This window comes from Chlorocebus sabaeus, chromosome 6, assembly GCF_047675955.1.
Source record: "Chlorocebus sabaeus isolate Y175 chromosome 6, mChlSab1.0.hap1, whole genome shotgun sequence".
NCBI lineage: Eukaryota > Metazoa > Chordata > Mammalia > Primates > Cercopithecidae > Chlorocebus > Chlorocebus sabaeus.
Window position 1 is genome coordinate 10,452,232 of NC_132909.1, and position 60,948 is coordinate 10,513,179.

The 60,948-nt window shown below is 52.9% G+C and overlaps 2 protein-coding genes across 3 annotated transcripts in view; both read left to right on the top strand.

Annotated features, from left to right (window-relative positions):
- KPTN (kaptin, actin binding protein) overlaps positions 1–8,350 on the top strand; it is a 9,317-nt gene extending 967 nt beyond the window's left edge. The window contains exons 4-12 of the mRNA XM_007997362.3: positions 59–113; positions 2,517–2,592; positions 2,708–2,781; positions 3,134–3,243; positions 3,599–3,676; positions 5,770–5,845; positions 6,608–6,743; positions 6,833–7,015; positions 7,960–8,350. Coding sequence (XP_007995553.1) covers positions 59–113; positions 2,517–2,592; positions 2,708–2,781; positions 3,134–3,243; positions 3,599–3,676; positions 5,770–5,845; positions 6,608–6,743; positions 6,833–7,015; positions 7,960–8,088 — 917 coding nt within the window. The 3' untranslated portion in view covers positions 8,089–8,350. The remainder of the gene's footprint in view (positions 1–58; positions 114–2,516; positions 2,593–2,707; positions 2,782–3,133; positions 3,244–3,598; positions 3,677–5,769; positions 5,846–6,607; positions 6,744–6,832; positions 7,016–7,959) is intronic.
- Positions 8,351–11,399: 3,049 nt separating this feature from the next.
- SLC8A2 (solute carrier family 8 member A2) lies at positions 11,400–54,400 on the top strand. 2 transcript variants are annotated; one of them, XM_007997360.3, is made up of 10 exons: positions 11,401–11,593; positions 16,969–17,659; positions 25,853–26,517; positions 35,833–36,255; positions 42,592–42,695; positions 42,846–42,863; positions 46,110–46,234; positions 46,522–46,621; positions 51,977–52,255; positions 53,922–54,400. In XM_007997360.3, exons 2-10 carry the CDS (start codon positions 16,985–16,987, stop codon positions 54,296–54,298), a joined length of 2,766 nt encoding a protein of 921 aa, XP_007995551.2. In that variant the 5' UTR covers positions 11,401–11,593; positions 16,969–16,984; the 3' UTR covers positions 54,299–54,400. The 2 variants fall into 2 exon arrangements, with proteins under 2 accessions (XP_007995552.3, XP_007995551.2); XM_007997361.3 differs by lacking the exon at positions 42,846–42,863 and having other exon boundaries at positions 11,400–11,593.
- Positions 54,401–60,948: the final 6,548 nt, after the last annotated feature.

Genomic DNA, 60,948 nt, shown 5'->3' on the forward strand with positions numbered 1-60,948 from the left:
CGGGAGGAGGGAGAGGGTCCCCAGCAGGTGCCCCATGCTCACGCGCCCGTCCCTACAGAGAGCTGCCTGAACCTGGAGCTCCAGTTCACTCCGTTCCAGCTGTGCCATGCAGAGTGAGTGTCCCCTGGGCATCTGTGCCCACCCCACTGTAAATGTAGAAACCCTGAGCTCTCAAACCCCTTCTTTACTTACAGACCCCTGTAGTCTGTTTCCCCTTCTGGAAAATAAAGAGGTTGTACTAGATTAGAGATTGAAAACTAAAATGCCAACCGGGCACGGTGGCTTACACCTGTAATCCCAGCACTTTGAGAGGCCGAGGTGGATGGATCACCTGAGGTCAGGAGTTCGAGACCAGCCTGGCCAACATGACGACACCCCGTCTCTACTAAAAATACAAAAATTAGCCGGGATGGTAGTGTGCACCTGTAATCCCAGCTACTCAGGAGGCTGAGGCAGGAGAATCACTTGAACCTGGGAGGTGGAGGTTGCAGTGAGCCAAGATTGCACCACGGCACTCCAGCCCAGGTGACAAGAGCAAAACTCTGTCTCAAAAATAAATAAATTAAATTAAACTAAAATGCCTTTGGGGACCAGGGAGGTCATGTGAGAATGGAAAGCACAAGTGTAATGTAACGGAGCATGTGTGCACACACACATATGCAGCTGAGGTTGGAAAGCTGTAGCTAAGTGGAGACCACGAACTTGCCCACAATCAGATTCTATGTTTGTTTTTTAGAGCATCGTGCTTTTTTTTTTTTCTTCTTCTTTTTGAGATGGAGTCTCGCTCTGTTGCCATACTGGAGTGCAGTGGCTTGATCTCAGCTCACTGCAACCTCTACCTCCCAGGTGCAAGTGATTCTCCTATTTCAGCCTCCTGAGTAGCTGGGATTACAGGCTCATGCCACCATGCCTGGCTACTTTTTATATTTTTAGTATAGATGGGTTTTCACCATGTTGGCCAGGCTAGTCTCAAACTCCTGACCTCAGGCGATCCGCCTGCCTTGGTATCCCAAAGTGCTGGGATTACAGGCATGAGCCACCACACCTGGCCCAAGCATCATGATTTTAAGGTGGCCATAGACTAGATGGCCAAGGGGCCACCACCCTGCCATTCCTGAACTAGATAATCTGAGAGACTTGATGGAGCACCTGGGAATTCTGGGAATTCTGCACATCTAGAGTTCCCAGATTCTAAAGTTCTAGAGTCTGACATTCCAAGATCAGAGATGCTAAGTTTTCTAGAGTCGTAAGCTCTAAGATTCCAACATTTGAATGTTCTACAGTAAGATAGAAGACAGAATCTTCTGAGGTTTTGTAATGATAAATTCCTGACATTCTTATCTTTCTTTTTTTTTTGAGATGGAGTCTCGCTGTCACCCAGGTTAGAGTGCAGTGGCGCGATCTCGGCTCACTGCAAGCTCCGCCTCCTGGGTTCACGCCATTCTCCTGCCTCAGCCTCCCAAGTAACTGGGACCACAGGCGCCCGCCACCACACCCAGCTAATTTTTTGTATTTTTAGTAGAGACGGGGTTTCACCGTGTTAGCCAGGATGGTCTCGATCTCCTGACCTCGTGATCCGCCCACCTCGGCCTCCCAAAGTGCTGGGATTACAGGCGTGAGCCACTGCGCCCGGCGACATTCTCATCTTTCAAGGAGATAGAACATAGACCATCTAGAATACCAAGGTGCTAGAATCCCAACGTGTGTGGAATCCATTCTAGAGTTCCAGATTCCATTCCAGAACACAGATGGTCTAGAACAGGGATTGGCAAATTTTTTTTGGTAGAAGTCCAGATACTAAATATTAGGCTTTGAGGGCCAGTCTGTCACAACTACTCACTTTGCCATTGTAGCCAGAAAGCAGCCATTGACACTGTGTAAATGAATGAATGTGGCTGTGTTCCAATAAAACTTTATTTACAAAAACAGATAATGGGTTGGATTTGGTCTACAGGTCATAGTTGGCCAACCCCTGGTCTAACAGGTGAGAGTTCCCGAAACTGAAGATTCTAATTGCGCTAATGTTCTTCTTACTAGGATTTGGATATTCTATCATTCCGTGAATCTGAAATCTGTGATGGCAAATTTTAGAAGTTCTAGTATTTCTAAGGAGACAGAAAACAGCACTTCTAGAATACTGGGGTTTCAGATTGAAGAGGTCCTAGCTTTCTAAGGTTCTACAGTTCATTCCATTCCTAAATCCACAGAGCGAAGGTAGGAGTAGATGCGGGCTCTAAGAGTGGGAGGTTCTAGCAAGCCATGTTCCCTCAATTCTGAGATTGGGAGGTACATTCCTTGATTCTGAGATTCTCTGAGGGCTCGTTTCTACAGTTCTGTATTTCAAGGAGATAGAGTACTCAGGAGCTTGAGCCCTGAGATTCTAACCCTGGGTCTAGTGTCTGGATCCCAGAATATTAAGGTTCTCAACAGGCCAGAGTTTTTGCAAGAGGAGAGTTCTGGTTCTCTGACCATATGGATTCCACTACCTTGGGGGTTCTAGATTTCTCTGCTTTCAGGGTCCAGGTCGGGGATCAACTGGAGACCGTGTTTCTCTTGAGTGGGAATGACCCGGCTGTTCATCTCTACAAGGAGGTGAGGCGGGGAGGCGTGCTGGGCAGAGCCCTGTGGGGTTCACTGTGGGCTGGCGCTGGATGGGTATATGTGAAACTGACTTAAGTGGGGGTGGGGTGGGTCTTGGTTCCCCCAGAACGAGGGGCTGCATCAGTTTGAGGAACAGCCCGTGGAAAACCTCTTCCCAGAGCTGACGAACCTGACCAGTAGGTAGGAGAGGCCCCGAAAGAGGCCACTGGGGACCGGGGCAGTGACCTCAGAGAAATCAGGCGGTGGGACCTTAGAGAAATTGGGCACCGGGGAGGAGCTCAGAAAAACGAGTCCATGGCATGACTTCAGAGAAATTGATCAGCAGGGGTGACACCAGAAAAAACAAGAGGTGGACTGAGCCCTCGGGTGGTGAGAATTGACCCCAGAGGAATTGGGCGGTGAGGATTATCCAGGAGGAATCAGGCAGCAGGGTCCCAGGGCTACAGGGAGGGGAAACTGCCCCTGGGGAGGCAGAGGGGCGGGGCTGGGCCCAGCAATGGCCCTCGGTCCTGTCCATCCATCCGCCCGCCAGCGTCCTCTGGCTGGACGTCCACAACCTCCCCGGCACGTCCCGGCGCCTCTCAGCTCTGGGCTGTCAGAGTGGTTATGTCCGTGTAGCCCACGTGGACCAGCAGAGTCGAGGTGAGGGCCACGGTGAGGCGGGGTAAGGGGTGGGGTTGAGGGCTGGGGGCGGGGCCAGGGTGGGGCTGAGGACTGGAGCTGGGTGGGGTAGGAGAGGGAGGTAAGGGGGTTGAGGGATGAGGGTGGGGCTAGCCGGGCGGGGATAGGGTGGGGCCAAGGGCTGGAGCTGGGTGAGGTAGGGTAATGGAGGGAAGGGATGAGGGTGGGGATTGGGGGCGGGGTTTGGGTGGGTTTGAGAGCTGCGGAGGGGCGGGGCTAGGGTGGGGCTGAACGGTGGCGGGGAAAGTCAAAAGTTTCCTGGCTGGGGGCGGGACCGGGGTGGGGCTGGGGCTCTGAGTCCTCGCTCTCCTCGCAGAGGTTCTGCAGATGTGGTCGGTCCTGCAGGACGGCCCCATCTCCCGAGTGATCGTGTTCAGCCTCTCGGCCCCCAAGGGTGAGCTCTGGGTTTGAGGGGATGGGGAGAGAGCGGTGGAGGGAATGTGTGGGGGGAAGAGACAACTCTGCATTCTTGGGTCCTCCCACCCAAATTTGCACCCCTCTCCCAAAGTGTCCAGCCCCCAGTCCCTCCCTCCTGCATCCCCCACTCCAGGCCTTGAGTTACAGTGCACCTCTTCCCTCCCCTCCCCTCCTGTGAATTTAACTTCCAGGACTGGCACATGGGGCCTAACCCATATATTTTCTGCTAGGGTCCAGAGTTGTTCTCCTCACTTTGGTGTAACCTTAGCCCCGCAGCCTGGGGCTGAGCGTCCACCTCTCCCTCTGTACCCTAACCTGCACGTCTCACATCGGGACCTCTTCACCCGACTCTGTGGCCCCTTCACTGTGTCTCTTGCTGCAGTCTAGCCCCCGGCTATGCTCCTGGACTCACCACGGTCCCACCACTCGGAGTCTAGCCTTTTCCCCCAGTATGCTGATCATTCCTGCTCCTTTACTGGGGTCTGTCCCTGACTGGCATTTTGCTTTTTTAAAAGAGTTTTGACTAGGCGCGGTAATCCCAGCACTCTGGGAGGCTGAAGCGGGCAGATCACCTGAGGTCGGGAGTTCACGACCAGCCTGACCAACACGGTGAAACCCCATCTCTACTAAAAATACAAAAATTAGCAGGGCGTGGTGGCGGGCGCCTGTAATCCCAGCTACTCAGGAGGCTGAGGCAGAAGAATCGCTTGAACCTAGGAGGTGGAGGTGGCAGTGAGCTGAGATCACACCACTGCCCTCCAGCCTGGGCGACAGAGTGAGACTCTGTCTCAAAAAAGAAAAAAAAATTATTTCAATCACTTTGGGGACACAAGTGGTTTTGGTTGCATGGATAAATTCTATAGTGATGGATTTTGAGATTTTAATACACCCATCACCCGAGTAGCGTCTGTTGTACCTAATGTGTAGCTTTTATCCCACACCCCCTCCTACCTTCCCGCTTCTGAATCTCCAAACCCCATCACATATACTCTGTATATAGCTTAGCTCCCTCTTCTGTGAGAACATACATTTTTTGGTTTTCCACTCCTGTGTTACTGCACTTAGGATAAGGATCTCCAGTTCCATCTAAGTTGCTGCAAAAGACAACATTTCATTCCTTTTTATGACTTGTGTAGTACTCCATGATGTATATATGCCACATTTTCTTTCTCCACTCATTAGTCGATGACCACTTAGGTTAGTTCCACATCTTTGCAGTTGTGAAGGGCTGCTGTAAACATACGTGCACAAATGTCTTTTTTTTTTTTTTCCCCAGAGAGAGTCTGGCTCTGTTGCCCAGGCTGGAGTGCATTGGCTCAATTTCGGCTCACTGTCACCTCCACCTCCCAGGTTCAAGCGATTCCCCTGCCCCAGCCTCCTGAGTAGCTGGGATTACAAGCATATGCCATCACACTGGGCTAATTTTTGTGTCTAATTTTTGTGTTTTTAGTAGAGACAGGGTTTCACCATGTTGGCAGGCTAGTCTCGAACTCCTGACCTCAGGCGATCCGCCTGCCTCGATCTCCCAAAATACTGGGATTACAGGCGTGAGCCACCGCACCCAGAACCTCAGACTATCATCTAACACCTGCTTCTCCTTCTGGTGTCTGACGTTCATAATTTCTCTCATAGGCCAATCTCTTACCCTCCCTCTGTAACACAGCCTCAAGAGTTTTTCCAGAGATCTAACCTGCATGTCTGTCATTAAAGGGGCCTGGGGTATGACGAGGAGCCCAGAACCTGTCCCCACAAAACCATTCCCCTCTTCATTCATGTTTTTTTTTTTTTTCTGAGACGGACTCTCGCTCTGTCACCCAGGCTGGAGTGCAGTGGCGCGATCTCGGCTCACTCCAACTTCCGCCTCCCAGGTTCAAGCAATTCTCCTGCCTCAGCCTCCTGAGTAGCTGGCATTACAGGTGCCTGCCACCATGCCTGACTAATTTTTATATTTTTAGTAGAGGCGGGGTTTTATCACGTTGACCAGGATGGTCTTGAACTCCTGACCTCAGCTGATCCACCCGCCTCGACCTCTCAAGAGTGCTGGGATTACCATTCATGTTTCTTCTCCAGAGACCAAGGACAGGCCAGCACAGGATGAGTACAGCGTGCTCGTGGCCAGCATGTTGGAGCCAGCAGTGGTGTATCGGTAAGGGGGCCCTGAGACACATGGGTGTGGCCTAACCTTGTTTCTTTGCGCTGTGGTCTAACCTTGTCATTCGCCACAGTAAGTTCCTTTGGGTGGATTACCCAGAGCTGGACAAGTAAAGATACTTGTGACCCAGGGGTGGGGGCTGTGAATATTGAAGTCTAGACTTGCAAGGAATATGTTGAGGCTGGGGGGTGGGAGCAGAGATGCCCCCTGGAGTGGATGTAGTAGGTGTGCTGGCAAATGGCTAATCAGTGGCTATGCACGAGGAAAGCCCAGGTTTGTAGCATTTACCAGAGTTTCCAAAGTGTAAATACTTCCGCTACGGTAGCTTTCGAACCATGAACATGATTACATGGGAACGTTTCCCAGTCAGCTCTCGGAAGCGACTATGGCCAACTCTGGCACCCCTCTAGGGGTGGTGAAGGTGTCCGGCCAGGGCCAAGCCCTCTTCGGGGTTCCATGAAGGCAGCGTGGGTGTCTAGATTGAGGACACGTGTGTCTGAATCCCCAGATGGGACCCTGTGGCTTTCCATCTGGGAGTGAGGTGGTCCCGGAGGTGAAGGGCTTGAGTGCACAGGTTGACCCCTTGCTGGATCTATGAATATGTCCAAATCTGAGATGATGACGTCTAGGCTTCTGGAGGACCAGTGTGTCTAGGCCTGAGAAGGGAAGCAGTACCGGTGCCCAGCTCAGCGTCTGCCAAGGGTGCCGGGCACTGTAAGCTGATCCCAGCCTGTCTGCTGCATTTGGGACCCTCAGGGACCTGCTGCACCGGGGCCTTGAAGACCAGCTTCTCCTGCCCGGCAGTGACCAATTTGACAGTGTCCTCTGCGGCCTGGTCACCGACGTGGATTTGGATGGGCGGCCAGAAGTCCTGGTGGCCACCTACGGACAGGTGGGACCTGACGGTTGGAGCCACCACCCACCGGCCTCCCTCTACTGTGCCCCCATCTACCTGTGTGACCTGGCTCTCCACCCCTGCAGGAACTGCTGTGTTATAAGTACCAGGGCCCAGAGTCGGGGCTTCCTGAGGCCCAGCACGGGTTCCGCCTGCTGTGGCAGCGGGGCTTCTCCAGTCCCCTGCTGGCCATGGCTCACGTGGACCTGACCGGGGACGGGCTGCAGGAGCTTGCCGTGGTCTCCCTGAAGGGCGTGCACATCCTGCAGGTAACCCTGGCTCTCGGGGAGAAGGGTTGACCTCAGCAGTTTCGGGCAGGGGGTGCAGGCCACCTCCCGGGGGAGGGAAGAATTCATTTCTGGTAGGCAGTTCCTACCGGCCAGGACAACTCCCAGGAGAAAGGGGCAGCTGGGAGCACTCACAGCAGCTGGGGTGGGGGCACTGGCCTGGTGAAGGAGATTTATTTATTTATTTATTCTTTTATTCTTTTATTTTTGAAACAGAGTCTTGCTCTGTCACCCAGGCTGAAGTGCAGTGACTCGATCTCAGCTTACTGCAACCACCTCCCAGGTTCAAACAATTCTTATGCCTGAGCCTCTCAAACAGCTGGGATTACAGGTGCCCACCACCATGCCCAGCTAATTTTTGTATTTTTAGTAGAGACGGGATTTCACCATGTTGCCCAGGTTGGTCTTGAACTTCTGGCCTCAAGTCATCCGCCCACCTCGGCCTCCCAAAGTGCTAGGATTACAGGCGTGAGCCACCGGCCCTTTTTGTTTTGTTTTGTTTTGTTTTTGAGACAAAGTCTTGCTCTGTTTCCCAGGCTAGAGTGCAGTGGCGTGATCTGAGTTCACTGCAACCTTCACCTTCTGGGTTGAAGTGATTCTCCTGCCTCAGCCTCCTGAGTAGCTGGGATTATAGGCGCCTGCGTCCACGCCTGGCTACATTTTATGTTCCTTCTAATCTCATTTCCTTACATTTGGGTCTAGGCTTTGTCCCTCCCACCAGAAATTCGCTTAAGGCCACTCCCCTTCACCCCTATCACAGAGGCCCATTCCCATCCCACACACTGTGGTCTGCTCTCTGCCTTCCCACCTGGGCCGAGCTCCTGGCCTTTGGAGTTGCTTCACTCCAGACAGTCCCACCATGATGTAACCTTCACCCCTGCAGCTCTTCCTCAGCTCCATCCCCCTCCTTCTCTTGTTCCCCACAGCACAGCCTGATCCAGGCCTCGGAGCTGGTCTTGACCCGGCTTCGACGTCAAGTGGAGCAGAGGAGACGTCGGCTACAGGGGTTGGAGGACGAGGCAGGTGCAGGGCCAGCTGAGAATGCAGCCTCTTAAGCACCCACGCACCCACTCTTCCCAGACCTGGGGCGACTCATGGCGTGCTCACCGCCACCCGCTGGTGGGAGGTCTCCTGAAGGACAGGATGCTGTCCTCAGACCTCCCCAGGGTGGTGAAGCTGTGCCCTGAGACCCCAGCTAACCCACTTCTCTCTCTGTGCCTCACTGTCCCTATTTGAAAGCAGGGATGATCCCGACCCACCCTGTCCACTCTCGATGAGAATTGGCTGATGGTTATTTATATGTCCAGAAGAACAGCATTTCCCAGTTGTCTCGATTATTTTGTTCGGCAAGCATTTGGTGGGCACCTGCTGTATGCCTGGCTCTGTGTTGGATGCTGGATTCACCCAGAGGAATTGAGGGAGACAGATTTGGGGGAGAGGGAATCCAAGGCTAGACCCAGAAACAGGATGGAGGTTAGGTCCCAGGATAGAACCCAAGAGAAAGAAATGAGGTGACACCTTAGCAGAAAGGCTAAAGTTAAACTGCTGTGGAACAGACTATGTAAAGTGGAAGGAAAAGAACTGAGGTTAGACCCTAGTGGAGTGGGCTGACATGAGACACCAGTGGAAAGATCTAGATCTGAGGGTAGATCCCAGTTGAAAGGCAAGGAGCTTGAGCGTTTAGAGGAAAACTTGTGGATAGAAAGGGCTGCTGTGGGAGAGCAGTGGTCCATTTGTAGCAGAGGGTCTGAAGCTAGACTCCCTATGAATAATGCTGAGGTTGGACCCCAACAAAAAGTAGGTATGGCCAGACCCCTGCAAGGGGCCTGGGTTAAACCCCAGCAGAAAGTGAGCTTAGTTCCCAGTGGGGAGCACTGAGGCAAGACCCAGGGAGAAGACTTGCAGGCTAGACCATGCTAGAAAGGGCTAAGTTTAGACCTAATCTAAAATGCCCAGGGGGTTGGGGGCCCAGGGAGCGGGAGACAAGCCTGATTCTCCCAGCCTGTGGTGGTAGGAGTTGCCTTGCCTGTGGTCTTGTGTGTGTATGTGTGTGAGACGGAGTCTCATTCTGTCTCCCAGGCTGGAGTGCAGTGGTACAATCTCTGCTCACAGCAACCTCCGCCTCCCGGTTCAAGCGATTCTCCTGCCTCAGCCGCCTGAATAGCTGGGATTACAAGCGTGCATCACCACGCCCAGCTAAATTTTTTGTATTTTTAGTAGAGACAGGGTTTCACCATGTTGGCCAGGCTGGTCTCAAACTCCTGATCACAGGTGATCCGCCCGCCTCGGCCTCTCAAAGTGCTAGGATGACAGGCGTGAGTCACTGTGCCCGGCCTCCTGTGCTCCTTTCTGTATTACCAGGAGAAGGAATCAGAGGTTTGTGTCTCTAGGACCAGTGGAGGGCGGGAACGATGCAAGTCTTGTCCTCCCTCCACTGCAGGCCAGGAATAGAATCTGGGTCAGCAGGGTTGGGGGATGATCATTTCCTGGGCCATATCCAGGCTGGGGGCAGGAGTTGGGCAGGACACCTGCTTCCTGGGGGGTTCAGGGGAGAGGCAGACACTGTAGTCATTCTGGCCATCTGTCTGCCTCCCGCTATGGAGGTCCACCCAGAAGTCTGACCACCAGCACTGACAGAGAAGACCCAGCCACCAGTTGTCTACCGAGCGTTTATGGGAGTTAGGAGCTCAGCAACTCCTGGCCATCCCTGTCTTCACCCTCTTTCCCAGAAGCCAGGCCCAGGCGTGGGAAGTTGCAGGGAGCCGGATCCTCTCCCTCCCCTGGCAGCAGGCCTGATGGTGTCCAGCCAGGACTGGCAGTGGGAAGGACTGGTGGCACGAGCAGGGCCCCCTCCCTCCCACTGTCCACCTGCGGAGAAGGAGCACACCACACCGACTCACCATCACCCCTTGTCGTGGGGGGGAGCGGGATTGGGAGTGGGGGTAGTGATGGTGTGCCTTGCAGAGGTGTGTGCTTGTGTGGGGGTGTGTGTGTGGGCCCATCAGAGGGCGCGTGAGTTTGTGTCTTCAGGAGCGCAGGCCACCTGCCTGGCCCTTTGCAGTTCATTTCTTTTTTTTTAGAGATGGAGTCTCACTCTGTCGCCTAGGCTAGAGTGCAGTGGCGTGATCATAGCTCGCTGCAGCCTCCACCTCGCAGGTTCAAGCGATTCTCCTGCCTCAGCCTCCCAAGTAGCTTACAGGATTACAGGTGTGTGCCACCTCACCCGGCTACTTTTTGTATTTTTAGTAGAGACGGCATTTCGCCTTGTTGGCCAGGCTGGTCTCAAATTCCTGACATCAAGTGATCCGCCTGCGTTGGCCTCCCAAAGTGCTGGGATTACAGGCGTGAGCCACCGTGCCCAACCTGCAGGTCTCTTCTTGACTTGACCCGTCCTCAGCCTGGGGAATTGTACGGTGCAGCAGTTAAGGGTGTAGAATCTGGAGCCATATTTACCACCTCGTGCCTTGGTTTCCCTGTCTGTAAGTGGAGCTCATAATAGCATTTACCTCACAAAGTTGGTGTAAGGGTCGATTGTGTCAACATATGTCCTGAATTTATAAAAAAAAAAAAAGTTAGAACATGCCAGGTGTGGTGGCTCTTACCTGTAATCCCAGCACTTTGGGAGGCCGAGGCAGAAAGATTGCTTCAGCCCAGGAGTTGGAGACCAGCCTGAGTAGCATAGTGAGACCCTGTCTCTTAAAAAAAAAAAAATGGAGGGAAAAAGCCTGGCGTGGTGGTGGCAGGCACCTGTAGTCCCAGCTACTCGGGAAGCTGAGACAGGAGGATGGCTTGAGCCCAGGAGGTTGAGGCTGCAGTGGGCTGAGATCGTGCCACCGCACTCCAGCCTGGGTGACAGAGTGAGACCCTGTCTCAAATAATAATGTGATGCCGATGCCAGGCACGTGGTCAGGGCTGCCTGTATGCATGGCAGCTGTTGTTATTCTTATTAATGGGTGTCTTTGTGGTTGTTTCTGGCCTCCTTTGTGAGGCTGTGCAGGCACAGTATGTGAATTTGGATCTGACTCCAGCTAAACATTCTTGCCCTCCCCCTAGTTCTGTGAATCTGTAACTATTTGTAGCTGTTGGCCCTTGTATGGCTGGGAGACTGTGTGCGTGTGTCTGTGTGCGTGTGTGTGTGTGTTGGGGGGCGGGGGCTGCTTCTGAAACGCACAGGAGCGCCCTCCGCTGCTGTCCCCTGCCTCTGGTGCTGAACCCGGAGCCTGGGGAGGAGGCTCGGGCTCCCTGCTCCTCCCGCCCTGTTCCCCCAGGCCCCTCCCCGGGCCTCCCCCGCCTCCCGCACCGCCTCCCCTCTGCCCGCCTCCGCCTCCTCCCCCTCTCTCCGGCTCCTCCCCCTCTCTCGCTCCCTCGCCGACTCCCCCTCCCCCGTGTCCCTCCCCTCTCCTCCTCTCCTCCCTCTATCCCCTCTCCCTCCCCTCCTCCCCGGCTCTCCCTCTCAGTCTCCAGCTTTTCTCTCTCTCAATCTCTCTCTCTCTTTCGGGCGGAGTCGCCCACCACTGCCAGCCCAGCGCTGGGGGGACCTGCTGCAGGCTGTAGCCGCAGGTAAGAGACCCCATTGGTGGGTAGGTGGGGGCGTGGGAAAAGGACGGGGTTACCCCAGGCGCGGAATGGGGGCGGTTCGGGAAGCCTGGAGCTGGCTTCCCTGGGCTGGTTTATGGAGGTGGGGGGCTGCCTGGCCCAGCACGGGTACCTTCTGTGGGGTGGGAGTGCCACCAGCCGCCCCAACACCTTCAGCCCCTCCTGGTTCTCAGGCGGCTGGGGAGGGGGGCCGCCTGGGTACTGAGGGGGGAGGACACCCCGCCCCCACCCCGTCTGGGGCACCCCCCCCGCGCTCTCTACCTCCGCCCCCGCCTTCCTGTGTCTGGGTCTCATCTTTCTGTCTCTCCACATCTCTCAGGGGTCTCTGTCTAGCAGAGTCTGGCCGCCTCTGGGAGTCCCTGTCTCTCAGTCTCTCACTCCTGTCTCACTCTCTATGTGTCTCTGTGCCGGGGGGGCTCTGTCTCTACTGTCTCTAAGTCCTGGGTTTCTCTCTCCTTTCCTCTTGCGCCATCTCTGTTTCTCTGTGTCTCTGTGTCTCTGCCTCTCTCCCCTGTCTCAGCTTTCCTGTGTCTCTCTCTGTCTCTGCTTTCTCCGTGTCTCTGTCTCTTCCCATGTCCGCGTCTCTCTCTCCCTCTCTCTCTTTCTCTCTCTCCCCCTCATCTCCATCTCTGTCTCTGGGTATCTCAGTCTCTGTTTCTGTCTCTCTTTCCTCTTCTCTGGCTCTCCCTGGGAGCCAGTGCGCCCTCCTCCTACACACCACTGTCTCCGCCCCTGGCAGGGGAGACCTGGAGGAAGAAGACCTCCCCCACCCGCAGAGTGGGCTCCCCCAGGCCTGGAGTCCTCTAAACTACTCTCCCCACTTGAGCAGAGCTCCCTTGCTCTCTCCGGTCCTCCCAGCCAGCACCCACCCCAACTCTCCCCTGAGAACCCAGACCGCCTCCCCTTGCCTTGTTTCTGACATTCTGAAGCTGGTCCTTCTTGCAGTTTAACCGGTAGCCTTTGTAGTAGAGATGAGACCAGACCTCCCTTCAATCTAACCTCCCCATTCTTCCTCGTATAACTGGACTAGTCCTTCCTACCGTCTAACTTCCATACCTCTTGCTGTTTGTTCAGCTCTTGATTCATTCATTCTTGTTGATAATTACTGAGCGCCTTTCCTGCTCCGGGCAAGCACTGGGTACTGGGTTAGACCAGGCCAGTCCTTCCTGCAGTCTCACTTCCATCCCTTTCCTGGTGTGCCAACCTCACACCTGTCTCAGTGGGGGTGGGTCTCAACAGCTTCTCCGCCACCTCTTGGGGGGTGTTGAGAGGGCCCTGGCCAACACACTGTCTGCCTTCCTTGAGTGAAGGGGGCCCTGGAGAAGGTGGGTGAGAGAGTGAGTGATGGAGAAAAGGTATGAGGCTGTGCCTGTAGCCCTGGTCTGTGTGTGTGTGTGTGTGTGTGTGTGTGTGTGTGTGTGTGTGTGTCTCCCTGGCTGCAGGTGAGGTCCCAGCCCTGTCTGACAGTGCCTGTGGGGGGCTTCAGATGACTTTAAAGAGCACTAGGTTAACAGCCCTGTTCCTCCTTTGGACCTCAGTTTACCTATTATCAGTGTATCACAACCCCAAGCACCCAAACCCTGTGATGTGATCCCTACACTGGACCATTTCGAGGTGGTTGGGAGCGCCTGGGCTCACGCTGGGGCAGTAAATGTGCATGTTGAGAAGTCTGAGGGCCAGCCCCCCAATACAGGCACAGTCAGGAAAGCACCCCTCGTAGCACTGCCCCACTGTGGGGTGGCAGCGTGAGGGATATGAGGGAGGGGTCTTACCTGGCACGCCAGACTGCACCCACCCCCAGGCACGCAGTCCCGTTCTTCTGACCAAGGACCCAAGAGGCGCGTGAGGTGGAACAGGGGTGTTCACTGCTGACCCGTTGGCCACGGGCCCACAAAGGGAGGGAGAGATGGCCCTGGGAGATGGTGCCTGCCATCTGCCCTCCCCATTCCCACCCTGGGCTCCACCTGATCCTTTTGCCCCTGGATTCTAAAAGCAGATTGGGTTTCAGGGCTGCTGGTGGATGGCGAGGCAGAGGCAGGAGCCGGGAGCAGAGGGAGCCCGTGGTCCCCAGTGACAGGGCTCAGACCTCTTGGTCATTCATTTCACAAATATTTATCTAGTGCTTTGTCTCCCTGACTGCTCCTCCCGCAAGGCCCCAGCGAGAAACCAGGTTTTGCAGGAAAAAGGGATTGCCCTAGGCTGTACTTGACCCAGACCCTGGGCTAGGAGGGTGGACATGAGAGCCCTCATCACCTGGCCCTGGTCTCCCTTGAGAACTGCAGCAGCAGGGGCAGGTGGTTAAAGCTGAGGGAGGAATTCCCAGGCCGAGGCTCCCTCCCGGAGAGAGTGGGGTTTGGTTCGATGCTTTAGAAGAATTCCTGACTCCTGTTTCTCCTGAAAGCCGGGGAGGCGGAGGGAGAAGGGAGCACGAGTCTTTGCTTTGGATCCTGGTGGGTTTGTAATTATGCCTAAGTTGTTGCTAATTAGGGGGCTGCTAATTAGACGTATCATTAGGGGCCTTGCTGAGGGGGCTAATTGTGCAGTGCCCTTTAAGAATCACCCCTGTCCCCCGCCCCTGCCTGCGCACACACACACACACACACACACACACGCACGCACACAGGCGTGCTCCTCGCTTGCTCTCTCCTTCTTGGGAAGTTCTGCCAACACGCTGCCTCCCTCCCCCAGAGGAGCCAGCTCCCAGCCCATGGGTACGTGGGTGTGAGTTGGGGACAGGCTGTGGGTTAGATGCTCAGAAGAACTTTTCAGGCAAATGGAAGCCCCTGGAAGAAATGAGGCTGGTGGCAGAGGGGTCTGGGAGCATGGAGGCTCCCAGGACACCTCTCTTCCTCTCTCCCTCCCTTTTTGATAAGCCACTGGGTTACCATGGCAACGCGAGGGTGGGGCGGACGAGCTCAGAGTCAGGGCCACTCTTGGAGAGACGACCTGGGAGCCAGAGTTGGTGCTGGATGATCTGGGCAAGTTCCGTAACCTCTCTGCACCTTGGTCCTCTCACCTGTGGAATGGAGGGGCACTCCCCAAAGGGGGAGGATGTCATTTTGGATGGGGTGTTCGGGGAAGGTGACATCAGAGTGGAAACCCGAAAGGGAGGAGGGAGCAAGGCTAGTGGATATGTGGGGAAGAGTGGGCCAGGCACGGTGGCGTGCGCCTGTGATCTCAGCACTTTGGGAGGCCAAGGCAGATGGAGCGCCTGAACCCAGGAGTTCAAGAACAGCCTGGGCAACAAAGAGACTCCCGGCTCTACAAAAGATTAGCTGGGTGTGGTGGTGCACGCCTGTACTTCCCGCTACTTGGGAGGCTGAGGAGGGAGGATCGCTGAGCCCTGGAGGTCGAGGCTGCAGTGAGCTGTTATGGCGCCGCTGCACTCCAGCCTGGGCGACAGAGCGAGACCCTGTCTCAAAACTAAATACACAAATAGAGAAGTGTGTTCAAGGAAGGGGGAACAGCAGGTGCCAGGGCTCCAAGGCAGAAGCTTGTCTGCTGAGGCTGAGGAGCAGAGGGGAGGCGAGGGTGGCTGAGGCAGACTGGGTGAGGGGGAGAGGGCGGAAAAAGAGGCCAGAGAGGGGTTCGGGGTCAGATTGCGCCGGACCTCACAGGCCCTGGAGAGGACATTGGTGCTGTGAGTGAGATGGGAGCCATGGGGGGTTCTGAACAGCAGAGGGATGATGCGAGCCGATTTGTGGGCTTTTTTGTTGTTGGTTTTGTTTTGTTGTTTTTTTTTTTGAGACAGAGTCTGCTTTTGTCGCCCAGACTGGAGTGCCATGGCATGATCTCGGCTCACTGCAACCTCCGCCTCCCTGGCTCAAGCAATTCTCATGCCTCAGCCTCCTGAGTAGCTGAGATTACAGGCACACGCCACCACACCTGGCTAAATTTTTTATTTTTATTTTTTTTTATTTTTTGTATTTTTGGTAGAGACAGGGTTTCACCACGTTGGCCAGGCTGGTCTCAAACTCCTGACCTCAAGTGATCCACCTGCCTCAGCCTTAAAGTGGTAGGATTACAGGTGTGAGCCACCGTGTCCAGCGATTTGTGTTTTAAAAGGAAACCCAGATAAGACACGATAATAGCCACTCAAACTCAGCACCAGAGGCAGGGAGAGAAATAAGGAAACAGTAGATCCCCCACACCCACAAATGGGACAGAAGGCCCGGCCCAGGGCCTTGGATGTCACAGCCCCTAAGGAACGGCACCACTTACAGAGCCTGGGGAAAAGCCCAGGTCAGACAGAGGGAAGCTGGAGAGACTGATGCCTGCTACCACCTTGGGGAGGGACATGAATGAGACCCTCCAGCAACCCCTCGCCAGCTCTACTTGAAACAGACAGACATGGTCCAACACCCACCACAGCCCAAATCCTGCACAAGAGCTTTCACAGGGCCGAGTTGGAGACTGAATCTCCTAACAAACTCAGAGCCTCCTGCTCCCTGCCTCTCAGTGAATTTTGCAGTTTGTGTGCTTTTGTGCCTGGCTTCATTCAGCCGTTGTGACATCTGTGAGATTCATCCATGTGCTGGGTGCAGCAGCAAATAATTCACTCCCTTTTCAGTGCTCTATAATATTCCACTGTGCAAATCCTCCAAACGTCTGGCTCCATTTTACTGCTGATAGGCCTCTGGGTTGTTTCAAGATTGATGCTATTATAAATAAAGCTGCTATGAACATTCTTATTTTATTTTATTTTATTTTATTTTATTTGAGATGAAGTCTCACTCTGTCACCCAGGTTAGACTACAGTAGCGCCATCTCAGCTCACTGCAACCTCCGCCTCCCAGGTTCAAGCGATTCTCTTGCCTCAGCCTCCCGAGTAGTTGGGGTTACAGGCTCCCGCCACCCTGCCCAGCTAGTTTTTGTATTTTTAGTAGAGACGAGGTTTCACCATGTTGGCCAGGCTGGTCTCGAACTCCGGACCTCAGGTGATCCACCCACCTCAGCCTCCCAAAGTGCAGGGATTACAGGTGTGAGCCACTGCGCTTGGCTCCTTAGTGGACATAAGGACCTATTTCTCAGGCACATACCGAGGAGCAAAACTGCTGAATTGCACGATGAGTGGTGTGTTCGGCTGTAGTTTCCCGAAGTGCATAGACCAATCTGCATTCCCACCAGCAGCGCACAGGGGTTCCTCTGTCCTTATCTTTCAGTCTTTCTCTCTCTGTGGGTCTCTGGCACTCTCTGTGTCTGCATCACCCTGGGTCCCCATCCTCCCTGCATTGGTCCTCAGCTTCTCCCCTAACCCTCCTTCCCCAGTGAGCTTTGACCTTTATGTTAGAGAAAGGGGTTTGCTTCCCTCACCCAGACCTCCTCCTCCTTCCCCACAGGACCCCACCACCCCCCATGGCTCCCCTGGCCTTGGTGGGGGTCGCACTCCTCCTGGCGGCTCCCCCATGCTCCGGGGCAGCCACCCCAACCCCCTCCCTGCCGCCTCCCCCGGCCAATGACAGTGACACCAGCACAGGGGGCTGCCAGGGGTCCTACCGCTGCCAGCCGGGGGTGCTGCTGCCCGTGTGGGAACCCGACGACCCATCGCTGGGTGACAAGGCGGCACGGGCAGTGGTCTACTTTGTGGCCATGGTCTACATGTTTCTGGGAGTGTCCATCATCGCCGACCGCTTCATGGCGGCCATCGAGGTCATCACATCAAAAGAAAAGGAGATCACCATCACCAAGGCCAACGGCGAGACCAGCGTGGGCACCGTTCGCATTTGGAATGAGACAGTGTCCAACCTCACGCTCATGGCCCTGGGCTCCTCTGCCCCCGAGATCCTGCTGTCAGTCATCGAGGTCTGCGGTCACAACTTCCAGGCGGGTGAGCTGGGCCCAGGCACCATCGTGGGCAGCGCTGCCTTCAACATGTTTGTGGTCATCGCCGTGTGCATCTATGTCATCCCAGCTGGCGAGAGCCGCAAGATCAAGCACCTGAGAGTCTTCTTCGTCACTGCCTCTTGGAGCATCTTTGCCTATGTTTGGCTTTATCTCATCCTTGCCGTTTTTTCCCCGGGTGTGGTCCAGGTGAGCAAAGACCCATGGATGCTTTCTTGGTGCATGTGTGTCTGGAAAATGCAGAGAGGTGGCTCTTGGCTTGGAATGTTGATTGGTGTATTTGCAGAAATGCACGCTCACATCTGAGAGGGCTGCTAAGTACAGTTGTGCAGGTCACAGACTGCACAAGGGGATTAAGCCAAACAGGGCAAGTCCTGCTGGGGGGAGCTGGAGTCCTGCTGATGCTACCCAGCCATATCTCTGGAGGGTGTAGCAAACATTGATTTGCCCGGAGGGATGCACTGTTTTGCACTTAATAACAGTATGCTCATTTGGAAGGGGCACCTTTTAGCTCCAAAAGGGTGTTGTATGTACTAACAGAGCCCCTGTGATCTGTGTAATGCATGCTAGGTATGTTCACATGTTTTCCTACACTCCCTACCTTTTGCATAATTGAGTCCCGCTTTTGCAATAAGACATCCTCCATTCACATAATTCATACTACCCTCGCATGTAATCCAGCCTTGTGTTTTCCGACGTTGCTAATTGACTTGAGTAACTTAGTGCAATTTGCATAATTTATCCACAGGCTTGCATAGATACATACCTACATCTGCATAATTTAGCCATTTGCCAGATATGTAATCACGGTTTGCATGATTCATTCATTATTCATCATCAGTTTCTGATGTTGGGATAATTTATGCCACTTCAGTGTAATGTATACTCTCATCCAACGCAACATCGATATAAGCCCAGTGACTGCTTTGCATAATTTATTCCAATAGTGAGACAAAATTTAGACCCACAGCTGCATAATTTATACCTATATTCTCATAATCATTAGCCTTTCGCTCAGCCCGTGTCTTTTTTTTTTTTTTTTTTTTTTTTTTGAGGCGGAGTTTCGCTCTGTCGCCCAGGCTGGAGTGCAGTGGCCGGATCTCAGCTCACTGCAAGCTCCGCCTCCCGGGTTCACGCCATTCTCCTGCCTCAGCCTCCCGAGTAGCTGGGACTACAGGCGCCCGCCACCTCGCCTGGCTAGATTTTTGTATTTTTTAGTAGAGACGGGGTTTCACCGTGTTAGCCAGGATGGTCTTGATCTCCTGACCTCGTGATCCGCCCGTCTCGGCCTCCCAAAGTGCTGGGATTACAGGCTTGAGCCACCGCGCCCGGCCTCAGCCCGTGTCTTAACCTGTATACTGTGTAGTCTTCCTTGACAACGTTTGCCTAATGTATTTCCCACAACCCCATGACTGCCTCCTACATTTGCATAATTTATTTATGGGCCTGGCCTAATTCAGTCACACACATGCATAATTTATTTGCAGGTGTCCAGGATTCATTCACACATGTGTGTAATCTATTTTTGCCTATCTGTCAGGTTTCTGCCAGTTACAGTTTCTTCCCAGGAAGGATCTGAGGCAACAGACAGAAAAATGCCTTGTGGGTTTTCTATGAAGGAGGATATATAACAGAGAGATCAGAAGCCACAGTGAGGAAAGGGGAGGACAGTGACACCAGAAGACAGGGCTCCTGAAAGAGGGAGAGAGAAAGAGGAGAGAATTTCCCATCTGCCATGGTGAAAAGCATGCAGTGATATATCATATAGTTTAAGGCGCTGTTAAAATGAAGTCAGCGTCCTGACTTAGGCTTTCAAAAAGGCTTTTGAAGCCAGGTGTGGTAGCTCATGCCTGTAATCCTAGCACTTTGGGAGGTCGAGGCAGGACCTGAGATCAGGAGTTTGAGACCAACCTGGCCAACATGGTGAAACCCCATCACTACTAAAAATACAAAAATTAGCCCGGCATGGTGGTGCCCGCCTGTAATCCCAGCTACTCGGGAGGCTGAGGCAGGAGAATCTCTTAAACCTGGGAGGCGGAAGTTGCAGTGAGCCAAGAGGGCCCCACTGTACTCCAGCCCGGGTGACAGAGTGAGACTCTCTCAAAAAAGAAAGAAAAGAAAGGAAGAAAGGAGAATGTAACAGATATTTTGTTATATCCCCTTTATTTCAGCTGATATGAAATTCTTAGGTAATAACAGAGAGATCTTGTAGCCTCAGAGTTTGATCCATGCACCTGAAGCCAGAGATCTGGGTTCAAATCCCACCTCTGCCTTTCCCTCACTGTGTGACCTAGGGCAGGTTCCTTAGCTTCTCCATGCCTCAGTTTCTCCACGTGTAAAACGGGGATCATGAGAGTGCTGACTTCACAGGGCTGCCATGAGGATTAACTGAATTGCTCCGTGTGGAAAGACTTAAAATAGTCTGCCTGGAACAGAGTAAATGTTAGCTATTCATTAACAAACTCCCCTATGCATTTGGCTTCCAAAAAGTCAATATAATGTCCAAACTGTGTTACAAAGAAAAGATTTCTATTTTTTTTTTTTTTTTTTTTTGAGACGGAGTCTTTCTCTGTCACCCAGGCTGGAGTGCAGTGGCGTGATCTTGGCTCACTGCAATCTCCACCTCCCAGGTTCAAGCGATTCTCCTGCCTCAGCCTCCCGAGTAGCTGAGATTACAGGTGTGCGCCGCCACGCCCAGCTAAATTTTGTATTTTTAGTAGAGACAGGATTTTGCCATGTTGGCCAGGATGGTCTTGAACTCCCGACCTCAAGTGATTACAGGCGTGAGCCACTGTGCCCGGCCTAAAGAAAAGGTTTCTAACAGAACAGTGCATTTCCACCTGGAAATGCTTCATCACAACTACCCTCATGACAAGGGAGCCAAGTGCAGGCATCGATTTATAGCTGGGCTTCAGAGAAAGAAAAAGATCAGAAACCATTGCATGCAAGAAGTCTAGGAAGAGGAACAGGTAGCCACGCGACTTAAAACAAGTGTATTTGGAGTATGTGAAACCATACATAAGGCCAGGCACAGTGGCTCACACCTGTAATCCCAGCACTTTGGGAGGCTGAGGTGGATGGATCACCTGAGGTCATGAGTTCGAAACCAGCCTGACCAACATGGTGAAACCCCATCTCTACTAAAAATACAAAAAATAGCTGGACATGGTGGCGGGTGCCTGTAATTTCAGCTGCTCGGGAGGCTGAGGCAGGAGAAATGCTTGAACCTGGGAGGTGGAGGTTGCAGTGAGCTGAGATTGGGCCACTGCACTCCAGCCTAGGCAACAGAGATAGACTTCATCTCGGGGTGGGGGGGTAAAAAAGACATTTAAAAAAGATATAAACGATATACATAAGCCGGGCGCAGTGGCTCACGCCTGTAATCCCAGCACTTTGGGAGGCCGAGGTGGGTGGATTACCTGAGGTCGGGAGTTCAAGACCAACCTGACCAACATGGAGAAACCCTGTCTCTACTAAAAATACAAAATTAGCCAGGTGTGGTGGTGCATGCCTGTAATCCCAGGTACTCGGGAGGCTGAGGCAGGAGAATCACTTGAACCCGGGAGGCGAAGGTTGCGGTGAGCTGAGATTGCGCCATTGCACTCCAGCCTGGGCAACAAGAGCAAAACTCCGTCTCAAAAAAGAAAGAAAAAAAAAAAGAAATACATAAAACAGAGTTATAAATTCTAACTATCATAAACAGTGTTTTCACACATAAGAACGTTAGTGGCAGGTTCTGAAATAAGCCGGCGTATGGGACATTTCTGTATTGTGTGGGACTGTCCCATGAGTTGCTGGATGTCACCGGGCCAGGAAAGGCCAAGACCACGTCCCCCTCCCTAGTGATGATGGGAGCCCATAAACACCCCCAGATTTCCAATACTCTATCTCAGGGGTGCGCCTGCTCCACTGAGGCCTGAAAATGTCACAGTGCCCTCGCAGGCTGGACACATTCTTAGTGGGTGCTCTAGAAAAACATTGTGAATCGGCTAGAATCATCTTTTATTTACCTGCAGGGAGGAAGAAAAATCTTAGGGGTTTGGGATTGTCTTCTGATGAATAGAGACTCCCTTGCAATATACATAGTGGTAGGTTCAATTAATAGAAGGGAGAGAGTTCATTTCACAGCTTGCACTGAACATTCGGCTCCTTTTCCCAAATCTGCCTGTTGGCTTCATGCAGTTTTACTATTTGCAAGTCTTGCCTGTTCTCTGAGCCATCAGTAAACACAGTGATAGCAGGGTGTGGCAACCGGATCTTAGATATTTTTCCTACCAGGGTTGTTTTTAAGATGTTTCAGGGGCCTGCTCTTTTTTTTTTTTTTTTTTTGAGATGGAGTCTCACTCTGTCCCGCAGGCTGGAGTTCAGTGGTGCAATCTCCGCTCACTGCAACCACCACCTCCCAGATTCAAGCGATTCTCCTGCCTCAGCCTTCCTAATAGCTGGGATTACAGGCGCACACTGCCACACTTGGCTGATTTTTCTATTTTTAGTAGAGATGGGGTTTCACCTTGTTGGCCAGGCTGGTCTCGAACTCCTGAGCTCAAGTGATCCACCCGCCATGGCCTCCCAAAGTGCAGGTATTACAGGCGTGAACCACCGTGCCTGGTCTTCGGGGACCTTCTCATCGTAAATACTCTTTTTTTTTTTGAAATGGAGTCTCGCTCTGTCACCAGGCTGGAGTGCAAGGTGTGATCTCAGCTCACTACAACCTCCGCCTTCTGGGTTCAATCAGTTATCCTGCCTCAGCCTCCCGAGTAGCTGGGATTACAGGCGTGTGCCACCGTGCCTGGCCCGTAAATACTCTTTAATCTTTTCTTCTTCATCTTTGATGGGAAAGGTAACATTTGAATCTTTCCATGAATATCTTCAAGGCGAACCCTCGAGTCTTGGTGGATGCTTTCCATGTGCCAGGCCTGTGCCGGACTACCAGCAGACTGAGTCTTGGGCCTCTGTGAGCCCGAGATCATAGTACTAAATAATAATGATGGCGATGTTCTTTTTTTTCTTATTTTTTTTAAGACAGAGTCTTACTCTGTCACCCTGACTGGAGTGCAGGGACGTGATCTCGGCTCACTGCAACCTCCCCCTCCTGGGTTCAAGCAGTTCTCCCACCTCAGTCACCCAAGTAGCTGGGATTACAGATGCACACCACCACACCTGGCTAGTTGTGTATTTTTGGTAGATATGGGGTTTCACCATGTTGGCCAGGCTGTTCTCGAACTCCTGGCCTCAGGTGATCCACCCACTCTGGCCTCCTGAAGTGCTGGGATTACAGGCGTGAGCCACCGTTCTTGGCCAGGCAATGTTAATTTCACATCTTGAGTCTTTTTCATGTGTCAGAAACTGAGAATGCTGTGTGCTAGGAATGCATGTGCTCATTCAGTCTTGGAAATGTCCCCATTTTATAGACCAAGAGGCGAGATAGTCATCCCTGTGGCAAAGTCAGGCTCCAAACTCAGAGCTGCCCTGCCTGTGCATTGGAACTGGTTTTATGGGCAGAAGAGCCAGATGTGTGTCTCTATTAGAGACATGACGCCTGTCCATGAGGGCCAGGAAGATGCTAAGGAGGCACTGGCGGGGGTCATGGGTGGGGAATTGAGGGTGTTTGGGTGAACCGAGAGCAGGCCCTGGATGATGGACAAGGTTTGGAGAAGTAGAGGCACCCCCAGGTGATGGGGGAGAAATGGGGCAGGCAGAAAAAAGATGGAGGGAGAGAGAGGCCAGAAGAGACACAGGCTCTGTCCCTTGACAGCAGCTGGGACCACAGGGTGGGGATTGTCTTGGTAGTGGATGAGGATGTCTGGGTTCCTGGCACCTAGGCAGCCGGGCATGGTTCTCAGCATCTGAAAGGTGGATAGATGGATGAATGAGGAGACCAGGAGAGAAAGAGAACACATACACACATGTGTGCACGCATACACACACGCACACGCACACAGATGGACACACACATGCACACACACACACACAGATGGACACACACACATGCACTCACACACACATGCACACACACATTGCAGGCACACACAGACACACATGCACACACACATGCATGCACACGCACACATACACACGCGCACATGCACACAGAGATGGGGAGTGAGATAGGGAGGGAGAGAGAGAGAAAAGTAGCTCTGGAGAAACACAGATATTGAGAAAGAGAAAGAAACTCACAAGGGACGGAAATAGGTATCTACCAATAGATATAAAAGAAGGACATGGAGACAAGGAGACCCAGGCGACAAGAAAAGAGAGGGAGCCAGGAAGAGAGAGGAGGAGGAAAGGCTAAGAAAACCATTGAGACAGAGGCAAGGAGGGAAAGAGACAGCGGCACACACAGAGAGCGATGTAGAGAGGCAGAGACGAACAGGAACAGAGAGAGAGAGAACGAGATGGAGAGAGAGATATAAATGTGGGGGGATGGGGAGAGGCCAGAGACAAAAAGGGAGGACACAGTTAAAAAGAGATGGGAGGAAGGCGAGGGAGAGAGATGGGGAGAGGCAGAGGTGAACAGAAATAAGAAGGAAATAGAGAATAAGTGAGGAACAGAGAGACAAAGAGATGGAGAGGAATGGGAGCAAGGAGAGAGAGAGAAAAGGGGGGTGGGGAGAGATGGGGAAAGGCAGAGATGAGCAGAGACAGAGACAGGGAGGGACAGAGACAGAACGAGATGGAAAGGGGTGGGAGAAAGGAGACAGATGAGGAGAGAGAGATGGGGAGAGGGAAGAGAGGTGAACAGAGACAAGAGGGACATAGAAACTAAGATAAGGGGCCGGGCGCGGTGGCTCAAGCCTGTAATCCCAGCACTTTGGGAGGCCGAGACGGGCGGATCACGAGGTCAGGAGATCGAGACCATCCTGGCTAACACGGTGAAACCCCGTCTCTACTAAAAAGTACAAAAAAAAAAAAAAAAAAAAACCTAGCCGGGCGAGGTGGCGGGCGCCTGTAGTCCCAGCTACTCCGGAGGCTGAGGCAGGAGAATGGCGTAAACCCGGGAGGAGGAGCTTGCGGTGAGCAGAGATCCGGCCACTGCACTCCAGCCTGGGTGACAGAGCCAGACTCCGTCTCAAAAAAAAAAAAAGAAACTAAGATAAGGACAGGGGAAAGGAGAGACAGAGAAATGGGGATGGGGTGAGGGAAAAAAGTAGCTCTGGAGAAACACAGATATTGAGAGAGAAAGAGAAAGAAACTCACAAGGGAGAGAGATGGAGATCTACCAAAAGATATAAAAGGGCATGGAGACATGTCCAGACATGGGGAGAGGCAAGAGCCAAACAGAGACCAAAAGGGAGGGACAGAGATAGAAAGAGATGGAGAGAGGTGGGGGAAGGAGAGGGAGAGAGAGAAATGGTGGGGAGAGAGAGATGGGGAGAGAGAGATGAACAGAGACAAGAGGGAGGTTGAGAGAAACTAAGAGGGGTGAGAAAGGAGGAGGAGAGAGGTGGGGAGAGGCAGAGATGAACAGAGAGAGAACGAGATGGAGAGAGATGGGGGAAGGAGAGGGAAAGAGAAATGGGGGGAAATAGAGAACTCCGGGGAGAGAGATGGGGAGAGGCAGAGATGAACAAAGTCAGACAAAAAGGGAGGGCCAGAGATAGAAGGAGACAGAGCGAGATGGGGGAAGGAGCGGGAGGCAGAGAAATGGGGGGGGGGAGAGAGATGGGGAATGGCAGAGACGAACAGAGACAGAAGGAGGTGGGGAGAGACGGGGAGAGGGGAGGAGAGAGAGACAGGGAGAGGCAAAGATGAACAGAGATGGAGAGAGATGAGAGAAGAAGAGGGAGAGAGAGAAATGGGGGAAACAGAACTCGGGAGAGAGACATGAAGAGAGGCAGAGATGAACAGAGACAGAAAGAGGTGGGGAGAGACGGAGCGGGGGAGGAGAAAGAGAGATGGGGAGAGGCAGAGATGAACAAAAACAGAGACAAGGCTCACACCTATAGTCCCAGCACTTTGGGAGCTCGAGGCGGGAGGATCACGAGGTCAGGAGTTGAAGACCAGCCTGGCCAACATGGTGAAACCCCGTCTCTGCTAAAAAAAAAAAAAAAAAAAAAAAAATACAAAAATTAGCTAGGCATGGTGGCGCATGCCTGTAATCCCAGCTACTCGGGAGGCTGAGGCGGGAGAATTCCTTGAACCGGGACCCGGGAGGCCAAGGTTCAATGTTTAGTGCGCGAGGCCGCGCCACTGCACTCCAGCCTGGGCTACAGAACAAGACTCTGTCTCAAAAACAAAACAAAACGAAACAAAACAAAACAGCAGAGAAAGGGATAGGGAGAGACGGCGGGCTTGGGGGTTGTGGGGAGAGATGGGGAGCGGCAGAGGCGGGGTGGGAGGAGGTGGCCCGCCCGGCCTTGCCCTGACGCCCGCCGCCCGCAGGTGTGGGAGGCGCTGCTGACCCTGGTCTTCTTCCCGGTGTGCGTGGTATTCGCCTGGATGGCCGACAAGCGGCTCCTCTTCTACAAGTATGTGTACAAGCGCTACCGCACCGACCCGCGCAGCGGCATCATCATAGGCGCAGAGGGCGACCCCCCGAAGAGCATCGAGCTGGACGGCACGTTCGTGGGCGCCGAGGCCCCAGGCGAGCTGGGCGGCCTGGGCCCGGGCCCCGCCGAGGCGCGCGAGCTGGACGCCAGCCGCCGCGAGGTCATCCAGATCCTCAAGGACCTCAAGCAGAAGCACCCGGACAAGGACCTGGAGCAACTGGTGGGCATCGCCAACTACTACGCGCTGCTGCACCAGCAGAAGAGCCGCGCCTTCTACCGCATCCAGGCCACTCGGCTCATGACCGGCGCTGGGAACGTGCTGCGCAGACACGCAGCGGACGCCTCACGCAGGGCGTCGCCAGCCGAGGGCGCGGGCGAGGACGAGGACGACGGCGCCAGCCGCATCTTCTTCGAGCCCAGCCTCTACCACTGCCTGGAGAACTGCGGCTCCGTGCTGCTGTCCGTCACGTGCCAGGGCGGCGAGGGCAACAGCACCTTCTACGTGGACTACCGCACTGAGGACGGCTCGGCCAAGGCGGGCTCCGACTACGAGTACAGGTGGGTCCCCCGGGGTGGGGGGTGTGCAGGGGACTGGCGCAGGCCGTGGGTCCCACCGTCCAGCGGCCTCCAGGCTCATCGCCTGCCGACTGCCTCCTGCAGGATTCATTTGTTCATTCATTCATTCCTGAGAGCCTGCTTTGTGCCAGGCACTGTTCCAGACGTGGGGCACACACCACTGGACCAGGCAGAGAGCATGGCTATCCGAAGGCTACCCCTCCCACCTTCATTATCTACCTCTGGGTTTTTGTTTGTTTGTTTGAGATAGAGTCTCACTATGTTGCCCAGGCTGGAGTAAGTGGGACAATCTCCACTCAATGCAACCTCTGCCTCCCAGGTTCCAGCGATTCTTGTGCCTTGGCATCTTGAGTTGCTGGGATTATAGGCGTGTGCCACCACATTCGGCTTATTTCTGTACTTTTAGTAGAGATGGGGTTTCACCACGTTGGCCAGGCTGGTCTCCAACTCCTTGCCTCAAGTGATCCACCTACCTCAGCCTCCCAGAGTGCTGGGATTACAAGCGTGAGCCATTGTCTGGCCATGTTCTATGTTTTGTTGTCTGGTAAAACAGCTGTCTCCTCATGTGCATAAGAACATTAATGTTTACTGGGCACCTACCATGTGTCAGGTGCTGGCCACAGGCACTCAGTGCACATGATGAATGAGACAAACTCTCAGTCTTCACACCACTCCTCCTGCATTCTTTATCTTTCCGTGGTTTTGTGCTGACGCCACACTGTTTTAATTATTGTAGCTCCATTATGTGTATTGCTACCTGGTACAATAAGCCTTCTCCCACCATTACTAAAGTAAAAATGCTTACTGAGCACGCACTATATGCCAATAGGTATACCATAGGGAAGAAGACAGCTAAGGTCCTTGCCCTCAAATTGCAATGAGGATACAAACTACTAAACATATAAACACTTGAAGTGGCAATAAGTGTGATGGAGAAAAATAAAATAGGAGTGGAGGAGACAGACGCTGGCTAAAGGTCTTTGGTTCCACCATAAAGCAACTCACCTATCACCCTCTACCATATCTCACAGCCCCAGCCCTCTCCTTACCCCTCTCCTTGCAAATCTGTGATATTCTCTCATTTAACAGTTCCTCCTGAGCACCTACTGTGTGCCAGATGCCTTTATTTAGGGGATCAACCTAGAACAATAACCAAGATAGATAAGATCTCTGTTGTCACGTGGCCCACAAAATTCATCTATTTGTAGTTCTGTCCATGCCACACTATTTTAAGACTTACAGCTTTACAGTATGTTCTTTTCAATGATTTTCACCAGCTTACATCAGGCTTTGAACAGTATGTGTTGTTAATTCATGCACAAGTCTCCCCTTTCCCATAATGACATTTATCATGTGTCTACAATGTGCAAGGAACAGATAAACAGATCTGGCACTGGTGACTAGTGGTGAACAAAACTCATAAAGTCTCTGCCCAAATGGAGCTCACATTCTCCTGGGAAAGACAGGCAATTAGGAAGTAAACACGGATTACATAAAAATGCCAGGTAGTGGTAGGAGCTGTGAAGAAAAATAAATCAGGAGACAGGGAGGAAGAAGGCCAGTGGCTGAGCTCTTCCGGGGTTCTATCTGCTCAGTAGTCTGGCACATCCCCCTTTAATCTTCTCCCTGGGGTACAGCTGAGGCTGAACTGTTCCCAGATCTTTAGTTCTGCCATCAAGCAGCAGTCAATCCCTCATCCCTTTAACCCTCTCTTCCTGGGACTCAGTTCGCTCATCTTCTCTCTTCTCCTTTCTCTTCTCTCCTCTCCCCTCTCCCCTTTCTCTCCTCTATCTCCTCTACTCTCTCTCCTCTCTTCCCTTCTTCTTTTTCTCAGAGTTTCACCCTTGTTGCCCAGACTTGAGTAGAGTGGTGCGATCTCGGCTCACTGAAACCTCCACCTTCCGGGTTCAAATGATTCTTCTGCCTCAGCCTCCCAAGTAGTTGGGATTATAGGCACCCACCACCACACCCAGCTAATTTTTGGTACTTTTAGTAGAGATGGGGTTTCACCATGTTGGTCAGGCTGGTCTTGAACTCCTGACCTCAGGTGATCTACCCACCTCGGCCTCCCAAAGTGCTGGGACTACAGGCGTGAGCCACCGCACCTGGCAGTTCTCTGTTTCATAGGTCTTGAGTTCCACCACTGTGTGCCTGGCTGCCTTTTGTAGCCAGTCTTCCCTCTCCGCCCTCATCACTTCTCTTTCCAGTGCTTGGACATTTGCAGGTCTTTCCCTCCACCTCAGTCAGTCCAGGATCCTTTTGTCTGCCCATCTCCATCCACCTTTCCTACCCTGCCCACCCCAGCCTTCCTGGCTCACTGCAGCCTCCACCTCCTGGGCTAAAGTGATCCTCCCACCTCAGCCTCCAAAGTAGCTGGGACTACAGGTGCACGGTGTACTGTGCTGCAGCCTGAGTGAGAGAGTGAGACACTGTCTCAAACAAAACAAAAAACAAAACAAAACAAAACAAAACAAAACAAAACAAAACAAAATGCAACCGTTCACAGATCTTTGTTCCATCACCCTGTAGCATGGGATCCCTTTGGCCACTCGGTCCATCCTCCCCCAGTGCACCACATCATCCAGATGCCCTCAGCTGAGGGAACTGCATTCACCATATTGGGGCCTGCTTTCAACTATCTTTTCCCCTTTCCACTCCTACCCACCCCTGGTCTGCATTGCCCCAATCTAGAGCCCTGGGGCTTTGCAGAAGGAAGTGAGTACAGGTGTCACCTGCTGGGATAACAGCCCACTTTTTCACTTACAAATGACCTCGGGATCAAGATGGTTTTTATTTTTCATTGTTTTTTGAGACAGGGTCTTGCTCTGTCACTCAGACTGGAGTGCAGTGACACGATCACAGCTTGTTGCAGCCTCAACCTCCTGGGCTCAAGTGATCCTCCCATCTCAGCCTCCCAGGTAGCTGGGACTACAGGTGTGCACCACAGCGCCCATCTGATTTTTATATTTTTTGTAAAGGTGGGTTTTTGCCTTATTGCCCAGGCTGGTGTGTTTTTGTTTTGTTTTGTCTGAGACAGAGTCTCATTCTGTCACTCAGGCTGGAGCACAGTGGCGCAATCATGGCTCACTGCAATCTCCGCCTCCCAGGCTCAAGCAATCCTCCCACCTCAGCCTCCAGTATAGCTGGGACTACAGGCACATGCCACCAAGCTTGGTTAATTATTTTGTTGTTGTTGCTGTTGCTGTTGTTGTTGTTTTGGTATGTTCTGTAGAGACAAGGTTTCACCATGTTGCCCAGGCTGGTCTTGAACTCCTGGGCTCAAGCAGTCCACCCGCCTTAGCCTCCCAAAATGCTGGGATTACAGGTGTGAGCTACTGCACCTGGCCAGGACCAAGATGTTTGAAGTGAAGGAGGAAATGCTGTTCAGTGGTAGAACCAAAGGGCTAGGAAGAGTCAACATCTTCCTACCCTTCCTACCCTATCCTGGTAGACATTCAAGGCCTGGCATTGCTTATTAAGGCACCTTAGGTCAAAGACTGGGAGGAAGGAGACTTGGGTTCCAGTCCAAGCTTAGCCCTGGACCCTGTTCCTTGGGCAAATTCCTGTCCAGTCTGAGCAGGCAGGTCTGCCATGTACAGTTGTAGAAGTTGTGCACTGCATAAAAGCACCATATCTGAGGAAGCTGTCTTCGTAGTAGACAGTGTAGATTTGCATTTCTATTATAACAGTTTCCTGACTTATGGAAATAAGTGTCTTGAAGAAGGAAAGCCTTTTTCTAAGTTTCCCACAGGTTCACACGGGCTAGGGTGGCCCTGTGAGCCTTAGTTTCTCCAAACTAAACGTGATCTCTGAGAACCCCAAAACAACACAGCTGTTCCAAGATTCTGAGATTTAATCCCCTATGATGCTGACACACTAAGGGTCTGAAGTTCTAAGATTCTAGAATTCTAACATTTTGATATTCTTTATTTTTTTGAGACTGAGTCTCATTCTGTCTCTTAGAACAATCTCGGCTCACTGCAACCTCTGCTTCCCAGGTTCAAGCGATTCTCGTGCCTCAGCGTCTTAAGTAACTGGGATTATAGGTGTGCACCACCTCACCTGGCTAATTTTTGTATTTTTAGTAGAGATTGGGTTTCACCATGTTGGCCAGGCTGGTCTTAAACTCCTGACCTCAGGTGATCCATCCACCACGACCTCCCATAGTACTAGGATTACAGGCGTGAGCCACCACGCCTGGCCAACATTTTGGTATTCTAATTCAAACCCCATCCAGTCTCTGACTTGATGGCTTTAAGATTTTTGTCTTCTCAGATTCTGTGTCCAGTGCTGGAACACAAGTTCTGTTAATCTAGTCTTCTAGGATTCTGATGCCTGGCTTCTAAAGTCCCCATGTTATTTTTCTCCCAAACCGCCTTTTTTTTTTTTTAAGACAGAGTCTTGTTCTGTTGCCTAGGCTGGAGTGCAATGGCTCAATCTCGGCTCACTGCAACCTCCACCTCCTGGGTTCAGGCAATTCTCCTGCCTCAGCCTCCTGAGTCACTGAGATTACAGGCGTGTACCACCATGCCCAGTTAAGCCAAACTCTTTTTTTCTTAGACACAGGGTCTTGCTATGCTGCCCTGGCTGGACTCAAAGTCCTGGGCTCAAGTGATCCTCCTACCTCAGCCTCCCAAGTAGCTGGGACTACAGCCACCACATCCTACATTTTATTTTGAAAAACTTCACACCTATAGCAGGGCTACAAGAACAGTTTAATGAACTGTCATATCACCTTCATCCACAGTCACCAGTTGTTCACATTTTATCCTGTTGGCTTTTAATCTCTCTCTTTAATATTTAATAATATTAATAATTGTGGGACAGGCACAGTGGTTCATGCCTGTAATCCCAGTACTTTGGGAGGCCGAGGCAGGTGGATCACCTAAGGTCAGGAGTTTGAGACCAGCCTGCCCAACATGGCAAAACCCTGTCTCTACTAAAAATGCAAAAATTAGCCATGCTTGATGGCGCACGCCTGTAATCCCAGCTACTTGGGAGGCTGAGGCAGGAGAATTGCTCAAACCCGGGAGTCGGAGGTTGCAGTGAGGCAAGATCACACCACTGCACTCCAGCCTGGGAGACAGACCAAGACTCTCTCTCAAAACAATAAAAAATAAAAACTAGCTGGGCATGGTAACATGTGCCTGTAGTCCCTGCTACTCAGGAGGCGGAAGTAGGGGAATCACTTGAGCCCAGGAGGCAGAGGTTGCAGTGAGCCAAGATTGTGCCACTGCACTCCAGCCTGGATGACAGAGCCAGACTCTGTCTCAAAATAATAAAAAAGAATAACAACAATAATAATTGTGACACTCTGTGACCACGAATTGCAAATACCATGGCCTTCATGCCTACATACTTGAGCGTGCATCTTTTGAGAATAACGGCATTCTCCTACCTAATCACAATACTACGTTCTCACTCAAAAAATCTAACGCTGAATTGATACCGTTAACTCAGTGTCAATTAAGTGATGCACAGCCCGTGTTTCCATTTTCCCAGTCATCCCTGTAATATCTTTGGTAGCTGTATTTTCACTCCTGCCCTCTCTTCCCATTGGATCCAGAACCACACGTTGCATTTCCCTGTCAAATCTCTTTAGTCTCCTTCAGTCTGGATCAGTTTCTCAGCCTTCTCATGACTTTTGCGACCTGATGCTTTTGAAGATGATAGTCCAGTTACTAGAATGATGGTCAATCTGGGTTTGTCTAATGCTTCCTGGTGATTAGAGTCCCGCATTTTGGCAGGAATCTCATGGAAGAGATGCTCTGTCCCCCTGGGTGCATTGTATCAGGAGGAACATGATGTCCACTCGTCCATTACTGTGATGCCCAGTTTAATTGTTTGGTAAAGATGGTGCTAAATCTTTGGATTAATTGTTTGGCAAAGATGATGCTACAGGATGTAGGCGGTGGATCATGCCTGCAATCACAACACTTTGGGAGCCCAAGGCCCATGGATTGCTTGAGCCCAGGAGTTCAAGACCAGCCTGGGCAACATGGCAAAACCCCCTGTCTACCAAAAGTATAAAAAGTAGCCAGGTGTGGTGGCACGAGCCTGTAGTCCCAGCTGCTCGAGAGGCTGAAGCGGGAGGACCGCTTGAGCCCAGGAGGTCCAGGCTGCAGTGAGCTGGGATTGTGCAACTGCACTCTAGCCTGGATGACAGAACAAGATCCTGTCTCAAACAAAAACAAAAGGGCTGGGCGCGGTGTCTCACGCCTGTAATCCCAGCACTTTGGGAGGCCAAGGCAGGCAGATCACAAGGTCAGGAGTTTGAGACCAGCCTGGCCAACATGGTGAAACCCCATCTCTACTAAAGATCAAAAAAATTAGCTGGGCGAGGTGGCACGCACCTGTAATCCCAGCTACTTGGAAGGCTGAGGCAGGAGAATCGCCTAAACCCAGGAAGCGGAGGTTGCAGTCAGCCGAGATCGTGCCACTGCACTTCAGCCTGGGCGACAGGGCGAGACGCCATCTAAAAAAAAAAAAAAAAAAAAAGGTGGTGCTACAATCTCCACATTTCCACATTCTACTGATCCCTTTATCCCTTACATGTAAATGTCTCATATCCCATGGCTTTAGGACTCTAAGATTCTAATATGAATATGTGGATATCACTAGCCATCATTGTTCTCGCTGTGCCTCTGGGTGCTTTCTCTGTATCAATTCAGTCCTTACGACAGTGCCAGGAGGTAAACACTATTATTAGCCCATTCCACAGATAAGGAAACTGAGGCTTAGAGGACTGCAGAATCCTGACTGCCCAAGATCACACAGCTGGCATGGCGGCCAAGCTGGGCTTGAAGCAGGTCAGCCCACCCTCCTGGGTGCTCCATCACCATGGAGAGCGAATCCCTAGCTAAGGGACTCCCTCGTCCCTCCACTGCAGGTCTTTTCGCCACGTTCTACGTCCCCTACCTCTTCCCAGAACCTTGGGGTCCCTCTCTTCCTCCCACAGAGCTGGAGAACTGGAGCCCGACCCCCTCCCCACACCCACCTTTTTGAGACGGAGTCTCGCTCTGTCGCCCAGGCTGGAGTACAGTGACGCGGTCTCAGCTCACTGCAACCTCCGCCTCCCCAGTTCAAACGATTCTCATGCCTCAGCTTCCAGAGTAGCTGGGACTACAGGCTTGCACCTCCACACCCGCTAATTTTTGTATTTTTAGTAGAAACAGGTTTTCACCATGTTGGCCAGGCTGGTCTCGAACTCCTGACCTCAAGTCATCCATTCACCTCAGCCTCCCAAAGTGTTGGTATTACAGGCATGAGCCACCGCGCCTGGCCCCGGAACTCCTTTAATATGAAAGTGATAGTGAATGCATATGGATCACATAGCAGGGTTCAGAGATGGTGCTGAGCCCCTTACATGCACAGTACAAGGGATCGGGGGAAAGGATAGATTTTCAAGATTCCTTAACATCCCAGAGTCATGCTGATGTCTGCAACCCTGCCAGGAAGAGCCCACCTACACCATGACCCCTCAGAATTTCACTCTGACTAATCTAACGTCACTGCCTTGTTCCCTCCCTAGCTCTCCCCATTACAGAGTATCTTATGGGTGCTTCAGAGATTTACACAACTGTTACTCTTTTAACACCAAGTCAGTTCACGTCCCTCCTCTGCTTGGAATGTCCCTCCTTTGCTTGAAGCTTCACAGGGCTCCTCCCTCACTCAGGGTAAATGCAGAAGTCTTCACTGTGGCCCACGCAGGCCCTAGGAGATCTGCCCCTGTTCCCACTGTGATGTCATCTCCCACCCTCTCGCCCTGGCTCCCTCTGCTGTCGTCATGCTGGTCTCCCTACAGTTCCTTGAACAGGTGGCCTGTGCCTAGGTCAGATCCTGTCCGGCTGTCCAGCTCCAGGTCAGGGCATTCGCATTGCCTGTTCTCTTTACCAAAAATACTTTTTGGCCAGGCGCAGTGGTTCACGTCTGTAATCCTACCACTTTGGGAGGCCAAAACAGGTGGATCTCTTGAGGTCAGGAGTTCGAGACCAGCCTGGCCAACATGATGAAACGCTGTCTATACAAAAAATACACAAAATTAGCCGGCATGGTGGCGGGCACCTGTAGTCCTAGCTACTCGGGAGGCTGAGGTGGGAGAATCCCTTGAACCCAGGAGGGGAGGTTGCAGTGAGCCGAGATGGAGACACTGCACTCCAGCCTGGATGACAGAGCAAGACTCTGTCTCAAAAAACAAAACAAAACAAAACAAAAAACTCTTTTCCAGGCATCCTCCCCATGGCTCACTCCCCTCCTTCAGGTCTCTGCTCAAATGTTACCTCCTCCAAAAAGCTTTCTGGACCATGCCAACAGCTCCCTCTCCTCACTCCCTACCCTCCTGACTGTTTCTCTTGATAGCACTCTGGCCACCTGAACATTCTATGTTTGTTTATTGTTCATTCTTCCGCACTAAAACAGAATCTGAAAACTTCTTACTGCTGCCATTCCCCCAACACTTAAAACAATGCCTGGCACACAACCGGTCAGTATCTGTCGAATGAATGAACCGTAATTAAATCATTAAATGTGCAATTGTCATGGTGATATGGCTCTCCCATGGGGCTGTGAACCCTGTGAGGACAGGGCCTGGTTACTGCTGTGCCCCCAGCACCACTCAGCACAAGGCACAGAATGGCTACCCTTAGGAGTGTTTGCTGAATGAATGAATGATACCAAGTTAAGGTGTATGGACTTTCTCTTGGGGACATCTGGGAAGGGCTTTTATCAGAGGTATGACAGAGTCCTTTCTGGGTCCTATATCCCTGCCACTCAAAATGTGACCAGGACATCCCCCTGGAGCTCATTAGAAATGCGATTCTAGAAACCCCGGGAGCTTCTGAACCAGAATCTGCATTTTCACAAGATCCACCAGGGGACTCATATGCACATTAAGGTTTGAGAAGCAGGGATGTAGAACACCCCAGGCTCCCTCTTAACTCTTGGGCTTTGCATGTGCTGTTCCTTCTGCCTAGAGTATGCCCACCCACTAATGCCTCCTCCAGGAAGCCTGCCCTGATCTCAGCCTTATCCTTACCTGTTCTGCTCCTCACGAATTCCACGCGGGGAGGGGCCCACTCTGTCTTGTTCCCGCTCTGCAGCCCTTCCTCTAGGACGCCCACCCTGATTCACCCTCAGTATTACGTCTTTAGTGCCTGTCGACCCTCATACTTGGGAGTTCTCCTATGGCACCTGCCCCTCCTCTGGGAAGCACGTCCAGACCCCTCCCCCCCGCCCCGTACAACACACAGCCGATGACCGACCCTCACCCCGCTCTTCCCGCTCCCCACCCCGCCGCAGCGAGGGCACGCTGGTGTTCAAACCAGGCGAGACGCAGAAGGAGCTGCGCATCGGCATCATCGACGACGACATCTTCGAGGAGGACGAGCATTTCTTCGTGCGGCTGCTGAACCTGCGCGTGGGCGATGCGCAGGGCATGTTCGAGCCGGACGGCGGCGGGCGGCCCAAGGGGCGGCTGGTGGCGCCGCTGCTGGCCACCGTCACCATCCTGGACGACGACCACGCAGGCATCTTCTCCTTCCAGGACCGCCTGCTGCACGTGAGCGAGTGCATGGGCACCGTGGACGTGCGCGTCGTGCGCAGCTCGGGCGCGCGCGGCACCGTGCGCCTACCCTACCGCACGGTGGACGGCACGGCGCGCGGCGGCGGCGTGCACTATGAGGACGCGTGCGGAGAGCTGGAGTTTGGCGACGACGAAACCATGTGAGCACTCCCGCGGCGGCCCAGAGAGGGGTGGGGCTTCGGAATGGGCGGGGCCTGATGGGGCTCAGGGGCGGGGCCTGGGTGAGCCGTGCCCACATCACGGTCTGGTCCTTGTGGAGGGGTGGGGCTTGCGTGGCTGTACCCACAAAGTGGGCGGGGCTTCACTGAGCAGCTGGGCCCTCAGGAGGGGCGGGGCCTGAGTGAATCGTGCTCCAAAGTGGGCTGGGCCTCGGGAGGGGCGGGGCCCGGGTGAGCTGTGTACACAATGTGTGCGGGGCCTGATGGGGTTGTGACTGTGAAATGAAGAGGCGAGGCCCAGAGGGGGCGTCTGGACAGGTGAGAAGAGGGTCCCAAGGAGGAAGGGTGGACGAGATGAGGAGAGATGGGACAGGGGCCTGGAGAGAGCAGTGTGGGGCCTTAATTGGTAGCTGGTGGAGTGTGTCCTGAAGAAGAGGGCCCAGGGAGATGTGGGGAGAGGCCTGTGGAGGTGAGACGCTGTCTATGGCTGTGAAGAAGGAGCGGGTCTAGAGCGATGGGTGGGGTCTGGGTTTGGACATACGACACCAGGAAATGGGAAAATGGATGTGGACTGCGGAAGAAGGCGGGGCCTAACAAGATGGGGGGGGTCTGAGGAGGCATAGCTAGGGAAGGGGTGGAGCTTCTGGGTATGAGGAAGAACCTGGGGAAATAGCGGGACACCTAAGGGGAATGTGGGCGAGGCTTTGGGAAAAGATGGTGCTGGAATCTGGGGGCCTGCGAAGGCAGGGCAGGGCCTGGAGAGACACTGAGGAGCCTGAGGTCTGGGATTTGGGAAAATGGGGTTTGGGAGGTGGGCTGACTGGATACACTCAAGACACACACGTGTAGACAGACATTTACAGATCAAACACAAAGCCATTTATAGGCACCACACACACAAAGACACACACGGCAGGGCCAGGCGTGGTGGTCCACACCTGTAGTCCCAGCACTTTGGGAGGCCGAAGCAGGAGGATCATTTGAGGCCAGGAGTTCGAGAGCAACCTGGGCAACATAGCAAGACTCCTACTCTAAAAATAATTGTTTCAACTTAGTGGTAGCGCATGCCTGTAGTACCAGCACTTTAGGAAACTGAGGCGGGAGAATGGCTTGACCCTTGGAGTTGGAGACCAGCCTCTACTCTACTAAATTTTTTTTTTAATTAATTGGGCATGGTGGTGTGCATTTGTAGTGCCAGCTACTTGGGAAGCCAAAGCAGGAAGATGGCTTGAGCCCATGAGTGAGGTGCTGTAATGAGCTGTGATCACCCACTGCCCTCCAGCCTGGCCAATACAGTGAGACCCTGTCTCAGAAACAAAAAACAAAAAACAAAACACATGCAGACACACATAAAGTCACAGACACGTACACTAAATTATAGAGTCAGGGCTGTTCTCATGCCTAGATCCCTGGCCACCCCTTGCACAGGTGCCTGAGTGTCCCCCTATGTGTGCCTGCAGCCTCACATTCCCCCACCCGCCTGCCCAGGAAGCAGGCAGCGCCTGCCCCTCCTCTGCCCGCTCCCTTCCGCCCCCGCATGCCCGTCTGTCTCCCTCCTCTCTGCCGCCCACGCGCCTCCTACTCAAGCGGAGTCCCCACCGCGCTCCCCCTCCCTCCTCCTCCCAGCCTCTGCGCCTCCGCCTTGGGCAGCACTCAGTTTCTCACTGCGCTTGCTGTCTCTTCATCTCTCCCTCTGCATCTCTCATTCCCTGGGCTGACTCTCTCTGGGTCTCTGCGTCTCTGTTCATCTGCGGCTCTCTGTCCCCAGCACCTCGCTCTCTGACTCAGCTTATATTTCAGGCACACTCTCCACACCTTTCCTTCTCTCTCTCTGTCTGGCTTGGTCTCTGTCTCAGGGCTGTTGAGAACTTGGGTTGGGGGCTGCGAGAGGCACCATCCCAGACCCCTCTCTCACACCAAGAGATAAGGGGAATGGAGAGTTTTATTTCTTCTTCTTCCAGTCCTTCTTGTAGTCCAACCTGCTTCCCTCCTGCTGCTGCAACCCCACAGGCCCTCTCCTCCCCCACACGGCTTCCCCAGGCTGGGACACCCTCTGTCCCCCACCCCCACAAGCTCCCAGCTGTGGCGTCAGAAGACGGAGAACAGGAGGCTAATTAGTGTTCAGGGAAACTCTTCCTTCCTCTGATGGGCAGGCGCTAATTAGAGACGCTTTGAAGCAGCTGGGCTAGAGGAGCAACTCAGAGATGGAGGAGAGACACACAGAGACAGGGTGGCAGAGAGACACAGAGACAGAGACCCAGAGATAGACACAGGGAGAGCTGAAGACAGAATAACAGAACTGGAGAGAGAAACAGAACAGAGAGACACAGAAAGACAGGAACTTAGAGGCCAGGTGTGGTGGCTCATGCCTGTAATCCCAGCACTTTGGGAGGCCAAGGCGGGTGGATCACCTGAGGTCAGAAGTTTGAGACCAGCCTGACCAATAGGATGAAACCCCGTCCCTACTAAAAATACAAAAATTAGCCAGGCTTGGTGGCATGCACCTGTAATTCCAGCTACTTGGGAGGCTGAAACAGGAGAATCGCTTGAACCCAGCAGGCAAAGGTTGCAGTGAGCTGAGATCGCACCATTGCACTCCAGCCTGGGCAAAGAGCGAAACTCCATCTCAAAAAAAAAGGAAGAGACACAGAGAGAGATGCCTTGAGAGAGGGAGAGAGGTGGATATTGAGAGACTGAGATGGAGGGAGACTGAAAGGCAGAGAGACACGGAGGCGATAAAGACACTCATGGAGGAGAGAGACTCTGACCCAGGGAAGGAGAAGTTCTCACGATGCGGCAGAGAGAAAAGGGAGTTGGGGTCAGTGAGAGACAGGAGAGGAGGAGACTGGGTCAGAGATCAGAGGCCAGCAAGGGAGAAGGGCAGGAGAGTGGAGTTTTCAGGAAACAAGGGGGCAGGCTGGGGAGGAAATCTGCTTCCTTTGATCTCAGGAAGTCCTGCCTTGGTCTAACTCGAGACCCTCTTGCTGATTCCTGCACGTTGGGATTCTCCTGCGTCTGGGTCCCCTGAGGGCGCGTCTGCCAGGGCGCAGTTGGCGTGCCTGTCACTGTACATCAGTCACTGTGTGTCAGCGCATCGCAGCGTGTCTGCGAGAGTGAGCGACAGAGGTGTGTGTGTGTCACCCTGTCAGCGTGTCACTGTGTCGGCAGCTGTCTGTGTGGGTCACGGTGTATGAAGAGCATGTCTCAGGAGACCCTCCCTCCTCGCCGGCCCCAGCATTTCAGCACCGCGGACAGCTCACAGCCCTTGCCGAGGTCGGGGGCGGCCCTTTCTTTCCACCCACAGAAAATTGAAAATATCCTGGAACCAGGAGGGTGGAGGTGGGCGGATGTCCCCACATGGCCGTCTTGTGTGCGCCTGTCCTTGCGCGGGTGTCGCTGTGTCTTGTGCGTGTTTGTGTGTTGAGATGCGTCTTTTGAATGACTGCCTGATTGAAACTCTTCTGCTTGAAGTGCCTTGACTTTGGTTACTCTGTTCTTTAGACTCTGAGAGACAGAGACAGGGAGAGAAGAATCCAGATAAAGAAGGGCGGACCGGGTGCGGTGACTCACATCTGTAACCGCAGCACAGGGGAGGCCAAGGTGGGAGGATCACTTGAGGCCAGGAATTCAGGACCAGCCTGGGCAACATAGTGAGATCCTGTCTCTATAAAAAATTTAAAAGTATCCAGGTGTAGTGGGGCACGCTTATATTTCCAGCTACTTAGGAGGCTGAGGTGGGAGGATTGCTTGAGTCCTGGAGATCAAGGCTGCAGTGAGCCATGATTATGCCACTGCACTCCAGCCTGGGCAACAGAGCGAGACTTTGTCTCAAAAAAAAAGGAGGGCAGAAAGATGAGAAGAGACTGAGACAGAGAATGGAGAGAGTCAGAGTCGGAGAGAGAAACTGCTGGAGAATCAAAGACAGACAGAGTCAGAGATGGAGAGATAGACCCAGAGAAGCTGAGACAGGCAGAGAGAGAAAAGAAGATGGAAAATGTAGGGACAGAGATGCAGAGGGCCACTGAAGGAAGTAAACAGACACCAAGAGGCGTCAGGAGTGAGATGTAAGGTACGAGTGTCTAGGTGGTACCACAGTGAGGGGCTGCAGGGTGGCGATGTCGCCAGGGCTGTGGTGGGGGAGTCGTGCTAACTGACGGGCATCTGGTCCATGCAGTCTTGCCACTGCAGTGGGAACGGCTGTAGGGTGTGATGGCGTGTGGGTGTGGGCGGTGTGATCGGCTGTGCTTCCTCGATTGGGTGACTGTGTGGGCTGGGTGTTTGTGTTTCTGGGTTCTGGGGCCAGGCCTTGTGGGACTACATGGTTCCTACAGCTGAAAGAGTTGCCAGTGGCAGAGTTGTGGGCACTCTGAGTTTGTGGATCTTTGGGGTCAAGGGGTGTGGGTTGTGTGCCTGAAGGTGACAGGTAACTTTTGGCTGTTTCCTGCCACCCCCTGGTTACCATAGGAGCAGAGATGCTGAGAAAATCAGTTAGCATCAGTACTTGGTTAACTCTCCAAATCTGGTTGGGATGGAAAACAGGAAGCTGAGGATTTTCTGTGCTGAAGGATTGGAGTGAGCGAAATATGTATGGAGGGTGTGCTCCATGCCAGAGACTGTTCTGGGTGTTGGAGATAGAACAAAAAGCATAAATGAACTTACCTGGGGGAACTTAAATTTAAAAATGGGGAAGCAAATGGTAAATAATGAACAATAAACTAAATAAATATTAGTGGGTGTTAGAAGGTGATATTTAAAGAAGACAGGCCAGGTACCGTGGCTCACATCTGTAATCCCAGCACTTTGGGAGGCCAAGATGGGAGGATCACTTGAGGCCAGGAGTTCAAGAACAGCCTGGGCAATGTGGTGAGACCCCATCTCCACACACACACAAAAAATTAACTGAGCATGGTGGTGCATGCCTGTAGTCCCAGCTACATGAGAGGCTGAGGCAGGAGGATCGCTTGAGCCCAGGAGTTTGAGGCTGCATTGAGCTATGATTGCAGCACTGCACTCCAACCTGGGTGACACAGCAAGACCTTGTCTCCAAAAATAATAATAAATACACTAAAAAGAAAGACAACAGAGCAGTGTAAGGGAGTGCTGGGGTGGGAGCAGTGAGGGATTTCACTATTAAATAAGATGGAAGGAGTGGGCCTCATTGAGAAGGTGAAGTTTGAATGAAAAACTGGAAGAACTGAGGAAGTGAGCCTGAGGGAAGAGTGTTCTAGGCAGAGGGAACAGCCAGCGCAAAAGCCCTGATGCATAAGCAGGCCTGGCTTGTTCAAGGAATAGCAAAGAGGCCAGAAAGAGAATGAGTACTAGATTGCAGGGGATCTTGTGGGCCATTCTAAGGACGTTGCCTTTCATTCTTTGAGAGATAGGAGCCATGCAAATGTTTTGCACAAGGGAGGGACCCAGTCTGACCTTGGTTCTATCAGGATCACTCTGGCTGCTCTTGGAAGAACAGACTGGGACGGTGGGGGTGAAGCTGAAGCATAGGATTATTTAGGAGGCAACTAGTAATCTAGGTAGGAGACAATAGTGGCTGGGCTGGAGTGCAGGGGTTAACAGTCTGGATTCTGACAGTTGTGTGTTCAAAACCTGTCTCAACCATGAGCTCATACTGCTTTACTTTTTTAATTATTATTATTATTTTTTGAGACGGAGTCTCGCTCTGTTGCCAGGCTGGAGTACAGTGGCACGATCTCAGCTCATTGCAACCTCCACCTCCCAGGTTCAAGCGATTCTCCTGCTTCAGACTCCTGAGTAGCTGGGACTACAGGCGCTTGCCACCACATCCAGCTAATTTTTGTATTTTTAGTAGAGACAGGGTTTCACCATGTTGGCCAGGATGGTCTCAATCTCTTGACCTCATGATCCGCCCGCCTTGGCCTTCCAAAGTGCTGGGATTACAGGCGTGAGCCACCGTGCCCGGCCTATTTTTTAAAATAAATTATTCAATATAAATAGAGATGGGATCTCAATATATTGCCCAGGCTGGTCTCGAACTCCTGGCCTCAAGCAACTCTCCCTCCTCAGCCTCCCAAAGTTCTGGGGTGACAGGCATGAGCCACCACGCCCGGAATGCTTTACTTTAATCAGACTCAGCTTCCTTACCAGTGCCTGGTTTTGCTTCTGTCAAATGGGGATGATAATAGAGCCTTCCTCCCTGCGTGGTGGTGAGGATTAAATGAGAGTCTGGGGTCTGGGACAGAGGAGGTGCTGGGAAAACTGGTTGGCTGCCAGGAGGGCTGCCTGGTGATTCTGGGGAGGGGGCCTCATGCTGGGTGTTCTGCCTCCCCCTTGCCCCACTCACAGGAAGACTCTTCAGGTGAAGATAGTTGATGACGAGGAATATGAGAAAAAGGATAATTTCTTCATTGAGCTGGGCCAGCCCCAGTGGCTTAAACGAGGGATTTCAGGTGAGAGGTGACCAGTGGGCTGTGGGAGAAGTAAGGGGTCCAGGGTTGGGGGACTTTCAGGGGCTCAATTGCAGGCACTCCTTAAAGCTCGTGGACCTGAGCTTCGTGGGGAACTGATCTCACTGTCTGCCTGTCTCTGTTTCTCCCCAGCTCTGCTACTCAATCAAGGTGAGTGAAGTCACCTCTGGGCTCTGAGTGGGGAGGAGCCACTGGAAGAGGGCCTGGGGGAGGGTCCCAGCCCCAAAGTTACCCTTCCAGGTTGGGTTTGAGGCAGATTGGAGGTGAGATAAAGGCAGATTCAGGGCTGGGGGACGACAGGGGCTGGCCTGAGAGTTGGTGGTGCCTGTGTGAGTTTGAGATTACAGCGAGCATTTTGGAGGTCAAGATTATGTCTGTAACATGGTGAAACCCCTGTCTCTTGTAAAGATACAAAAATTACCTGGGTGAGGCCGGGTGCGGTGGCTCATGCCTGTAATCCCAGCACTTTGGGAGACTGAGGAGGGTGGATCACCCAAGGTCAGGAGTTAGCAAGCAGCCTGACTAACATGGTGAAACCCCATGTCTACTAAAAATATAAAATTAGCCGGGCCTAATGACGCACTCTTGTAATCCCAGCTACTCAGGAGGCTGAGGCAGGAGAATCGGTTGAACCTGGGAGGTGGAGGTTGTGGTGAGCCGAGATCGTGCCATTGCACTCCAGGCTGGGGAACAAAAGTGAAACTCTGCCTTAAAAAAAAAAAAAAACTAGCTGAATGTGATGACAGGCGTCTGGAATCCCAGCTAGTTGGGAGGATGAGGCACAAGAATCGCTTGAACCCGGGAGGCAGAGGTTGCAGTGAGCCAAGATTGCACCACTGCACTCCAGCCTGGGCAACAAAGCAAGACTCCATCTCAAAAGAAAAAAAAAAAAAAGACTATGTCTATAGTCAGGGTTGTAAGTCATCCAATCGGATCTGGGTTTGTGAGAGTGGGGTCAGAGAGGATCCAGTTTGGGGTTGATTGTGGTGGGGTGGCATTTGGACTGGAGATCGGTGTTAAGACCATATTAAGGTGAGAGTCACAATGGAGGTTGCTTCCTGGGTTTCTGGTGGGATAAGATTAGAATTGGAGTCAGGTCTAGGTCAAAGCTAAAGTTGGACTTTAAGGTGAGTAATAGAATTTGAGGAATTTAGGTTAGAATTGGGGCCAAGGTCAGAGATTGGACTAAGAGTTGGGGCTAGGGTCAGTGGCTTTTAGATGGAAAAGTCGTTTTGGAGTCAAGATTAGAATTGGGATCTGAGGTTAAGATCAGGGTTAGACTAAAGATTGTATTTGTTGGAGGAAGCAATATAAGCTGCTATAACAAACTGACCCACAAATCCCTGTGGCTTCACACAATAAAAGTTATTTCTTGACTGGGCACAGTGCCTCATGCCTGTAATCCCAGCACTTTGAGAGGCCCAGGTGGGCGGATCACTTGAGGTCAGGAGTTCATGACCAGCCTAACCAACATGGCGAAACCCCGTCTCTACTAAAAATACAAAAATTAGCCGGGCGTGGTGGTGCATGCACCTGTAATCCCAGTTACTCAGGAGTGTGAGGCAGGAGTATCACTTGATCCTGGAAAGTGGAGGTTGCAGTGAGCCAAGATCGTGATCGTGCCCACTGCACTCCAGCCTGGGTGACAGAGCGAGACTCCATCTCAGAAAAGTAAGAAAGAGAGAGAGAGAGAGAGGAAGAGAGAGAGGAAGCGAGGAAGGGAGGAAGGGAGGGAGGGAGGGAGGAAGGAAGGAAGGAAGGAAGGAAAGAAAAGAAAGAAAAAAGTTATTTCTTGTTCAGGCAAAGTTGTTTTTTGTTTGTTTGTTTTTGTTTTTGTTTTGGGATGGAGTTTCACTCTTGTTGCCCAAGGTAGAGTGCAATGGCGCGATCTTGGCTCATGGCAACCTCTGCCCCCCGGGTTCAAGCGATTCTCCTGCCTCAGCCTCCCGAGTAGCTGGGATTACAGGCGCCCATCACCACACCTGGCTAATTTTTTTGTATTTTTAGTAGAGACGGGGTTTCACCATGTTGGCCAGGTTGGTCTCGAACTCCTGACCTCAGGTGATCCACCTGCCTTGGCCTCCCAAAGTGCTGAGATTACAGGCATAAGCCACTGCACCCGGCATCTCAGGCAAAGTTTTACGAGTGTTCCTAGTTGGTAGGTGGCTTTCTTCTGCCATGTGGCCATTTCATCTTGTGACTCCACTGTGCCAGGAAGCTTTGGCATTTTACCTGAATTTGCTGCTGGGGAACAGGGCAAGAGAGTTTGGAGACTCACATGGGAGGTTTTCAGGGCTAAGCCTAGAGGGACTGATCATCACTTCTGCCCACATTCTAGTGTCCGTAACTCAAGCCATGGCCACGCCCAGCTGCAAGGGAGGCTGGGAAATGTAGTTCAGCTCTTTGCCCAGGAAGGAGAGGAAACAGGTTCAAGTGAACACACTTCAGCCTCTGCCACGTGGTCAAGCTCCTCATGAGTGATGGTGTCAGAGTTGGGAGTTGGGACTGAGGTTTGGGGTCAGGTGTAGGACTGGAGTTAGATCTGGAGATGGAGTTTGGGATTTGGCTTGGGGTTATTGATGCTCCAGGTTATGGTGAATGTTAGAGTCGGGATTAGGGTTTAGGGCTAGGGTTGTGCTGAGGTCAGACCGAGGGCTGAGGGTTGGGGTTTGGAGTCAGTGTTGATGACAGGCTTCCATTTGGGGCCACAGTGAGAGTCAAGCTCAAAGTTAGGGACCAGAATTAGGGTTGGGCTGCTGCTGGGCTTGGAGTCAGGGGTCAGCATACTTTGGGGAGAGAAGTGAGCTCAGGACCAGGATGTAGGTGGGTCTGGTTCCAAGATTTGTGCCAAAATCAGGTGTCCTCCCCCTTCCTCACCACCTCAGCCACACTCTAGGATGTTTCCAGAAACTGAATGTAGAGACCCGGCCTCCCCTATCAGGGTGGCGGCAATGATGATAATGTTGGTGATAATAATAAAGATAACAGCATGTATTGAATATTGATTGCGTGCTAGGCACTGTTCTAAGCACTTCACACGAATTAACTCATTTAAGTCTCACAACCATCCCATGAGGTAGGTATTAATTATTGTGCCCATTTTACAGATATGAAAACTAAGGCACAGAGAGGCTCAGGCATTGCCTAAGGTCTCACAGCCTCCACCCATACGAACCCCAGAGCCCACCAACTAAAGGTCATGGACCAGCCCGTGGGAGCTGGGCCTCGGGGCTGAAAGAGACGGTGGTCAGGTGGGAGGCTGGGAGGAGTCGCCAAGGAGCTTCCCAGAGGAAGAACAGATAGGCTCTCTCTAACTATGGGGACAGGTAGTAAAGGCATCACAGGCCCAGTTAGGTAGGTCTCCCGGGAGTCTAACCCCCATCCCTCATGCTGCAGGGGATGGGGACAGGAAGCTAACAGCCGAGGAGGAGGAGGCTCGGAGGATAGCGGAAATGGGCAAGCCAGTTCTTGGGGAAAACTGCCGGCTGGAGGTCATCATCGAGGAGTCGTATGATTTTAAGGTGATTTTCTGGGGCCTAACCTTCCTGGAGTCTGGCCTGGGTCATTTCCTTGGGGATGGTCTGGAAAGTGGGGAGCCACAAGGTTCCCAAGGGCAGGCCAAACGAGGGTCCCGCGTCAGGACCACGGACAGCACATGCCTCCCTTTTCCTCGCTTACCTTCAGAACTTGGGTGTGGAAAGTTGAGGACCCCTGGGCACAGGCTGTGAGCAACCGACCCAGGACCCCATATGGAGATTCCCTGATTGGCTCAGGGGCAGTGACCTCTCCCCCACCCTCTCATCCCCAGAACACCGTGGATAAACTCATCAAGAAAACAAACTTGGCCTTGGTAATCGGGACCCATTCATGGAGGGAGCAGTTTTTAGAAGCAATTACGGTGAGCGCAGGTAAGTGGGGAGGGAGGAGAGAGAAGAGAGAAGGATGGAGAGACAGAGACACAGGGAAAGGGGGGAGAAATGAATGGAGAGACGGGCACAAAGATAAAGAAACAGTCTGGGCACGGCGGCTCACGCCTGGAATCCCAGCGCTTTGGGAGGCTGAGAAAGGAGGATTACTTGAGGCCAGGAGTTTGAGGCTGCAATGAGCCGTGATCGTGCCCCTGCACTCCAGCCTGGCCAACAGAGCAAGACCCTGTCTCTAAAAGAAAAATACAAACAGGAGAGACACACACACAGAAATACACAGGGAGAATCAGAGACATGGAGAAGACATGAGACAGAATGAATGGTGAAACTGAAATGGGCTGGGGAGATGGAGAGGCAGGTAGACGGGGACACAGAAAGGGCAGAGATAGGAGAGGTGGCAGCTGGAGCTGCCGGGAGGAAGCTGGGAGGGTTTATGTTTGGCTGTTGGCTGAACCGGGAGGGTTCCCAGCCTGGGCTTTCTCACAGCGTCAGGCATCAGGAAGGTGGGAACAGGTTAAGTCGCGTGGTCACCCCAGAGAGAGCCGGGGTTCCTCCGTTGCCCTGGAGACAGTGGCCAGGGCACCCAGCTCTCTCCCACCTGCGCTGGTCAGCACCCTCCTTGGCCTCAGACAGGCCCACACTGCCCCCTTGTGGCTAGAGACACTATGACACTTGGAGCCACAGACGGTCTTGGAAGCCAACACTGGCTCTTTGTGATACGGATTGGGGAGACTGAGGCTCAGAGACAGAGGAGAGAGTGGCCTGAAGTCCCACAGGGAGTGCAGAAAAGGCCCGAGGTCGGAGCTCAGGGCTTCAATCTCTTACATAACATCAGGGTTAAGGCCCCAGCTCTTGGGGACTGAAGGCATACATGGAATTGTGGTTGCAAAGAAACTGGGCAAGTGGGATCAAAAGAAACCAGGCTTAGGGGCTGGAAAAATACCAGGCAGCAGGCCTAGAAACACTAGACTGTTTGCCCAGTAGAAACAAAGTGGCATCTCCCTCTGAAGCCACATTCTTCTGACATACTTCTAAGGGATCTTCTGGGCCCGACCCTGTGTGAGACATTGCCAGGGACACAGAAGTGACCGAGACATTCCTGGCCCTGTCCCCGTGGAGCTTACAGTCCAGTGAGGGAGATAGACATGTCACAAGAGAGAGACAACCCAGAGTAGGCAGGGCTGGGATGGGAGACCCGGAGGAAAGCCGTGATGCGGTTCCTGATCCAGCCTGAAAGTCGGGGAGGGCTTCCTGGAGGGGGTGGCTTCTGAGCTGAGTCTTCAAATGGGAAAAGATGTCAGCCAGGGGGAGGGAGAAGACAGGGAGAGTGTTTCAGGCAGAGGGACAGCCAAGCACAGAAGCCCTGGAGTGTGCGAGATGGCACATTTTTTGGGTGGGTGCCTGGCGTTGGGCAGGAAGAAGAGGTACCAGGATGAGGCTGGAAATCGGCAGATTTCCACACTGTTCTTTCTGAGCCACAGCAGGGAGCTTGGGTGGCATTTTGAACACACTGGGGAGCCATGGAGGGTTTTGAATGGGGGAAGCCCCTGGAGCTAGAGAGAGCTTGTGGGAGGAAAGTGGAGAGGCTGGATAGCGTGTGGGCAGAGGCTGTAGAAACTAGCAGGAGAGGGCGGGCGCGGTGGCTCACACCTGTAATCCCAGCACTTTGGGAGGCTGAGGCGGGCAGATTACCTGAGGTCGGGAGTTCCAGACCAGCCTGACCAACATGAAGAAACGCCGTCTCTACTAAAAATACAAAATTAGCCGCACATGGTGGCCTGCGCCTGTAATCCCAGCTACTCAGGAGACTGAAGCAGGAGAATCGCTTGAACCTGGGAGGCGGAGGTTGCGGTGAGCTGAGATTGTGCCACTGCACTCCAGCCTGGGCAACAAGAGCGAAACTCTGTCGCCGAAAAAAAAAAAAAAAAAAAAAAAAAACCTGGGCCATGCAGGGGCTCCTTTGAGGTTCATTCCACGAACAATGGGGAGATGGCAAAGGGCTCTTTGAGCTTCGGAACATTTCCTCTGGGGACTTAGTGGAGATAGAGGATGAGGCGGAACTGAAACGACGTGTGAGGTGGTGGTCGCGGAGACCCAGCATACATTGGGCCCTGGGTTTATAGAAACCAGGTGGTTAGATCAGGTGATTAGACCGGGGTGGAGGAAGAATAATAACATAACAATAATAGTAATAATAATCCTGATGATGACAATGGTGACCCTATCATGTCTCTCTCTCTTTTTTTTTTTTTTTGTTGTCGTTGTTGTTGAGATACGTAGTCTCAGTCTGTCGTCCAGGCTGGAGTGCAGTGGTGCAATCTCAGCTCACTGCAACCTCCGCCTCCTAGGTTCAAGCGATTCTTCTGCCTCAGCCTCCTGAGTAGCTGGGATTACAGACACCCACCACCATGTCTGGCTAAGTTTTGTATTTTCAGTAGAGATGGGGTCTCACCATGTTGGCCAGGCTGGTCTTGAACTCCTGACCATGGGCACTGCACGGGCACTGCACGTCCAAACCTGGTCAAATTAGGTCACAATAGGTGATACAGCTCTAAGCATGAGGCATCCTTTACAAAGCTCAGAAAACACATCCGTAACCCAATGCCCATATCAGGAAAGCCAGGGCTTTCCTGGCTCAAGTGATCTGCCCACCTCGGCCTTCCAAAGTGTTGGGATTACAGGTGTGAACCACTGTGCCCGGCTGACCCTATCATGTCTTGAGTGCCAGACATGGTTGAAAATTTATTTCCTGTGTGAACTCATTTTAATTAACGTATCCGCAGTGTCTGGATCAGAGCTTGGTCACTTTGCGCTTTGTCCAGCTTGTGCCTTTTGGTTCTTTGCTGTGCGAGGACAGAGCTGCTGGAGGGGTGAGGGAGAAGGGCAGTCCTCGCTCCCTTAGGGGATGAGTCGGGTCGCATCTTGCACGCAGAGGTGCTTTTGTACTTCCTTTACCTCCCTTCCTACTGTAAGCTCCTTGCAGGCTGGACTTGGCATGGAGCATCTTTGAATTTCCCCCAGGCACCAAAAAAAGGCCTTCAGTAATAACAATCGAAACAATAGTAATAACTCTGGAGGTGTCCGAGGCACCGTTGACAGCACTCATTCGGTCATCACAAGCTTCCCATGAAGCAGGTCCAATCATTGATCGCAGATAGGCACCCAGAAGCCCAAAGGGGTGAGGACACTGATTCAGGATCACACAGTGGATCCAGGGTTGGACACCAGAGAGGTGATTTCAGAGTGACAGTCATAATCACGAGCCTCCCTGTAGAGGGGAGCAGCTGGGGAAGTCAGCTGAAGCCAGAGTCCACAGAATGCCAAGCCTAGGCGTTTGGGCCTGGATTTGAAGGTAGTACAGACCCAAGGAAGGATTTGGAGCAGGGCGGGCAGCAGCCCCAACTTCTGCAATAATAGCAGCCCCCTCACTCCCAAAGAGCGTGGCCTCCCTGCTCTGACCTCAGCTGTGTCTTACATCAGTTAGGGATGCGCTCAGCAGTGACTGGTCAGGAGCTACGTTCGTTCTCAGCATCCTTCCAGATGTCGTGCGTGCCACACACAAGTGTGGTCATTGATTCTCATTCATTGCTTTATACTAATCAGCTTAGGGTGAGGTAAACAAAACACTGCATTAAGGCTTTCAGGTTATGGAAGCCACTGCAGGTCGGCTGGGCATGGTGGCTCACACCTGTAATCCCAACACTTTGAGAGGTCTAGGAGGGCAGATCACTTGAGGCCAGGAGTTCAAGACCAGCCTGGCCAACATAGCGAAATCCCGTCTCTAGTAAAAATACAAAAAAATCAGCCAGGTGGGGTGGTGCACACCTGCGATTCTAGCTACTCAGTAGACTGAGGCATGAGAATCACTTGAACCCAGGAGGTGGAGGTTACAGTAAGCTGAGATCATACTACTGCTTGGGTAACGGAGGGAGATTCTGTCTCAAAAAAAAAGAAAAAAGAAAAAAAAAGGCACTGCAGGTCCAAACCTGGTCAAATTAGGTCACAGTAGGTGATACAGCTCTAAGCATGAGGCATCCTTTACAAAGCTCAGAAAACACGTCCGTAACCCAATGCCCATATCAGGAAAGCCAGGGCTTTCCAGAAACTCTCTGTTTCTATCTCATTGCCAGACTAGGTCAGATGGTCACTCACGGGAGGAATTCTGGCAAAACAAGTATTTAGCCAGGGATATAGCAACTGCCAACTGCAAGGGATTCTGGGAAAGTGAATACCATATTTTTTTCTGAGGCCATGGCTGCTGCTAGCCTCAAGGGATTCTAGGAAAGTGATTAATTTTGGCTGCGTATATAGCCCTCTAGCTGCAAGGAATTCTGGGAAAGTAAGTACATTTAGTGGAGACTGTGGCTCTGGTTAGCTGCAGTGAATCTGAGGAAGTGAATACTTCTAGCTGTGGCCTGGCTTTTGGTAACTGTGAAGGCTTCTGGGAAAAGGAATAATTTTAGCTAGGGGTATGGCTGTCCCTGGCAGCAAAGGGTCCTGGGAAACTGGATATTTTTAGCTAGGCAGATGTGGCCTCCTTTAGCTTCAAGGGATTGTGGGAAAGTAACCGTTTTTATCTGTTGACTTGGCCATATTTAGCTGCAAGTTGTTCCGGGGAAGTAAATATTTTTCACCTGGGCCCATTCATGCTCCTAGCTTCAAGGGATTCTGGGAAAGTAATGGGTTTTAGCTGCTGACTTGGCCACATTTAGGTGCAAGGGATTTTGGAAAAGTAATGGGTTTTAGCTGCTGACTTGGCCGCATTTAGGTGCAAGGGATTCTGGGAAAGTAAATATTTGTCACCTGGGCCCATTCACACTCCTAGCTTCAAGGGATTATGAGAAAGTATTTTTAGCTGCTGACATGGTGACACTTAGGTGCAAGGGATTCTGGGAAAGTAAATATTTTTCACGTGGGCCCATTCACACTCCTAGCTTCAAAGGATGCAGGGAAAGTAACTGTTTTTAGCTGCTAACATGGCCACACTTAGGTGCAAGGGATTCTGGGAAAGTAAATGTTTTTTTACCTGGACTCAGTCATGCTCCTAGCTCCAAGGTATTCTGGGGAAGTAACTGTTTTTAGCTTAGCCATATTTAGATCCAAGGGATTCTGGGAAAGTAAATATTTTTCACCTGGGCCCATTCGTGCTCCTAGCTTCAAGGGATTCTGGGAAACTAACTGTTTTTAGCAGTTGACTTGGCTACATTTAGGTGCAAGGGATTCTGGGAAAGCAGTTCATTCAGTGGGACTTGCTGTCAGGAAGTTAGACAAAACAGGGCCTCTGTAGGTAAGGAAAGAAGTCTGAGTGTGTGCCCCAGCTGGGTCATGTGCCCACAGGGGACGAGGAGGAGGAGGAGGACGGGTCCCGGGAGGAGCGGCTGCCGTCGTGCTTTGACTACGTGATGCACTTCCTGACGGTGTTCTGGAAGGTGCTTTTTGCCTGCGTGCCCCCCACCGAGTACTGCCACGGCTGGGCCTGCTTTGGCGTCTCCATCCTGGTCATCGGCCTGCTCACCGCCCTCATTGGGGATCTCGCCTCCCACTTCGGCTGCACTGTTGGCCTCAAGGACTCTGTCAATGCTGTTGTCTTCGTGGCCCTGGGCACCTCCATCCCTGGTAACACCTTGGGAGACTGTGGTGGGGTAGGCTTGGTGGGGTAGGATCTCAGATGAGCCAGGCAGGGGCAACACAGGATCCTGCTGAAATGAGGTGGGTGGAGTCACACAGCGCCCATGTGGTAGGTCTCAGAGAAATATGGAGGTGGGGCATAATAGAAGCTAGGCAGTGGGTCCCCTAGTTGCAAGATGTGAATTGAATCTTCCCCAAAAGCACCCAGGTGGAAGGTCCCATAACACTGAGGTGGCAGGAAATGCTAGAAACCAGATAATGGATTTCGTAGAGAGAAGGTGGCAGGGTGGGGAAGAGACAGCTGTGGGGAGAGGGGTTCCCAGGAAGATAGTGCGAATGTGAGAGAAGCTAATCAATCAGTAGGTTCCATAGAAACAAGCTATTGATGCTCCATCCCCCAAGAAACCAGACAGAAGAGTCCATGGAACTATGTTGGGGGACATGACAGGAACGAGGCCAGTGAACCTCAAAGTTGGGTTTTTTGGGTTTTTTTTGGTGGAGTGCAGTAATCTCATGATCTCGGCTCACTGCAACCTGTGCCTCCTGGGTTCAAGCGATTCTTCTGCCTCAGCCTCCTGAGTAGCTGAGACTACGGCACCTGCCACCACACCCAGCTAATTTTTACATTTTTAGTAGAGATAGGGATTCACCATATTGGACGGGGATTCACCGTTATTGGCCAGGCTGGTCTCGAACTCCTGACCTTGTGATCTGCCCGCCTCTGCCTCCCAAAGTGCTAGGATTATAGGTGTGAGCCACCATGCCCAGCCAAACCTTAAAGTTTTAACTAAGATGAGGGGGCAGGTGGGGCGCGATGCCTCATGCCTATAATCCCAGCACTTGGGGAGGCCGAGGCAGGAGGATCGCTTGGGCCCAGGAGTTTGAGACCAGCCTGGGCAACATGGTGAAACCCCGTCTCTACAAAAAATAAAAAAATTAGCTGGGCGTGGTGGCACATGCCTGTGATCCCAGCTGCTAGGGAGGCTAAGGTGGAAGGATCACCTGAGCTGGGGAAGATGAAGCTGCAGTGAGCCATGATTGCACCTCTCCTCTCCAGCCTGGGCAACAGAGCAAGACCCTGTCTCAAAACAAAACAAACAAAAAATGCAGCCGCGTGCAGTAGCTCACGCCTGTAATCCCAGCACTTTGGGAGACTGAGGCGAGTGGATCACCTGAGGTCAGGAGTTCGAGACCAGCCTGGCCAACATGGTGAAACCCTGTCTGTACTAAAAACACAAAACTTAGCAGGGCGTGGCGGGCGACTGTAGTCCTAGCTACTCAGAGGCTGCCGCAAGAGAATCGCTTGAACTCGGGAGGCGGAAGTTGCAGTGAGCTGAGATCACGCCACTGCACTCCAGCCTGGCTGACAGATCAAAACTCCGTCTCAGAGAAAAAAGAAAGAAAAAAAATCAGGCAGTGAGTCCCATAGAAGAGAATGAGTCCCCCAGAAAGCAGGCGGCGGGTCCCATAGAAAGCTGGCAGCGGTTCCGGTGGCGAGCAGGCCGAGGGGTGGTGATGGACTTTGCCTCTTGGGTGGGGGTCAGGGGCATTGAACCCACACTGCCCGCAGAAAGCAGGCGACGGGGGCAGGCGGATGCCCGCCCCTGTGGGTGACGCGTAGAGCCCCTCCGACCCGCGTGTCTCTGCCCCGCAGACACGTTCGCCAGCAAGGTGGCGGCGCTGCAGGACCAGTGCGCCGACGCGTCCATCGGCAACGTGACCGGCTCCAACGCGGTGAACGTGTTCCTGGGCCTGGGTGTCGCCTGGTCGGTGGCCGCCGTGTACTGGGCCGTGCAGGGCCGCCCCTTCGAGGTGCGCACTGGCACGCTGGCCTTCTCCGTCACGCTCTTCACCGTCTTCGCCTTCGTGGGCATTGCCGTGCTGCTGTACCGGCGCCGGCCGCACATCGGCGGCGAGCTGGGCGGCCCGCGCGGACCCAAGCTTGCCACCACCGCGCTCTTCCTGGGCCTCTGGCTCCTGTACATCCTCTTCGCCAGCCTGGAGGCGTACTGCCACATCCGGGGCTTCTAGGGCCTTGCGCAGAGACTCGTCCCCACCGCCCGCCCGGGGCTAGGGACTCAGCTGCACCTGCTCTTGGACCCTGGTCTCCTTTTCCCTCCAGACTCGGCCTCCTCTCCTGGGACTCGGCCTCCCTTCTCCGCCCCCACCCCGGGCTTTGATTGCCCCTGTCCTCTGTCCCCAGTAGATCAGCCTTCCCTCTCCCTCTCGGGAGCCTCCCCAGTTCCTCCCCTGCGGTGACCCCAACTCCAGCCCATCCTGTTGGTGACCGTCCATACCCCTGGGGAAATTTCCACCCCAGTCCCCTCCCAAGGGAACCACCCCCAGTAACCATCCTGGGGATTTTAAGGTCTCTCTTCCAGGTCACCCAGCCTGGCTCTTCCCCCAAAGTCTCACTTCCCCTAGTGACCCCCCCACCCCATTTCACCCCATGCCTCAGAGCCTCAGAACCTACCCTCCCTGGGGGACCCTCGAAGGAGGCTGTCAGAGGCCGTCTCAGATCCCAGCCCTTCCCCCCAGCCCTCAGGGAGCTCCGCTCAGCCCCGGCGGGGAGGAGCGGGTGGGTGTGCGCGAGGAGGCCGCACACCTTTCCAATCCCTCCACTCGGGGTCTTGGGAGGACACTCATTCTCCAGGCTCGGAGACGGGAGGGGAGAAGTTTGGGGTTTCAGTCCCAGGGCTTAGCTGGAGAAGGCACATTTTGAACCTGCAACTTCAGACATTCCAGCGCCCCCACTCGCCCTCCACTACCTCTGAGAGCCTAGCCACGCCTTGGAGGGAGGGGCCTGTGTGTGTATATAGTGTGTTTGGGGGAGGGGGGACACGGGAGGGTGCATGTCTTGGGAAAAGGGGGTGACAGACTTAACTTTTGAGAGGGCAGCAGACTCCCTCAGCCATGAGAACCAGCTTTGGGGAGGAGGTCGGGAATCAATGCGAGTCCAGCTGATCTCCCCTGACAATCTGGAAGGTTCATTTTGCCCTCAGTGCCAGCTAATCCGGGCAGGACCCTCGAAGAGGAGACCGAGGGTCCCAGAGGACCAATGCTACAAGCCAGCAAATGCTGCCACATCTCTGCCTGATGGGGGGTGGGGGTGGGTGGGGGGATGGGACTGGGCCAAGGGATCTGGGTGGGCATTTTTAACTTTGGAGGCCATCCATCTGTTGGTAGGCCATCTGCATTTTCTTACTGTTGATGTTTCCTGCCCAAAGGACACATTTGGGCAGTGCCACCCACTCCTTGGACCCCTAGGATGACCCAGCTACCCCCATAACTTTCTGCTTCCCACAGGTTTTCAGCATTCTATCGTCCTGTTGTGCTCAGCCCCAACATCCCAGACCCGTTACCCGCTACCCTTCTTTCCCCCGGCTCATCATCAGTCGCTGTCTCTTTTCTGTGATTTCTGTAAAAGTTGCCATAAAACTTTGAAATTCTGCCTGAAAAACAGTCCCGTGGGAAGCTGGGATTCAGGAGGAGGGGGCTAATAACGTCTCTGACTGAGATTTGGGCAACTGCTAAACCAGGTAATCTGGGTTTTTGCGGCCCGCGGTCGTCTGCGGGACACACCCACATACAGCCGCAGCGCCTGGGTCCAGCCGCCAAGCTCTTCCACTAACCACGCCTCCATCATTAGCCTCGCTCCTCCACTAGCCACACCCCCATCCATCAGTCACGGGCTTCCACTAGCCACGCCCCTCCAGTATCCACGCCTCAATTCGTCAGTGTTGGGTTTCCCCTAGCCACGTCCCCATTAGTCAGCCAAGCTCTTCCACTTGCTACGCCCTCATCCGTCAATTACGGGTTTCCACTAGCCACGCCCCCATCCATCAGCCTAGCTCTTCCACAAGTCACACCCCCACTCATCAGTCGTGCTTCAGCCACGCCTTCCTGCTTCAATCAGGGGTTTCCACTAGCCAGCCACGCCCCCATGCATGAGTAACAAACTGTTCCTCTTTTCGGGCATCCTGGTAACACAGAGAGACGTTCATTTGCCTGAGCCAAAGAGCTGGGGTTAATGGGGTTTCCTAAATAAAGTAAGTAATTTTCTCAGATCCTACAGGAGGAGGGGTGTGTGTGTGTGTGTGTGTGTGTGTGTGGTGCCAAAGGACACAGCCTGTGTAAAGGTGTGGAATTGTGAGATAAGGCTTTTTCAGAGCCCTGGAAATGGTTATCATGAACGAGGTACGGGGTGCGTGGGGAGTGAACTTGAGGACAAATCGTAAGAGACTTTATCAGCCACTCTAGGGAGCTTCGAATTTATCCTAAGAGTAAAGGGGAGCTTTGGAAGGGATTTAAGTGGGGGAAGGAGGCAGGTGGTTGATATCACCTGATTTATCAGACGTTCCTCCTGGCTACTGGGGGCTGGGAGGCCAGGGACAACGCTGGAGCAGGGACAGGGGCAGCAGAGGAGGGAAGAGGGGAGTAGGGGGGTGGGAGGGCAATGGTGAGAAGGGAGTGGTTGAGAGAGAGAATGGATGGGGCTGGGTGAGGGAGTTCAGGGACAGCATCTGGGCAGGAGAGAGGTGGTGTGTTCATTCAAACGGAGTAGCCAGGGAGAGTTGGGTGAAAGGGCTACTAAGGAGTAGGCAGGGTTGGGGAAAACGAGAGAAGGTGCAGTACCCCAGGGCTAGCAGCAGAGGGAGCAGTTGCCATACCTGAGCTAAAAGGGGTGAGCAGAGGCACCCGAGGCTGCAGAGACCCGGGTACCTGGGTCTGTAGAGTAGAAGAGTAAAGGCATCGCCAACCTGCGCTGGGGGTGGTGGGCGCCGGTAGAGTAAGCGCCTCAACCTCATTCTGCTCCCACCTGCTAGTCTCCTGCCACTTCCTCCCACTGGCCATACCCAACCTGAAGTCCCAGGTCAAGACAATAGGCCCGCGGCATGGTGACTCACGCCTGTAATCCCAGCACCTTGGGAAGCCAAAGCAGGAGGGTCGATTAAGCCTAGGAGTTCAAGACCAGCCTGGGCAACATAGCGAGTCCCCGTGTCTACAGAAACTTTAAAAGTTAGCCAAGTGTGGTGGCATGTGTCTGTAGTCCCAGATACTCGGGAGGCTGAGGTGGGAGGATTGCTTGAGTCCAGGAGGTCAAGGCTGCCGTGCACTATGACTGCACCACTGCACTCCAGCCTGAGTGACAGAGCAAGACCCTATCTCAAAAAAAATAAAAATAAAAAATCAACCTTTGGCTTTAGGCCTTGATGAGAACAGGTTTGTGGAAGGTGTAGGGGCAGAAGGTGCGCTGATCTGCAGTGGGAGGTGGGGAAACTGAGTCAGGGCATGTAGCTCACTGTTTGGAGAGCCCTGATATGAGGAGGGGAGGTTGCTAGAGGAGCAGTAGGGCATTGACTACAGGGGCACAGGAGAGCAAGTGAGGCCTGTGCTAACAGCAGCTGGCAGTGATGGGGACCCCCCAAGCATGATCTCCTTAAACCCATTGCCAATTCCATACATCACCCCATTCCACGGAAGAGGAAACTGAGGCTCAGAGAGGTGAAGCAACACGCCTAAAGTTTCACAGGTAGAAGGGCAAGGATGGGACAGGATGAGGTCCAGGGTACAGAATGGGACAAGGGACACCATCTTTTTTTTTTTAGACGGAGTTTCACTCCTTTTGCCTAGGCTGGAGTGCAATGGCGCGATCTCGGCTCACTGCAACCTCCGCCTCCCGAGTTCAAGTGATTCTCCTGCCTCAGCCTCCCAGTAGCTGGGACTACAGGCGCCCACCACCACACCCGGCCAATTTTTGTATTTTTAGTAGAGACAGGTTTTACCACATTGCCCGGACTGTTCTTGAACTCCTGACCTCAGGTGATCCACCCACCTCAGCCTCCCAAAGTGCTGGGATTACAGGCGTGAACCATCGTGCACAGGCTGGTTTATTAACACCATCGTGCACAGGTGTTTATTAAGACACCTTCATCTTAATAAACGCAGACAGAGGGGGTGTAGAGTAAGGTCTCAGCTTCAAAGGGGGACACATTGAGAGCTTGGGGCTTGGAAAACATGAGGGCTTTCACACCTGTCCCGTCACCTCACCCCAAAGGTCATGATTCTCACCTGGATGCAAAGAGCTCCATGGGGTCAGCTTGGGAGTGACTGGCATTGTCCTTGGAGGCAGCATAGCATAGTGGCTGACCTTCTCTGTGCCTCAGTTCCCTCATCTGGAAAATGGGCGATAATGATGCTCACAGTACCTATGTCACAGGGTTGTCGTGAGGATTAAATGAATATACATTAGCCTCACAGGCCGGGTATGGTGGCTCATGCCTGTTATCCCAGGTACTTTGGGAGGCCAAGGTGGGAGGTTTGAGTCTAGAAGTTTGAGACCAGTCTGGGCAACACAGTGAGACCCCATCTCTACTAAAAATAAAAATTATCCAGGCAACGTGGTGCACACCTGTAGTCCTAGCTGCTCCAGAGGCTGGGGTGGGAGGATCACCTGAGCCCAGAAGGTTGAGGCTGCAGTGACTCACGATCATGCCACTGCACTGCAGCATGGGTGACAGAGTGAGACCCTGTCTCAAAAAGTAAACAAATGAACAAAACCCAAGCGAAACCCAAAGTCATCTGCCTGGAGGGACCTCAGTCTTTCTTAAGGCCTTCAACTGACTGGATAAGGCTCACCCATACAATCTACTTCACTCAAAGCCAACCGATATTAAATGTTAATCTCATTTTTAAAATACCTTTACAATGGCTGGGTGTGGTGGCTCACACCTATAGTCCTAGCTACTCAGGAGGCTGAAGTGGGAAAATCACTTGAACCCGGGAGGCAGAGGTTGCAGTGAGCCAAGACTGCACCACTGCACTCCAGCCTGGGCAACGGAGCAAGATCCTGTCTCAAACACACACACAGACACACACACACACACACCACTTCACATCAGGGCAGCACAGCTTAACCGCGTGGACACATATGATTCACCACCACGAGAGGTACTTCTTTTCCCTTTGCTTCCTCTCTGCCCATCCATCATGTCCCTATTGGCCACTGCCTTAGACTGAGCACCAACAGAAGCCAGCCCACAGCAAGGATGGGAGGGAAATAGTTTATTTGGGAGGTGATCCCAGGAGGCACTGGAGGGAGATGGGAAAGAAAACGATTAAAGGTGGTGTTGAGGGCTGGGCACGGTGGCTCACACCTGTAATCTCCGCACTTTGGGAGGCCAAGGTGGGCTGATCACCTGCGGTCAGGAGTTCAAGACCAGACTGGCCAACATGGTGAAACCCCGTCTCTACTAAAAATACAAGAATAAGCCGGGCACAGTGGCAGGCGTCTATAATTCCAGTTACTTGGGAGGCTGAAGTAGGAGGATCACTTGAACCCGGGAGGCAGAGTCTGCAGCGAGCCGAGATCGTACCGTCAGCCTGGGTGACACAGTGAGACTCCATCTCAAATAAATAAATAATAAAGGTGGTGTTGAATGAGCAGGTCACCCTGTGGACAACGAGGTCTCAATCCTGCTGGGGACCTCTCAGGGAACTCTGGAGTTGCCCCACCTGAAGACTTTGGGTTATGTATCCACTAACTCCTGTCTGATGGTGGCCCAGGACTCCTTTAGGGGTGCTGACGTACTGCTTCCCACCCTGGTCTGGAATGCATTCAGGGAAGGGTCGCAGGTGCCAGCGTGAGAGATGCTGTTGGGTCCTGGGTGGTATGAGTGGGTCAGAGACAGCCTCTGCTATGATTACCTCCCAGAACGGGGGTCTCACTACCTCCCTCTTCCAGTAAGGCAATGCGTGGGCACCAGCACAGCACTGACTGTGCTCAGGTTGCCCTCTCTCCTGGCTTGATGCCCCCCAGCTCCCTCCTCGGCCTCTCCCAGGGAATCGGGAAGGGCTGGTACTGGCACCTCCTCCACGTTCTGCCATCCCCCTGAGGATTGAAATCAGACACTAGGGAGGACTTCCAGGCACACATGGCCAAGGGAGAGAGGGATGGGGCTCCAGGCTTTGGTACCTCCCAAGGTACCTCCTCACTCTCTCCTCGCCACGTTTGCCTCCCGTTGGTTCCCTCCCTGCAATTCTCTCCCTGGGAAGTGCGGGGAAGGGAATGCCATGGGTGGTGGATTGAAAGGGGTGGGTGGGGTCAGTACAGGGGGAACACGATGGTGGAGGGGGTGGAGAAAGGGCACAAAAAGAGGAGGGGAAGTTGGAAAGGGGGCAGAGAGCCAAGCACAAAACACAGGGGCCGGAGCGGCAGCAGAGACAGAGATACACACAGGATGCAGACGGAGGAAGCCCGGAGACTCAGAACACAGCGCAGGGAGCAGGGCGGGGCGGGGGTCGCACGGCGCCAGGGCAAGGCCCTCACCCCATTCCCAGCACACAAAGCCAGTGAGGCCAACGCTGAGGGTGCGCTCAGAGACCAGAGATTAAAAAGGCACAGCTGGGCCGACAGAGCCCACGGCAGACAGAGGGACACGGACAGACAGGGAGAGAGAGACACGGATAGAGAGGGAGAGACCGAGAGGGATGGAGAGACAGAGAGAGATGGAGAGACAGACAGACAGGGAGAGACGGAGAGAGAAATGGAGAGGCAGAGAGATGGAGAGACAAAGAGGGAGAGACAGAGAGATGGAGAGACAAAGAGGGAGAGACAGAGAGGGAGAGACAGAGAGATGGAGAGACAGAGAGATGGAGAGACAGATGGAGAGACAGAGAGA

Coding starts and splice junctions, on each gene's coding strand:
- SLC8A2 (XM_007997360.3), top strand. CDS start 16,985: ATGGCTCCCCTGGCCTTGGTGGGGGTCGCACTCCTCCTGGCGGCTCCC. Junction 36,256..42,591: donor TTTGGCGACGACGAAACCAT/GTGAGCACTCCC, acceptor CCCCACTCACAG/GAAGACTCTTCAGGTGAAGA. Junction 52,256..53,921: donor CCTGGGCACCTCCATCCCTG/GTAACACCTTGG, acceptor TCTGCCCCGCAG/ACACGTTCGCCAGCAAGGTG.